The 72,089-nt window shown below is 40.6% G+C and overlaps 2 protein-coding genes across 2 annotated transcripts; one reads left to right on the plus strand and one right to left on the minus strand.

The window, feature by feature from the left end:
- Positions 1-26,638: 26,638 nt before the first annotated feature.
- On the minus strand, positions 26,639-33,343 carry LOC137731500 (lysine-specific demethylase JMJ13-like). Its single transcript, XM_068470619.1, has 11 exons — positions 32,920-33,343; positions 31,862-32,246; positions 31,156-31,312; positions 30,857-31,076; positions 30,212-30,265; positions 30,052-30,131; positions 29,665-29,942; positions 29,159-29,554; positions 28,559-28,977; positions 28,089-28,373; positions 26,639-27,558 (listed from the first exon to the last, which is right to left on the minus strand). Exons 1-11 carry the CDS (start codon positions 32,920-32,922, stop codon positions 27,310-27,312), a joined length of 2,526 nt encoding a protein of 841 aa, XP_068326720.1. The 5' UTR covers positions 32,923-33,343; the 3' UTR covers positions 26,639-27,309.
- A 12,463-nt stretch (positions 33,344-45,806) lies between these two features.
- Positions 45,807-48,403, plus strand: LOC137732930 (uncharacterized). Its single transcript, XM_068472172.1, has 4 exons — positions 45,807-46,001; positions 46,076-46,345; positions 47,690-48,190; positions 48,245-48,403. The coding sequence occupies exons 1-4, from the start codon at positions 45,807-45,809 to the stop codon at positions 48,401-48,403; spliced, it is 1,125 nt and encodes a 374-aa protein (XP_068328273.1).
- The last annotated feature ends 23,686 nt before the right edge of the window (positions 48,404-72,089 follow it).

Here is a 72,089-nt window from a genome sequence, read left to right on the forward strand (position 1 = left end):
TTTCTGTGTACGATTTACTGTGCCAAAATTTGAAAAACCTTATCACTTTTCCTTTCTAAAACCAGTCTCGTGTACCCATCTCCCTCACCAATCAATTTTCACTCCTCAATTTTCTCACCCAACCAAACAACTTCCCTTACTTTTCCACCAATTAGAAAAGTTGTCAGTCTCTCTCTCTCATCTTCTTCCTCTCTCTTTCACCCATACCTCCCTCTTCTCTGCAACTGCAAGGACCTTCATCAAACACTCACAAATCGAACTTAAAAATATCACCATTGTGATCCTCTCATCCTCACAAACCCAACCGTACAAGCCGATCTTGAAGTGGTTGAGTTTTGACTCACCAACCCGAAAGCTCCAACTTGGACGAATTTGCTTCAATGTGATCCCGGCCGAGTTACGACGTTTTGAAGGTTGTGGAAGCATCCACACAACTCCTTAGAGCCCCTAGGCTAAGTTTGGAGTGAAGAAAACGTCGAGAAGAATAGTTTCAAGGAGTCGAGTTTTAGGCCCAGACTCGCAAGGCTTTTTCAGGCCATTTTTGGTCCAGTTTTGGGCTTTCGAAAGGTATAATCTTGTTCTTCTCCTCAAGATCTTCATTTCCATATAAAGTTGGTCAAAAACGGTTGAAAAATGAAGAAGTTATATGAGTTTGAAAATTTTCTAGAATCCGACGAAGCCAGACTGCAGCGGACGGCCAGGATCACCGAAAAAGACAAAGAATATTCTGTCAAAGTTTATGCAATATTCTAATGGCGTTAGATTCCTTTACTATTTAACGGAATATTCCGCCAACTTTGACAGAATATTCTCTGTCTTCTTTTAGTCTCTACTAGGCACGTGCCAACGAGTGGTCGTGCGTGTGGCCATGGGTTGTGTGCCGCGTGAGGGCACATCCGACCTCCGGCTGGCGAGTGGTTGACATGTGCGGGTCCATGATTTCGGGTAGAACGTTTTTGTATATTCAAACCTTCTGTTTGAGCAAGCTATGAGGAGTTTTTCCTAGCTTTTCGTATATGTGTCAATTAAGTAATTATTATTAGTTGTTTTGCATATAGGGAAAACTTATCCTGAGGACGTACGAGGATAATTGAGGCTAAGGGGTTACGATCCATCGACATATCAATGAGTAGGCATTTTGTTTTCATGTGTGTGTGTGTGTGTATAAACTTTATAGTTTCCACAAATGCTTTTAAATTGATTTATGCATATTATGCCATGATTTATGAAATTTTAAAATATTGTTATGTGGTTGAGAGTAGGCCTGGCAAACGGGTTGTGTCTGTCGTGTTCGTGTCGTTTTCGTGTAACACCTGTTATCTTAACGGGTCGTGTCGTGTCACACCCGTTATCTTAACGGGTCCTTAACAGGTCGTGTCACTTTACCCAACGGGTAAAGTGACCCGACCCGTTATGACCCGTTAAGAAAAAAATATATTTTTTTACAATTTGCACATACCACACATTGCGACATAAATATTACTTGAAAACATTAAAACATTTCTCGTTCAAGTACTATATCTACACTCGAAAATGAAAGCCTAATAAAAAAAATAATACATACACTACTAATCTATTACAAATATTAAATGTATATAATTATTAATATTATAGTTGATTCATACTTTTATTAAGTATATAAATTCCACTTGTGTAAATATTTTAAATTGAAGATCGAATTCATTCATTGTATTCATATAGGGTCAAGGAGTGTAGTTATAAAAAATCATCAAAATCGGAGTTAAAATAACCGTCAAAACGTGATTTTTCGTTTATAACCGTTGAAAAGCTTTGTCCCGTTACTTGATCTTTGAATGTTTTTTTTTTGTGATTTTTTGCTGATGTGATCTCCAAGCATATACAAACAATTTTGACGGTTTGGATCGTTGAAATTAGTTTTGGAGAATTCGTAAAACGATAGATTGACTAACACTTAGAGTTTATTTATACTTTTATTAAGTATAACATAAGATTTTGTGGTATCCACTTGTGTAAATATTTTAAATTGAAGATCGAATTCATTCAATGTATTCATATAGGGTCAAGGAGTGTAGTTATAAAAAATCATCAAAATCGGAGTTAAAATAACCGTTAAATCGTGATTTTTCGTTTATAACCGTTGAAAAGCTTTGTCCCGTTACTTGATCTCTGAATGTTTTTTTTTTGTGATTTTTTGTTGATGTGATCTCCAAGCATATACAAACAATTTTGACGGTTTGGATCGTTGAAATTAGTTTTGGAGAATTCGTAAAACGATAGATTGACTAACACTTAGAGTTTATTTATATTTTCATTAAGTATAACATAAGATTTTGTGGTATCCACTTGTGTAAATATTTTAAATTGAAGATCGAATTCATTCATTGTATTCATATAGGGTCAAGGAGTGTAGTTATAAAAAATCATCAAAATCGGAGTTAAAATAACCGTTAAATCGTGATTTTTCGTTTATAACCGTTGAAAAGCTTTGTCCCGTTATTTGATCTTTGAATGTTTTTTTTTTTTGTGATTTTTTGCTGATGTGATCTCCAAGCATATACAAACAATTTTGACGGTTTGGATCGTTGAAATTAGTTTTGGAGAATTCGTAAAACGATAGATTGACTAACACTTAGAGTTTATTTATACTTTTATTAAGTATAACATAAGATTTTGTGGTATCCACTTGTGTAAATATTTTAAATTGAAGAACGAATTCATTTATTGTATTCATATAGGATCAAGGAGTGTAGTTATAAAAAATCATCAAAATCAGAGTTAAAATAACCGTTAAATCGTGATTTTTCGTTTATAACCGTTGAAAAGCTTTGTCTCGTTACTTGATCTCTGAATGTTTATTTTTTATGATTTTTTGTTGATGTGATCTCAAAGCATATACAAACAAGTTTGACGGTTGGGATCATTGAAATTAGTTTTAGAGAATTCGTATGCCATCAATCAAGTTCCGTGTGTGTGTGTGTGTGTATATATATATATTTATTAAGTAGATTTAAATCTATTTATTTTGTACGTATAAATTATAATTGACTGGTACACGGAATAGTACATACATCACGTGTCACGTGTGTCATTATAAAAATAGTGAGATATGTCATGACAGTCATGTGTGTGATAAAAAGTTAATAACTTAAAAAAAAAAAAAAAAAAAAAAAATTCTCACCACTTCTATTAATTTTCATTTTTCCCTCTTTTTTTTGTTTCCTTTTCAACTTTTTCTTATCATTTTCACTTTTCCCTCCAACATCTTTCCCTAATTCCCTCACTTTTTTGTTTTATTTTCAACTTTTCTTAACATTTTCATTTTCCCTCCATTTTTTTTTCAAAAAGGGCGGCAAGTTGGCAAATGCATGATCATGATTCATGCATATTAAATTATTAATTAATATGCGTTATAGTTTTTATAAAATTTAATATATATATATATATATAATTAGTATAGATAGACTTAATATTTTGGGGGTATAATTATTATAGTATATATATAATAATTATAATAATTATAAATTTTATAGTTAATTTAATATATATATATATATATTTATTATAATTTTTAGGGGTATAAAATTGTAAAATTAATGTATATAATTATTACAGTATTTTTTTAGGGTTATAAAATTATAAAAATAATATTCTGCTTATCGTGTATCGTGTTTACCCACGTGTATACCCGACCCAACCCGTTATCTTAACAGGTGCTTATCGGGTTACCCGATAAGACCCGATTTGTTATCGTGTCGACCCAAACACCTGTTAATTTCGTGTCGTGTCGTGTCGGGTTATCGGGTCGTGTCAGAAATTGCCAGGCCTAGTTGAGAGTTATATATTGTCATGGCATATCTATATACATATTACCTACTCATTAATGTTGTACTGAGGTTAAATGCTAAATAATCCTATGGGATGCGTAGGCAAGTTCAGGTAAGTTTATATTGTTGATTGGAATTATTGAATTATTATGGCATGCATATATTCATGTACTCCACTCACCATTGCTGCACCCCGATGTTAGTGCTCACCCCAAGCCAGGGCTAGTCCTTCACGTATATGTTGACCTTTTGCACTGCATGCTTGCCTTGGATCCAAGTTAGTGTTAGTCCTGTCGTACAAGTCACATTAAGCGACTTTGACTCGTAGGTGACCGCGATTATCGCCAGTATTCACGTGATCGTAGCACTAGAACGTATATTATTACACCCAATCCTATCATACAGGTTGCATTAGGCGACTCCGACTTGTGTACTAGCATAGATTGATGAGCATTAAGGCCAGTCATACATGTCGCATTAGGCGACTCTGACTTGCGTGCTAGTATAGATTAATTGAACACCTAATTTTATTTATATTGTTGTTGAGATATTATGGTGTGGCATACCACCTGATTTACTGTTGATTTCACATTTGATTTCATACCTATACGTAGTATGTTTTCTGGAAACTATACATGTTTTACAGCGAGGGGTTAGTATGTTCAAAAAATAAAAGGATTTTATATATTTTTGTTTGTGCCCACTCACCCTTCTGTTTTTTCGCCCCTTCAGGTCCTAGATAGCTGACCTACTCTGTGGCACACGAGAATCACGCGGTGATTATGACATATCTCTATTTAATGTAAGAACTATTTCTAGTTGTGTACTAAGTACTTTTCTAGTTTTGACTACACTATTTGTCATCTATGCTCTGAACATTTGTATTCTATGGGTTCTACCCACTACTGCGTACTCACTTTAGTAGTTTAAATAAGTTCTAGTTTCGGTTTTAATTTATCCACATTTTTTACATCATTCACACTTTGGTTACATCACCTTCGAGTGACGACCAGCATGCCTCGACTCCGATCAAGGTATGTCAGTTTGGTATCAGAGCGTAGGTTTAGGTAGTCCTGCATTCCTCGTATGTGTTATATATCTGTTTGGGCCTAAAATATTATTGCTGGGCCGAGCAGCAGGATGCGCTCGGCCCAAGGTGATGACAAATAATATGGGCCGAATAATAAGGCCCGGGCCAGCTGGCAGGGTCAGCCAAATCCTAAAAAGTCCAGATAAATAGAAAGGTCGAGGAAGTCCTGGTACAACTAGGATTCTCGACCAGCAAGGAATGAAGTCCCGAAAAGAAGGAAAATTCAGAATCCCAGTGGGAGTAGGTTTGTTCGAGGAAGAGGCGAAGTGGGACAACGACTCCCAATCCAAATCGGAGTCGGATTCAAGGAATGGGGCACTATAAATACAAGAAATCATGCAAACGGAGAGGGACCTTCAACTCAGCATACAATTGCCCTGCGCAAAACCTCTCAATCACCTTGAGATTTTTCCTTTTCTTTTTCCTGCCGACACACCTTCAGTTTGGATAAACAGCACTGTGGAAGCAACCGGCGAGCACCTTCAGTTTGGATAAACAGCACTGCTGCCGCAGAATCAGCCGACCAAGAAGCATCTTCAGTTTGGATAAACAGCACTGCGTCGAGGCCGACCGATTATCTATCCAAGTCTCGGTCAAGGAAGGTTTTCGAACCTTTGTTGGCAGAGGTCACCTTACTAAGCTTTCTCGGCATAGTCAGGTGTTACGAATTACATTGCTCGGCGTACTGGTTGCCGAGTGGTTTTATGATTGGATACTCACAGGTGAGTTTCAGGGTTCGGCATTCCGACGGCCGAACTACGTTTACCATCAAGACATATATCACGTTCGAGTACCTGTGCCCATACACCTTGGTCTCGATTCGACGTGCTTATACTCTCACGAATATAATCACAGTGACCGAATCGGGCTCGGACGATTTGTGAACTCCGCAGAAGTAGCAGCCTTGTCTTCAGGCTGTAGAACCCAGAGACCGAGAGTGTTCCTTCCTCGGTCGCAATCGCAAGTTAAAGAAGTCAGCAACGCGCTCAAAGCTACATCAACAGATTTTACTCCTCGGCCAGGCTCGGCCGACGAGTTGGCACGCCCCGCATTCGACCGAAGGACGTAGTTAGCTTATTAGTTACTCGGCCTGCGCGCCACGTAGGTTTTGTAATTTTTAGGATCAACATTTTGGCACGCCCAGTGGGACCATTGTGCTAAACCTTCGGAGTTCATGACCATTGAGACACGGTCTACGAAGCAGAAAACAACCATGGGAAAGTCAACAACTGACTTGCCAGTGCAAGGCCTTGGGCAGGATTTGCATTCTACAAAAAATCCGATCATAATTGCGCCGCCCGAGGCCACTCGTATAACACGCCGGGAGAGTGAAGTCTGTCTCGGCGGACAACCTTACAACCCCACAGTCCCGAATCAAACAGCTGGAATGTTCATGGAAGGGATTGTAGAAGATTGTGATGACGATGGTGGAGAAGGTTCTGATCCACCAACTAGGACATTCCTTCGGAGACGACTGGATGAACAATATCGTCAGGTCGAGCAGTCGATTGGTCAGAAGATGAATGATTTGCTAGACGCAATACGTAGTAATAGCGATACACAGACCAGAATGCTTGAACTACTAGTCAGTAAAGCTTTCAAAGATGGCCAGGTCGGCCAACCGCGGCAGCTCCCGACGAATGTGCCCATACCAGCCGAGAGAGGGTCCGCTCGGCCACAACCAGTCCCCTTAGAAAGAAGAGGACCAGGGAATAGAGCCGAGGGACCAAGCCAGGGAGAAGAAGTCGCCTCCATAAACGTGACCGAAGTCCAGAGAATGATTGATTCGGCCCTAAAAAAAGGGCCGAAGTTTCCAAAATTCATTCACCCGTACCCGGCTTATGTTGAAAGGTTTGAATACCCACGAGGATTTAAGATCCCCGATTTCAGCCTCTTCGCCGGGGAATCATCATTATCCTCACTAGAACATGTGGCTCGGTTCACAGCGCAGTGTGGGGACGTCAATAGTGATTTTTACAAACTACGACTGTTTAACTTTTCACTGACAGGCTCAGCTTTCGCCTGGTACATTAATCTTCCACCCAACTCCGTGCAGAGTTGGGAAGAGTTGGTCGAAAAGTTCCATGAACAATTTTATCGGCCAGGGATGGAGATGTCCGTATCCTCCTTGGCCAGGATGGCTCAAGCATCTGATGAATCTCCAATGGAATACCTAACAAGGTTTAAATCGGCCAGGAATTGGTGCCGAGTGCCACTCCCCGAAGTAGAATTCGTCAGGATCGCCCTCAACGGATTAGACGTGGAATACAAAAAGAAGTTTCTGGGGGCAAATATTCGAGATATGTACGAACTTGCTCAACACGTCGAACAATATGAGTATCTGCTCCGAGAAGAGAAGATATCAAAGTCATCATCCCGGGGGACGTTGTATAAGAACCCCACGGTGAGCTATGCATCGGCCGAAAGTGAAGACCCTCAGTACGCTAGCGTGGATGCAGCCGAGATAATAATAGACAAACCCTATGTTTGCAAGGCTTTGGCACAAGTAAATACCAAAGACGCCAAAACACGTTTGACCGCCGAGGAAACGGCTAAGTCATCAAAAGTATACACTTTTGATATCACCAAAGCTGACGCAATTTTCGATCAATTATTGGCAGCAAAAATCATCAAGCTTCGGCCGGGGCATACTATCCCTAAGGCCGATGAATTAAAAGGAAAGATATACTGCAAATATCATAATTCTAATAAGCATGCAACCAATAATTGTGTTGTGTTCCGGGACACAATTCAAAGCTGGATTGAAAAAGGAAAGTTGAAATTTCCGGAAAAGATGGCGGTCGACGTTAATCCTTTCCCTTCAACAACGATTGGTATGGTGGATGCTCACCTTCCCAAAAACAAAGGGAAGGCCGAATATGTCCCAGTGCAGCATATCCGTCGACCAAATGGTCAAACAAGACTAAAGCTTGATATCTTTTCAAATGCACCACCAACGGAACAATCGGCGCAACCCGCCGATGAGCCGATGACAAGGTCAAAATCCGACGGAACTTGTGGATCGAAGGTGTTATGTGACCATTGTAAAACACCAGTGGAGCCTGGAAGGAAGATATCTTCAACACCACCTGCGGCCCCTACAACATCGTCGACAGGGTTAAGTCCACGGCATCAAGTGTTTGATCGACTCGGCCCACAAGTACGGCCGAAAGACCAGACCTCGGTCAGGCGGCGTCTGGATTTCGACGCACCTTTCTACAATGAGGATTATTACTCGCGCAATGCTAATAGTTCGGCCTCACCGGCCAATCGCAAAACTTTCAAACCACCAAGGACATCGGATCAACGCTGGTACAGTTACAATTCTCCGACTGGTTTGTATACGGCACTGTCCAAATCCCAAAAACGTCGTCGTCAACGGATAGATTGCATGGCTCGGCGACGAGGAGCACAGGCCAGCCCGACCAATCAATGGCAACCAAAACAGGCCGTGGAAGATAGTAGCGAACGGCCAACCCCGACTATCATGACCGAGTTAGCCGAAGGGAAGAAAGTAGCGGAGGCTGATTTCGAAACCACCATTGAGGAGACTGAGAAACGTATTAAGATCCTTCTCCGGCCTGGGGAAACGAGAGCTCGTCTAGAGTACTTTACAAAAGAGGCCGAAAGGAAACTTTCTCCGTTACCACCGCGCGAGCCGCTTATCAAAATACGGCGCAACTTACACCCTCCGTTCCTCGGTGCATCCATGGAGTACATGCGAGAATTTCATAAGAAGTACTCCGCAAATGACTTGTACGGACTCCCCAAGGCATGTCAGGAAGCCCTCGACTTGGCGCTAACTTGCCCTGATGCCGAGCAAATTATCCAGAAAACTTCTGATCCAGCCATTAAAGCTAGGTTTCAACATATCCGGGAGGCTCGGGTCCTTGGCTTTGAGGTCGATCCTTATACAGATATCGACGCCGCCGAATTACCCTTTTCGCTCGAAGACCTTCAGCACTTACGATATCATTTCGAAGTCTTCTCGGCTGTATCGCTCTTCGGCCTCACGGCCGACGAGGAAAAACGGATAGCACGATTGGATACCTATTTAGACACAAGAAACGCCCGTATTGCATATGAAGAACGAGCCCGTGTAACAAAGGACCAACGAAAATCTTCGGCAGTACACATCGCCGAAGGAAATGGCTCACCCGCACTCGATTTGGTTCCCACGTCTCGGATACCGGCTTTTACCGAGGAACTCAAAAGTTTGATCGAAGATTTTCCGACGACTGCTACAGAGGATAGTTCTCCGGAAGACGACGACCATGACCCCATGGGCCCTTCGGTCCTCGAACATATGGAGATCAGTATGGTCCACGTCCTACCGGCTGAATTCCAACCGAGTACCCACCAGTCAAGTTTCTTGGACGGGGACGTAGTTGCCGAGGAAGCAACACAAGTAGACTTCGTCGCAAACGACGACGATAGAGAAAACCAGAGCGGGGACAACCTTAAAGCCGTTTTGGCCGAGCTATTTCCCCGCTCCCCCTCGGTTAATCTCCAACACCTGAAGCCGTTGTACGTCACGGCTCACATCGAAGGATTTCCCATTTCTAAAGTGTTTGTCAACTGTGGAGCCACAGTCAACATTATGCCGATATCCGTCATGAAGGCCTTACGTCGTTCTAATAATGAACTCATTCCATCAGGAATCACTATGAGCAGCTTTGTTGGTGACAAATCTCAGACCAAAGGGGTGCTCCCGTTGGAAGTTAGCATTGCCGGCCGTCAACACATGACGGCATTCTTTATCATTGATTCCAAGACCGATTATAACGCATTACTTGGCCGCGACTGGATCCACCAAACCAGTTGCATTCCTTCCTCACTATACCAAGTCCTCATCTTTTGGGATGGCAAATCGGTCGTAGTCCACCCAGCCGATAACCAACCATTTGAAACCAACATGATTCAGGCTCGCTATTATGATGATCACGTCGGCTACATCACCCTCCAAGGCCTTAACGAGGATGGGCGGCCGACGAGAATTTCGGTACAAAAAGTGATTGAGGTCGGCGCCGAGACTGTCCAACAGGATTCGGCGAGACTTGGCTTGGCGAACTTGGTCATCAGTGCCGATGATTGAGCACACCACGCAAGAACGGCGTCAGGCCGCGGTTTCGTCTACAATGGAACGTCTGCTGGCCCATTGGTACGCCATTACCAAGCAACCACATTCTGGCATCAATTTGATCGAATTTCTGGCCGAAGCAGATAACGGCCCCGTTCTATCGTTCGATAAAGTTCAGGCTGCGCCGGCCGAACTCGAAGACCATCGACCTCAAGTCAAGGACCCGTTAGAGGAAGTTAACGTAGGCACGGCCGAGGATCCTCGAACATTATTTATTAGTGCGTTACTCCCACCGTCCATGAAGGTCGAACTCCGTAAGCTACTCCATGAGTTTAAAGATTGCTTTGCGTGGAGTTATCATGAAATGCCTGGCCTCGACCGAAACCTTGTAGAACATGAGCTACGCATCAAGGAGGGGTGTAAGCCTTTTCGACAACCTCATCGCCGATTTTCAAACGAAGTACAACTCGGCATTAAGGAAGAATTAGTTCGGCTTCTGAAAGCCGGGTTTATTAGGACCGCTCGGTATGTCGAATGGTTGGCCAATATCGTCCCCGTTTTAAAGAAAAACGGTGCCCTTCGCATTTGCATCGATTTCCGTAATCTAAATATGGCTACTCCCAAGGATGAATATACGATGCCGATTTCAGATTTATTAATTGATGCCGCAGCTAATCATGAACCGCTATCTTTTATGGACGGTCATGCGGGTTACAACCAGATTTTCATCGCCGAAGCTGACGTCCACAAGACGGCTTTCCGTTGCCCGGGGGCACTTGGTACTTACGAATGGGTAGTCATACCTTTCGGCCTCAAGAATGCCGGCGCCACATACCAACGAGCCATGAATATGATCTTCCACGACTTAATCGGTACAATCGTCGAAGTTTATATCGATGATGTGGTCGTAAAATCCAAACGTCGTCAAACACACCTGGACGACCTAAGGCAAGCGTTCCTTCGCATGCGCAAAAACAACCTCAAGATGAACCCGGCCAAGTGTGCTTTCGGTGTTTCGGCCGGTAATTTCCTAGGATTTTTGGTACACCATCGTGGCATCGAGGTCGATGAAAATAAAGCCCGCGCCATCATCAGCGCCCCACCTCCGACGACAAAGAAACAGCTCTAGTCGTTACTAGGGCAGATAAATTTCCTCCGGCGTTTCATCGCCAATTCGGCCGGTAAAATGAAGGCATTCTCTACGCTCCTTAAACTGAAGGAGACCGACCGATTTGAATGGCGCGAAGAGCATCAAACTGCGTTTACGCAGATCAAGGTGGCCCTTTCCACTCCACCAGTGCTCGTTCCACCTTGTCGCAACAAACCCCTTAAGTTATACATTTCGGCAGCCGACGAATCCATTGGTTGCCTCCTCGCGCAAGATAATAATGTCGGGCGTGAACAAGCTATCTTTTACCTTAGCCGAAACCTGAATTCCCCAGAGATTAAATATGCACCTGTCGAAAAACTTTGCTTAGTGCTGTTTTTTGCCGCATCCAAACTTCGGCATTACATGCTCCCCACAGTTACGCAGGTCATCGCCCAAACCGACGTAATTCGTTACATGCTGACTCGGCCCATGGTCAAGGGCCGAATCGGGAAATGGACACTCGCCTTATCCGAGTTCAGCCTTCAGTATGTACCACAAAAGGCCGTCAAGGGACAAGCCCTCGCCGACTTCCTGGCACAACACCCATCCCCTTATGGTTTTGAGGGGGGCGACGTCGACATCGGTTTCGTCACCACACGCGATAACCATTGGACTATGCATTTTGATGGTTCCAGTACTTCGACCTCGACCGGGGTCGGTATCGCAATTCAGTCGCTGGACCACTGCCGATGGTATTTTTCTCTCAAGTTAGATTTCAGCTGCACCAATAATCAGGCCGAGTATGAAGCCCTCATTATCGGCCTTCATGTTTTACACGATCTGCGGGCCCCCCGCATTCTCGTCCTTGGTGATTCTGAACTTGTGATTAACCAGCTGAACGGCGTGTTTCGCTGCATGAGTTGTACTTTAGCTCCCTATCACATGGTCGCCACCTACCTGGCCGAGTCATTCGAACGAATCACATTTGAACACATTTCACGTATTCACAATACTGACGCCGACGAACTCGCCCAGATCGCCTCCGGAGCACAACTCATGGGGGGCAAACTAGGTCGAATTGTGGGAATTGCGACCACGGGTCAACGATCGTACCCCGCCTTGATCAATCAGCAAACTCTCCAACGCGCACACGTAATACGTACAAGGGTAATGTCGCTCCCATCCCTACTAGAACGAGGAGATCCCATGGAAGTATGTGCCGTTGAAGTAGAACCAGATGATTGGAGAAAGACGATGTTACGGTACCTCGATAACCCCAATGGGAAACACGACCGAAGAACGAAGGTGCTCGCCACGAATTATGTGTCGTATCAAAATGAATTATATCGCAAGGGCGAGGATGGTTTACTACTATTGTGCCTCGGCCCACACGAGGCTGCCCAAGTAATGGCCGAGGTACATGAAGGAATTTGCGGAGCACACCAATCTGGACGAAAGATGCGCTGGTTGCTCCGACGACACGGTTATTTTTGGCCCAATATATTAAAGGATTGCATCGAATATGCACGGAGATGCGTATCATGCCAAATTCATGGACCCGTGCAAAGAGCCCCGGCCGTATTGCTACACTCGGTTACTAAACCATGGCCGTTCAGGGGTTGGGCAATGGATGTAATTGGCAAAATCACGCCGTCATCAGGGGCAGCGAAGCACGCATGGATAATTGTAGCAACCGACTATTTCACTAAGTGGGTCGAGGCAAGGTCATACGCCGAATTAACTGCTAAAGAGGTATGCAACTTCGTAGAGGAGAATATTGTGACCAGATTCGGCGTGCCAGAAACAATCATAACTGATAATGGCACTATATTCACGGCCGATAGATTTAGGGAATACGCGGCAAGTTTGAATATCCGACTCGAGCAATCTACGCCGTACTACCCACAGGCAAACGGACAGGCCGAGGCAAGCAACAAAGTGTTGATCGGCATCCTTGAAAAAATGGTAAAAGAGAAACCTGGTTTGTGGCATTTAAAGTTATATGAAGCATTATGGGCATACCGAACTTCACCCCGGTCGGCCACTGGAACCACTCCTTATGCGTTAACTTATGGACAGGATGCTATGTTACCGGTTGAGTTGAGTATAAGCTCGTTGCGAGTAATCGAGCAGAATGATTTGTGCAGTATTGAATACAGTCAAGCGATGCGACAAGAGTTGGAAGACTTAGAAGAAAGTCGAATCGACGCAGGTAACTTGTTGATTGCGCAAAAGAAAATTGCCGAACGAGCATATAACCAGCGTGTAAGACAAAAAACGTTCGGCGAAGGAGAATTGGTTTGGCAAACTGTGTTGCCTATTGGAATCAAAGACCCCAGGTTTGGTAAGTGGTCGCCAAATTGGGAAGGGCCATTCATCGTTCACAAAGTCCTCGGCAAGGGGGCATATCATTTACGAGATCGGACGGGTTCAGTTCACAAATTGCCGATTAATGGAAAGTTTTTAAAGAAGTACTACCCAATTACATGGGAAATGCAAGAGTAAGACCATTATACTGACAGCAAAACGACCATTGTATTGATGGCAAAATAACCATTGTATTGATAACAAAAAGAATCATTACAAGAGAACAAATACAATGATTTAAACTCCTAGGGGGTCGAGGGGAGGAAAGTCTCAAGGGCAGCTTTCAGCTCCAGCCACTTCGCCTCGCTCAAAATTATCTCAGCCTGCCGCGTCTTCTTGTTGCATTGCAGTTGCTGGATACGCCGTGCGCCGGCAGCGAAGGCCGTCAGCCGAGCCTTGTTAGCCTCAAAATCCTTCTCAAGCTCGGAAGCAGCAGCCGACCTTTGGCGTCGAAGGTCAGAAATCTGACGCTGGAGGTCAGAGATCTGGCGATCAAACTCGGTCAGCTTTGCTTTCTTTGCCTTGAAAGCCTCCATCTCTACTTGGCCAGCCTCATGCGCGACCTTGGCCACCTTCAAATCGTCCTCGGCCTGTAGGGCACGCTCGAAGATAAGAAAGTGTTGCCGAGTTCGCTCCAGGAGGTCGGTTAGGAAAGAGATGCCCTCCGGGCTCAGGTGACCACCACTGGCGAGGTCATTAAGACATTCTCCAACAGAGTCAAGGCCCCTGCACCGGAGAGCTTGGGAGGCAGTCAGAGACAAGACTTCGTGCAGCTTCACGAAGACTTCGGCGGGCGTGGCTCCCGCCGATTCGGCCGGAGCTGCAGAGGAGCCGGCCTCACCGGTCGTGCTCTGAAGAAGAGCGTCAAGCTCCACTTCCCACGACGGCTGCACATAAAAAGAGAACTTAGTGAAGGAAAGAAAAACGTGATATAATGCATAAAAAAGGGAAGTGTTTTAGACCTGCCGAGAAGAGACTTCGGCCATGCCCTCTGGGTCATTGCTCGAACCCAGGGAACTTAATGGCCGAGCCCAGTGCCTTAGACCGCTACGCAATTCACGCGGCCGGTGGAGGTCATCTACATTTGATGGCCACGATGGCGGCCAAGAAATGTAAACAACGCCCCTCGGCGCATAAAATTGCCGGTGAAATGAGTGTTCGGGCACCTGACATTTAATAGTTTAAAAAAAAAAAAAAAAAAAAGCAAGACTTACAAAGGCCGAAGAGACTTCCTGCGGAGGAATGGGAGGGTCTTCGTCCTGCGGGTGGATCGGCGTTTCAGCCGTGGCCTCAGGATCGGCAACAGGTCTCTTGCCACGATCCGCCGCAGTAGGACGTGGTCGAGCGGTCGCCTCGACGACCGAAGGAGGATGGACGGGAGGAGAGTTGACTGGTCGACGACGGCGTTCCAACGGAACTTCATCACTCTCGCTCTCGACATCCTGAACAAAAGAGATCATTTAGCATTACGACCGGAAACCTAACCAACCAAGAGTAGGAGCAGAATTATACCTCCAAAACGACCGTTGGAGTCGAGGGAGCTTCGGCAGGCGCAGCCGACTTCCCCGTTTCAGGCGCCACGACCGGCTCCGAAGCTGCAACAGGTGCAACGATTGGATCGGCTGGGGCAGCCGGCACAGAAGGAGAGCCGGCGGGAGTAGGCGTCCCAGTAGTGTCACTGGGGACGACATGAATTTCCCGGTCGCCCTTCTTCGCAAATTTCTTGACGCGTTTAGAAGGGCGATGGGCCTCCTCCGCCTGCCCGGCCTCTCGGTGGGGGCGTTTGGAAGGGACCGTCCGCTCGGTGACAAGGGTCCTCTTCTTGGGCACAAGCTTCTTTGCCCTTGCCACCGCGGCGACCACCTCGACCGTTTTCGACCCGCGACCCCCTGAAATAGCAAAGTAATTAGTAACAAGTACAAGTGAGTTTCTCTGTTTCTGGGGTAGCAAAGTAATTAGTCAACAATATACCTTGGACCGACTCCTTAGTTTGAGTCGAGGGCGCTGGTCTGGGCCGGTCACCAAACACTTTACTCACCACGTCTTCGGCCGAGGCACCGAAGAAGTCGCCAGTGTACTCGTCCCACCAGTCCCCAAATGTGTCGGTGCCCAAGGATTCCGGAACGGTTGGCCGAAGACGGAACTTCTTGCACCGATCCTGAAACTCTTGCTCCATCGACCGGCACTCCCTCTCGGAAGAACCAGAAAGACGTCCCCGGCTCAGGAGGGAACGAGAGACGATCAGGGGTACGGGGCAACCCTGGAGGTAGCCGAGCTGTCGGGCGACAAAGTGAGGCTGGTAGACCTCCCAACCGGCTCGGCGGGCATCGCAACCAAGGGGAAGGTCGCGAGCCAGTACGATTGACCCCCAGGACTGACGAAGGCCTGCGTCCTCGGCCGCGGCCCAAGTTGCCGTCGGGAGCCCGATTGAAGCAGGATACTCCTGGCGCCGGCACACCAGGAACTCGTCGTCCGAAAGGACGTCAAGGCCGAAAAAGTGCTTGAGGACCTCGTCAGCCCGGTGAGGAGGAGCCGGTCGAGAGGCAAGTTGGGGGCCGAGGGCGGCCGAGCGCCGAAAGGCGGGGACCTCAGGCCGAAGGGTGGAGAAATAGACCTGCAGCCAGAGTTGGAAAACCCAGAGGGGCCCATTCTGGTGCGGGTCAATCTTGTTGATGGTCGTCTCGGCCAAGCAACGAAAGAGGTTGGCAAGAATAGCCGAGCTGAGCGCCAAAGAATGACCACTAGCCAGGGCCTGGGCCACCGGCATATTCTCGACCAAGCACTTGTTCGACTTGGTACAACAAATAAATTTGTTGTACCAATAGAAAAGGAAGGCCTCGTGTTCTCCCTTCTTGAGACTCTCCTCGCCTCGGCCGGCAAAGTGGAGAATCAGAGTGTTGTAGTTGAAGAAGTTCTTATGAAGCTTCTGAACTTCTTCTCTGGAAGGCTCTCGATCTCCTCGGCTGAGCGTTTCGACGGCCCGCTCGTCGAAAAGTGCCTTCAGGTCAAGAAGGGAAGGACATCCAGAAAGAGCAGCGTCAATTGGGAGGCCGGATGGTGGAGTCCCAAGAATAGCCGAGATGTCAAGGATAGTAGGGCCGAGGGGTCCGAATGGAAGGACCATGGTGTTGGTGGCCGAGCACCATAGAGTCAAGGCCTCCATAAGCAGCTCCTTATCCATGGTAATCTCCATGGTCGATAACAGGATGGCATCATAGATGCCGAGGGCTTTCCATTCCTCACCGAAGGCTGATCTCATTCGATCCACCCAGGCAGCCCAGGCTGTAGTGGTCGAGGGCCAAGCTCCTTGAGGCCGAGCCAAGCACCATTTGGACCAGTCGAACCCCTGGAGCAGGGGTGTTAGGCATTGCTCTTTGAGAAGATTGGTGATACACGACGGCACTGCATCCCTGAAGAGGGGGCCCAGAATCTGATGAGAGGTAGCCATGTCATTCTCAAAGCGTAGTGTTTTGATCGCATTCCGATCAATGAAATCTTTGCATTTGTTGATCTCGTCAGAGAGCTTCGAGATAAAGGAGGCCATTTGGAAAGGTGATAGGAGATAGTTTGGAAAACTGGTGAAGAAATCGCAGAAGGAAGAACGGGAAGGGTTTTGGCTTGAACAGGTCTGAGAGAATTGGGATTTTGGAGTTTCTGAAAGAGTAAGATGCGAATGGTGGAAAAGTGGGTATTTATAGGCTTTTCAGAATGAATATCAAACGTCTGAAATTCGGAAGGCGCTGGAATTAAAAAAGCACTGGTTTAATTTTGGGGGAAACTTAACCCGGAAAGATTCCAATCATTTCGGATATGTTGGGAACCTGCGAAGAGGGGATCGAGGAGTCGAAAATCCAGGACGCACGATCGCGTGCGGCGCCAGTTTCAAAGCATTAATGAGGATAAGACGTTCCAGTTAGGGCACGGTTTCGAGGCTCACGATTGAAAGTTTTAAGAGCAGCGGAGAATCGACACGTGGCCACGCGTTGGGGGCAACGAGGAAAGTGCAATCATGTCTCATAAATGCGCAGGAATAACGGTCATTAAGGAAGTAAAATCCAAAAAGCAATAAACGTTTTCGCTTCTTCAAGGTCGAGGCCCGACCAAGAGTTAACGGTCGGCGACCTCAGAAGCGAGGGGGCAATGTTTGGGCCTAAAATATTATTGCTGGGCCGAGCAGCAGGATGCGCTCGGCCCAAGGTGATGACAAATAATATGGGCCGAATAATAAGGCCCGGGCCAGCTAGCAGGGTCAGCCAAATCCTAAAAAGTCCAGATAAATAGAAAGGTCGAGGAAGTCCTGGTACAACTAGGATTCTCGACCAGCAAGGAATGAAGTCCCGAAAAGAAGGAAAATTCAGAATCCCAGTGGGAGTAGGTTTGTTCGAGGAAGAGGCGAAGTGGGACAACGACTCCCAATCCAAATCGGAGTCGGATTCAAGGAATGGGGCACTATAAATACAAGAAATCATGCAAACGGAGAGGGACCTTCAACTCAGCATACAATTGCCCTGCGCAAAACCTCTCAATCACCTTGAGATTTTTCCTTTTCTTTTTCCTGCCGACACACCTTCAGTTTGGATAAACAGCACTGTGGAAGCAACCGGCGAGCACCTTCAGTTTGGATAAACAGCACTGCTGCCGCAGAATCAGCCGACCAAGAAGCATCTTCAGTTTGGATAAACAGCACTGCGTCGAGGCCGACCGATTATCTATCCAAGTCTCGGTCGAGGAAGGTTTTCGAACCTTTGTTGGCAGAGGTCACCTTACTAAGCTTTCTCGGCATAGTCAGGTGTTACGAATTACATTGCTCGGCGTACTGGTTGCCGAGTGGTTTTATGATTGGATACTCACAGGTGAGTTTCAGGGTTCGGCATTCCGACGGTCGAACTACGTTTACCATCAAGACATATATCACGTTCGAGTACCTGTGCCCATACACCTTGGTCTCGATTCGACGTGCTTATACTCTCACGAATATAATCACAGTGACCGAATCGGGCTCGGACGATTTGTGAACTCCGCAGAAGTAGCAGCCTTGTCTTCAGGCTGTAGAACCCAGAGACCGAGAGTGTTCCTTCCTCGGTCGCAATCGCAAGTTAAAGAAGTCAGCAACGCGCTCAAAGCTACATCAACAGATTTTACTCCTCGGCCAGGCTCGGCCGACGAGTTGGCACGCCCCGCATTCGACCGAAGGACGTAGTTAGCTTATTAGTTACTCGGCCTGCGCGCCACGTAGGTTTTGTAATTTTTAGGATCAACAATATCCTAATAATTTTTTATCTCTTATGTCATGCCACCTCGTAGAGAGCCACGTGTCCCGTCTGAGACTAATTTCCCCAATTTTGGGCAACTTGGTGAGGCTATTGCTAGTGCTATTCAATCCACACTTCTTCCTCCCCAATGGACTACCTTGAAGACAGTATCCCATCTTCAGATAAATAATTTCTTTGGCAATGAGGGACCTGAGAAATCCGAGATTTGGATTAATCATGTTGAGAAGACTTTCCAAGTGCAGCAACAGGGGAACCTCCCAGCAAAGAGATAGGTCGAGACAACAACTTGGTTCTTTTGTTTGTGAGCAGCATCATGGTGGGCTCAGGAGTCATGCCCGTTGTCTACTCAAGAGGCCATGGATTGGGATGTCTTCAAACGCCTATTTGAGGCTAGGTTCACACCTCTGAAGTACAAGGATCGAAACAAAGAGGAATTCACAGACCTAAAACAAGGGAAGATGTTAGTAACAGAGTACCACTGAAAGTTCACTGACTTATCCCACTATTGTCCTGAGATCACTAGGAATCCTAGGGAGATGCTCCGTTACTTTAAGAATGGGTCTCACAAGCGATTGCGTTCTTTGGCGACCTCTACTCCTTGCTCTACCTACCAAGAATTCTTTGAGGTTCTGCTTCAGGTTGAAGATTTCGAGAATGCTCCCGATGATGATGATGAGGAAGAGGATAATAATAATAATAATGCTCAGAGGAATAATAACAGATTGCAAAAGGGGAAGTAATGAATGTTATACTTGCGGTCAAATGGGACACAAAGCTAATCAATGTACACAGAGTTAGCAAAATCAGCCTCCTACTCTACCACCTGCAGTCCCTCTTCAGCAGATTTAAGGACCTGGTGCCTACACACCGACAGGTTATATGGGTGTTTTTCATTATCAAGGTGACATAGCTCAGTATCCATGAGGAGCATATCAGTACCCACCTGATCCTTATTACTAGGGCAGTTATCCACAATACCAAGGGGTTATACACTGCATATTCCATATCAGGGTGGCGGATCGTAGTGGTATGCTGGGGGACAACCCTAGAACCTTGAGGTAGCTTTTAGCAGCGGCGCATCGGCCAGACAGCCTAATTCGACAAATCAAGGTCGAGGTAACCAAGGACAAGGAAATCAGAACTAGGGAACCAAAGGTCAAGGAGGCCGACAGTAGGCACAGGGTCAAGTCAATCATATCACCTTGTAGGATGCGCAGAGTAACCCCGACTTGAATATAGGTACGTTGAATGTTCTTGGCCATTTTGCTAGAATGTTAATTGATTCAAGTGCTACACATTTAGTTATTTCCCATACATTTGCTCAAAATACTCAACCTCACCCCACTCCCCTCGGTTATGAGTTGGAGTTCTCAATGCCTAGGGGTGAAGTTTGTTATGTTAGTTGGGAGTATCAAGGATGTCCAGTTGTTACCGAGGATGTCATAATGCCAGCCAATCTTATTCCTTTAGATATCGTTGACTTTGACGTTATCTTGGGTACAGATTGGTTACATTACAATTATGCTAAGTTGGACTATTATCAGAAGATTGTTACTTTTCACCGACCGGGCATGTCTATTGTCACGTTTGTTGGTGAACATAACAGTCTGAAACATGGAGTTATCTCTACCATGAGGGCAAAACGGTTGTTGAGGAAGGGTTGTCAAGACTACTTAGCTCATTTAGTGGTGACTGAAGAGAGTTCTGCTCATGTGGAAGACGTTCAAGTAGTTAGACACTTTCCTGACATTTTTCCCGACGATTCACCTGGCCTACCACTGGATCGTGAAATGGAGTTCACCATCAACCTAATTCTAGGTACCGATCCTATTTCTCTAACTCCTTATTGTATGGTTCATGCGGAGTTAAAGGAACTAAAAACTCAGTTGCAAGAACCTGTTGAAAAAGTGTTTATTCAGCCGAGCACATCTCTTTGGGGAACTCGTATCTTGTTTATGAGGAAGAAAGATGGAACTTTGAGGCTATGTATTGATTACAGACAGTTGAATCGGGTAACGATTAAAAACTGTTATCCGTTGCCTTGTATCGATGATTTTTTTTTCATCAGCTTTGTAGTGCTTGCGTTTTCTCAAAAATCAATCTAAGGTCTGGTTATTATCAATTGAAGATCAGAAGTGATGATGTTTCGAAAATAGCTTTCCGAACTCCATATGGTCATTATGAGTTTCTTATGATGCCATTCGGGTTAACTAATGCTCCTGTAGCTTTTATGGACCTGATGAATCTGGCATTCCGTCCGTACCTTGACAGGTTCATAATCATCTTCATCGACGACATTCTAGTATATTCTAAGAGCGAGGTTGACCATGCTAGACATTTACGTTTGGTTTTGAAGAAGCTAAAGGAAAATAAGATGTACGCTAAATTCAGTAAGTGCCAGTTCTGGCTGGATCAAGTGTCATTCTTAGGACACGTGATATCAGCTCAAGGTGTTCTCGTGGATCCCTAGAAAGTAGTAGCAGTGGAAAATTGGGAGCAACCTTAAACGGTCACTGAAGTACGAAGTTTTCTTGGTCTTGCAGGTTACTATCAACGCTTTAAGAAATACTACTCAACCATAGCCCTGCTTCCGACGAGGTTGACCAGGAAAGAAGTTAATTTTGAGTGGAATGATAATTGTGAACGAAGTTTCCAACAGTTGAAGTACTGTTTAACTCATGCGCTTGTCTTGGCACTTCTTAATAATAGTGGGAATTTCGAGCTCTACGAGGATGCCTCTTTGAATGGTCTGGGTTACGTGCTGATGCAGCATGGAAAGGTGATTGTGCTTGCTTCATGATAGTTAAAGCCCCATGAGATGAATTATCATACTCATGATCTCGAGTTGGCAGCTATCATTTTCGCTTTGAAAATTTGGCGGCGCTATCTTTATGGGGAAACGTGTCGAGTTTTCACTGACCATAAAAGCCTCAAGTACATCCTCACTCAGAAAGAACTTAATCTTTGGCAACATAGGTGGATGGAGTTGATCAGTGATTATGACTGCACTATCGAGTATCACCATGGTTGTGCGAATAATGTAGCTGATGCTCTCAGTAGGAAATCTCACGGCCTACTTAATGCTCTTTATGCATGTTGTGTTCCTCTTCTGACTGACCTAAGATCTACTAAAGCGGCTTTAAAATTGGATCAACATAGAGCTTTACTTGCCAACTTTCAGGTCATACCAGTTTTGTTGGATCGTGTTCTCGAGGCCCAGATGAATGATCCAGAATCCTAGGCGTTAAGACAGGCAGTGTTGGATGGTAAAAAGGGAGATCTCAGGATTCGAATGCAGGATGGTATGCTGATGCAAGGCGGTCAGATGTATGTGCCGAATGTAGAAGAAATGAAGAAAGAAATTCTCAATGAAGCGCATATTTCAGCTTATGCAATGCATCTCGGGAGTACCAAGATGTATCATACCATCAAACCTTTTTACTATTGGCTTGGAATGAAAAGAGAAATTGCAAAGTATATGAGTCATTGTTCAGTTTGTCAGCAGGTTAAGGCGAAAAGAAAGAAACCATTTAGGTTACTACAGTCACTTCCCGTACCCTAGTGGAAATGGGAACATATCACAATGGATTTCGTGTACAAGCTGCCTCATATGCAAAATGGCTATGACGGTATCTAGGTGATTGTAGATCGGCTTACCAAGTCAGCACACTTCCTACCTGTTCGTGAGAACTACTCGTTGAGTCGGTTGGCTAAACTTTTCATCTCTAAAATCATCAAGTATTATAGTGTTCTAGTTATTATCATTTATGACCGGGACCCTAGATTTACTTCGAAGTTCTAAGTGGCTTTCCAAAAAACTCTAGGATCAAGATTACTTTACAGCACTGCCTATCACCCACAGACCGATGGGCAGTTAGAGAGAACTATCCAGACACTGGAAGATATGATGAGATCTTAGGTCCTGCAATTCGGAGACGCATGGCATAAGCGCTTGCTATTGATAGAATTCGCCTACAATAACAGCTTCCATTCCAACATTGGTATGTTACCATTTGAGGTGTTAGTCTGAAGTGGACGAAAGAGTTTTGGTGGGCCCTGAGATCGTGGATGAAACGACATGGAATATTCAAGGGATAAAGGCTAACTTGAAAGCAGCACAGGATCGGTAAAAGAGTATAACCAATGGACATTTGACCGACAGGGTATACAAGGTTGGAGACTAGGTATTCTTAAAGTTGTCATCGTGGAAAGACGTTGTACGATTCGGGAAGAAAGGGAAGCTAAGCTCTCATTACATCAGGTCATACCAGATTATCGAGCGAGTTGGTGAAGTTGTTTACCAACTTGATCTACCTCCAGAGTTGTCAAGGGTGCATAATGTTTTCCATGTGTCGATGCTACGAAGATACATCTATGATCCGTTCCTCCTCAGCCGTTAGAGATTAATCTAGATTTGACGTATGACAAGGTTCTAGTGACAATTCTTGACTAGAAAGACAAAGTTCTCGTAATCAAGGCCATTCGTACGGTGAATGTCTTGTGGAGGAACCACTCAGTTGAGGAATCTACTTGGGAGACAGAGGAACGCATGCGAAAATTGTACCCACATTTGTTCTTTGATTGATTTCTAGTAGTATTGAAATTTTGAGGATGAAATTTTCTTAAGGGGGTAGGTTGTGACGACCTGACCCTAATTTTCTATGTAATTTTGAGTGTGTAAATTGACATCTATACCCTTGTTGGCAAAGTGACGTAGACGAGATTATGCAGCTTTAAATTATTTTTCTCGCTATCGTAATTAAATAGTACTCGTTATTACGAACACCTGAGCGTGAGCTAGACCCGAATCAAATTTGTGACGAAAAAGTTACGTTACGTTAAAGTACGTTAACAACGGATAGACTGGTACACGCGTGTGTTAATTTATCAGTGTTGGAAACACTATTATTGATAAGGAGGCTGATTTATGTGTCCGATTTATTGTGCCAAAATCTAAAAAACCTTATCACTTTCCTTTTTAAAACCGGTCTCGTGTACCCATCTCCCTCACCAATCAATTTTCACACCTTAATTCTCTCACCCAACCAAACAACTTCTCTCATTTTTCCACCAATCAAAAAAGCTATTAGTCTCTCTCTCATCTTCTTCCTCTCTCTCACCCATACCTCCCTCTTCTCTACAACTGCAAGGACCTTCATCAAACACTCACAGATCGAACTTAAGAATATCACCGTTGTGATCCTCTCGTCCTCACGAACCTAATCGTACAAACCGATCTTGAAGTGGTTGAGTTTTGACTCACCAACTCGGAAGCTCCGACTCGGATGAGTTTGCTCGAACGTGATCCCGACCGAGTTATGACGTTTTGAAGGTTGTGAGAGTATCCGCACAACTCTCTGGAGTCCCTAGGCTAAGTTTGGAGTGAAGACAATGTTGAGAAGCACGGTTTCAAGGAGTCGAGTTTTAGGCCAAGACTTGCGAGGCTTTTTCATGCCATTTTCCATCCATTTTTTGAGCTTTTGAAAGGTATAATCTTGTTCTTCTCAAGAGCTTCATTTCCATATAAAGTTGGTCAAAAATGGTTGAGAAATGAAGAAATTATATGAGTTTGGAAATTTTCCAGAAACCGGCCACTTTTTCCAGAATCTGGCGAAATCAAACAGCACCAGACGGCGAGGATCACCTGAGAAGATGAAGAATATTCCATCAAAGTTAACGGAATATTCTAACGGCATCAGGTATAAGCGTTAGGTTCTGTTACTATTTAACGAAATATTCCGTCAACTTTGATGGAATATTCCCTGTCTTCTATCAATTTATGCCAGGCACATGGCCGCACATGTGGCCCTGGGTTAGGGGGGCGTGAGGGCACGTCCAACCTCCGGCCGGCGAGTGATTGACATGTACGGGTTCGTGACTTCGAGTAGAACATTTTTGTATATTCAAACCTTCCATTTGAGCAAGCTATAGGGAGTTTTTTTTCTAACTTTTTCATATATTTGTTAATTAAGTAATTATTATTAGTTGTTTCGCATATAGGGGAGACTTATCCTGAGGACGTATGAGGACAAGTGAGGCTAGAGGGCTACGATCCATCAACATGTCAATGAGTAGGCATTTTTTTTTCGTGTATATATTTATAAACTTTGTAGTTTCCGCAAATGCTTTTAAATTGATTTATGCATATTATGCCATGATTTATGAAATTTTATAATGTTGTTATGTGGTTGAGAGTTATTTATTGTCATGGCATATCCATATACATATTACTTGCTTATTAATGTTGTATTGTGGTTAAATGCTAAATAATCCTACAAGATGCGCAAGTAAGTTCAGGTAAGTTTATATTGTTGATTGGAATTATTGAATCATTATGGCATGCATATATTCATGTAGTTCGCTCATCATCGTTGCACCCCGGTGTTAGTGATCGCCTCGAGCCAAGGCCAGTCCTTCACGTGTATGTTCACCTCTCGCACCGCACGCTCGTCTTGGATCCAAGTAGGTGCCAATCATGTCGTATAGGTCGCATCAGGTGACTTCGACTCGTAGGTGACCCCGATTATCGCTAGTCTTCACGTGATCGTAGCACTAGAGCGTATATTATTACACCCAGTCCTATCGTACAGGTCGCATTAGGTGACTCCGACTCGTGTGCTAGCATATATTGATGAGCATTAGGGCCAGTCGTACAGGTCGCACTAGGCGACTCCAACTTGCGTGCTAGTATAGATTAATTGAACACCTGATTTTATTTATATTGTTGTTGAGATATTGTGATGTGGCATACTACCTGATTTACTGTTGATTTCACATTTGATTACATACCTATACGTAGTATGTTTTCTGGAAACTATACATGTTTTACAGCAAGGGGTTAGTATGTTCAAAAAATAAAAGGATTTTATAAATTTTTATTTTTGTGCCCACTCACCGATTTTTTTTTCGCCCCTCCAGGTCCTAGATAGCCGACCTACTCTATGGCACACGAGGATCACCCGACGATTATGACATATCTCTATTTAATGTGGGAACTGTTTCTAGTTGTGTACTAAGTACTTTTCTAGTTTCGACTGCACTATTTGTCATCTATGCTCTGGACATTTGTATTCTATGGGTTCTACCCACTACTGCGCACTCACTTTAGTAGTTTAAATAAGTTCTAGTTTGGTTTTAATTTATCCACTTTTTTTTATATCATTTACACTTTGGTTACGTCACCTTCGATCCAAATTTTTTAACGGTCCAAATTTAAATCCAACAGCTAAAGCAATTAAAAAAATTATTTTATGTGTTTCATATTCTTTTGTAGTGTTCCACGAGTTTCATGGTGTTGATTTAGTTTTTTCAATATTTATGGGAATCTAAATATTTTTAGGTTAAAATGTTCATAAAATTAAAATAGGATAGTCTACACAATTTATTTATTTATTTATTTTTAAAAGTTACTTTAAGAAAGAAATTATCCTAAATTCATTCTTTAATAATCTCGGGCTAAATATTTAACCCAGAAGGGTTGGAGGAGAAAAACTACTTTTGAGTTAAAACCTAAATTTTTTGAGCTAAAAATTTTAGGTTTTAACCCAAAGGTTGGAAATGATCTTAATATAGATAATATCACATGTATTAAAAAAAGCATCACTTCACCATGCAAATATCATGACCGGAATTGTTCTTTCTCTTTTCCATCATATCAAGACTACATATAAAAAGATCTATTTAATTTTGGAATCGGGTAATCATTCATATGTATGATGAACAAATCAACATATATGATACAAGTAACATACTTATGGTGAACCATCAATTTGTTTAATTCATATAAATGACTTAACGAGCTCCAAATCGAATGCTCTTTTTCCAAATTAGATCTTTGGATGATGAAAAAGAAATCCGATTACAATGTTTGAACTATAAAATAATATCACATCGTCCCATATCAATGGGCAGCAGATTAGACAAGAAGCCAAATAAAATGACAACGCATTTCTCTGCATTTTATTCATGTACTCAAAGGTTTACAAGGACCCATTGCAACAAATAAGAATAAAGAACCTGTAAAAAGGAAGCAGCAAACCAACTAACATGTTCAAGAATTACCAACTAGCTACTTACTGGATTAACAATTGTAAGAAAGAAAGTAAAAAAAAAAACAAATAAATTTACATGGAAATTCACAAATAACCCAATCTCTACTAGTTTGCAGGAAGAAAGGTTCTCCTGCCAAAGATGGTAAAAATACCCCGGCCCGAGAACCTCAAGAATCACCAACAATGCAGACTGCCCCAATTTGAGGGCCTGCACAAAAAATGTAAATCTTTATCCTAGGTTAATCTTTTCATCACTGCTCCCACAAATCAATCTTCTTTAGCTTTACCTGTGTTGTTAGAACCCCGTTAGAGAAATTCAAGTTAGCGAGGTCACGTTCTATGATGCCGCTGCTGCTCTCTCTACAGGGCTGGCCAACCAGATAGTCGGCACTTCCTAGTGTGATCTAAATATCTTTAATTTAACCTGCTGCTCTCTGACCCTAGGAACGATGGTGCTTTGACTTTAAGGCGCTTTGCCCCAATCTCCACTGGGGTTGGTTGCCTTCAGCTCGTTCCCAGTACAACCTCGTATCCATCCTTTCTGTGGTGTTCTCACTGTTGTCTAGCTGAATCTTCATTGGCCAACTTCTTAAGCTTGATAGAGATGGGAACGTTACTTCCTGTAGGAGCGCTACTTCCTGTGGAGAACCTGCCCTCCAAAGAAGCACTCTCTGGAACTCCTTTGTAATTACTAGTTGCAATAAATTTAGCATTTGGTTCACCAGGGCTGCAATAATCTAATGGCACCAACGATCGCCCGCATCTTCTGTCAGGTTGCAGTTTCCTCAATCGTTTAAAACCCTGTTTTTTGCAAATACAACTCAGACAGCAGCAAAATATATACAAGCAGAATAAAAAAAATAACCAACTAAATGATTTAAAGCCTGTATCTGGACATTAATAAATATAAATAAAAGTGATAAATGCAACAAGACGGGGATGCCCAGATTTTTCAAATTCCATTACTTCAAAGAAATAATTAAATGGATGCTCATCAGAACCCATGCACAGGTGGATTTCCCCCTTCTGGGTCCATTACAGGTATTTGATGAATAACATTTTCACTTCCAATTTCAACATCTCTCCAATTGACAAGTGCAATATTTTATTAAATTTATAAGCATTTCACTGATAAATAATGGAAAATATAAAGAAATCCAAAAAAAAAATATATATATATACACACACACACACTACAGATAAAATCTTCAATTTCTAAATTAAGTGATGGACAAATGATCTATCAATTAAAACTACACACAGATATAGCAAAATCATTATAAATAATCACATGCATCAGAAACTAAAGTACAGGGGGCTTCAGTATATACCTTGTTTTCGGAATGATTTGATGACAAGACATCATTTACACTTCTTTTATCCACCACCTTCAATGATGAACGGCGCTTAACCCTAAAGATCTCTGAATCAGAATCGTCACTTCCTTGATCAACAACATGCCTAACCTCTGATCCGTTTAGATTCCCTGGACGCACACTAGAGTATTCATCATAAGATAGAGAGGATTGAGAAGACTCATATGCACCACGCACCAACTCTTCAAAACACCTTTTAGAACTTAGAGTCCCTGTGTAAGAGTTAGCATTTCCCTGTACCTGCCAGGAAACATATGAACGCAACATTACACTTTAGTTAATCCAATAATTACGCTTCAATTCATTGAAATTTTAATAAGAAAAATTGTCCTACACCCCCTGCAGAACAAACTAAAGTAGTGAATCAACATTATGCATTAGAATACAGAAGGCAGACACATTTAGTGAAATGAACAATGTCTCACATAATTGGGTGCAGATAAGCTCTCCCGAGGCTCTAAAAGGGAACAAAGAGTTGATGCGGCACATGAAAGGGAACCTTCTGACACTGCCGGACTTGAATAATCTGCATCAGATCTCAACATGGGCTGGCCATGAGAACCAGTTTCTGGCTCTTGTGACCGATACCAAGTTCTACCAGTAAGTTCAGGGTTCAACTCAAATTTTATCTCACAATAGGGAGAGTATCCTTTGTCTTCAGCACTCAGGGATAAATTTAATGGATAAGAATACAAGTCATCTCCACTTTCCACTAGCCCCCTTATCGCCTCCAGCATACTATCGTCCTTTTCAAATTTTCTGGCTGCAGCTTCCAGTTCTGTTATTTCCTCCCTTAAAAAGAGAGTAGGATTGCTCCCACATGAGAAGTCAAGAGACCTTACATCTGCAATGGGAAACAAGATCATAATAAGTAACCACTAGACATTTTTAAGTCAATGGAGGTGTTTTACTATCCGTATATATTTTAAACTAGGTGCGGTACAATCGAGTACAATCATTATCATAACAGGTCTGAGGTCTGTAGTTAGAGTTCATCAAAATTATTCACATAATAGTAAACATACCATGGCGCAGGCAGACAGGATGCATGTAACAAGTGCAATTAATGTAAGCTACATAGCAATCGCGCTTGCATAGGCTGCATAGAACAGTTCCATAGGAGTTTGGCAAAATAGCAGTGCATGCCCCTGACTTCATTAAAGACCAACGAGCACAATGCTGAAAGCGCATCAATCTCACAAAAGACAACTTAATTCTATTATGGGAGACCAAATCAGCAGATGAACAGTCTGAATCTTCAAGTTCTAAACTTGTGTGTAGAAGCATCGCTTCTTTACACAGAAGTTCTTCATGAGGAAGCAGAGGCATCCTGTTAAGCAGCGCGTAACGTTGGCTAGCAATAGCACCTAAAGGGAACCAATCACCAATTGCAAAGTTGACTGCCTCGCCACAGTTGAAACCTATACTTCCATTAGAAAAAGGCATTAAATTAATGTCTGAGAAGCAAGCAAAACAACATGGACAAATAGGGCAAGTAAAATGAAGGGCAAAAGTCAAATATAAAGCCTACCATGACTGAATCCAGCATGGTATGCTCTGGGGAAAGTAATAACAAATTCTCCTGGCTTTTGCACAGCCTTGTAGACAGGGACATCATGTTCCAACAAAATATTTGGAGGAAACAATGTTGTTTTCCCCAATAGGACATCAACTGCTCCATCTTCTCCATCAGTTGATCTGATATCATGCGTGTACACATGCTCCCTAACAACCTTTTCAAATTGCAGAGCAGCTTTACCTGGAATGCCATACCAGGTTTTGGATGCGCCGCAATGATGATAATTAATACTGCCATGTGACATAAAAATAAAATATTGATAATAACTCTCAGAATAAGAAAGGGCAGACACTGTTGCCTTCACTGGGATTAAATAGTGATATATACAGTGGCTTATACCTGTACAAATAATGATCCTCCACATGCCAAGCAAACATACTAAACAGCATTCCAATGTATAGCATGGGATCCGTTACACCCTATTATAAAACCAACATAAGTAACAGAGGGATACAGCCTATAGATAATGCAAACGGGTGAACTGAACTAGTTTTGGTACCGGAATTGCAATTTCTAGAAGACGCAAAATGGACTTGGGTAACCTTGAAAGATTCTGAAATGACAAAGGGGGTATCAGTTGATGTGCATGCCACCACATACAGTGAACCAAACAGAATATTATTCTTAAGAATTTATGCAAACCAACGATTACAAATCAAAGGTCGTATATATGGTTTAACTGTAAGAGAGAAGAGGTCAAAAACAGAGAAATACAAAAGAAGAGCACAAGTCATGTAATTCAAGATAAAATAAATTTCTTGTGATCATGCTAATTAATCTGTACAAACAAAAAAAAAAAAAAAAAAGAACAAGAGAGCATTATTAGCACCAAATTTCTCTAACCCATCTATTTGAACAAGGTGAAACCCTCTTTCTCATAAAATAACATCCCTAATGGCATCTTTGCAACAGTACTCTTAGTCTCTGGTCTTTAAAATTTTCCACTACATCCTTGTTCCTTCTTGGTTTTCTACAGTTAGGGTTAGTTTTGGCCGTGCGTGGTGTACTAATCTAACATGTGCCTTCGCGTGTATCCTGTATAACTGAGGTGCCAGTTTTAGAAAGTGAACATCAACTGCCTACGTAAATATATCAGTCACCTACTGAACAGTTAAACAGAGATAAAGAATGGCAGAATCAACACCTTTAAATTCCACTTGCTATTTCCAAGAGGATCACTGCGAGAAGATGAAAAGGCACTACCATCTACATCACAAGCATACTCAACAGTTTCTGTCTTTCCACAAGAAATTTCTTGCCAAAATTCTTTTTCCAAGTACGTGGCGGGAAGGGAACCAGTACTATAATATCTACGAGCAAAAACCTTGTTCGCCATTTTCTCGAAATCACGGAATGTATAATTTCTGTAACATTAAACTCACTCAAAAACCTGAAGATTTGATGAAGTAATACTTTATATTTGTAATTAGAAGAAGCTCTCACCTTCCGCTCATGAAAAAGGTGACCTTGTCATCATTGTCCCACTCTGCAAGACGAAGAGGTTGTACTCTAGTTGTGAACTTGAATCCTGCTTTCTCCCTCATTAATACAACCCCAGCTGGAGTAGAAGTACTCAAGGGAGAAACAATCTTGCATATACCTGAATATATCATTGCAGGTTAGAATGGGAAGAGTTGGTCAATATGCCACCCCAAATTTATCGGATGTCTATGAAGGGACTCCATTATGTGGGAAAAAAATGATCAAGATATTTCGCCAGAAAATACCATCTTACATGAAACAGGGAAGAGAAATATACATTTATTCAGCATCATATAATGACAAAGAGACCTGATGTATATACTCAATATGTGTATGTCTGTACTTCAAGAGCATTTATGATATCACATATCTGTTTAATTTCAATGTATGTCAAAAAAAGGAGGCTCTAATTCAAATGCCGGAAACAGGGGAAAAAAACAGAGCGATTATATTGGAAAATAAAATACTTTGTATAAACGGCAGAACAATTGGTTCTTGTGGAAATTTCAACACTAAAACACAGACGTTGAAAGGAGGCAAAGAAACCAAATCTCCAAACTGAAAACAATCAAGTGATAGTGTTTTTAGATGTATTGCCAGGGGGGTGACGTAATAGCTCTCCTAACCCAACCAACAACTGAGTGAAGAAAATTTGTAATCTCCTTACCATATTTTGAAGCTTCTGGAGCTATCTTCTGTAAATAAACCAAAGGATCCTCAAACTCCTCCATTGCTGGATAGTAGACAGGGCATTCGGGAATTTTCTCAGTCCACTCTAGGTCACTTGTTTCGAACTTATCCACCCTACGCTTTGGAAAAACATCTTTTTCATGTGAAGCACCAGTGAAGAGAGAAACTGAGTTGGCACCTCCCTGTAATCTAAGACCACAGGATACAGAAGATTCTAAAGCATCGCCTCCACTTCGAGCCATTGTATTAATGAGATTTACAGGCTCGGTAGAAGTTTGCGGTCTCATTCGCTGAAGCCTTGTACGCTTCAGAATTTCTAATCCAGTTTTGGCCTCTTTGGACAAACAAACCCTTCCTTCCACCTGTTAACCAAAGGGCTAGGGTCATGTACTTGAATAATTAAAGGAAATGTGAAATGCAAAATGAAATTCAGTTCAGGCATGTATCATTTGTGCAAATTTGTCAAACGGACTCGACATGTGAGCAGATCAAAGACAAGTAAATCAGCAGGAAAGAAACAAAAGTGCATCCCAAACACCGTGGTGACCTCCGATACACCTACTTTATTTAACACTACTCTTTCCTAAAAGTCGATAACTAAAATATGTTGAACAGACAGCCAAATAAAAGTTCAACACAAAATCACGTTCATTAGTTATTCAGTAGTAACATGCAGTCAAATTAATGAACATCATCACCCAAACCCCACAAAAAGTAAACAAAAATCTAAAATAATTATACACACACACACACACTCTCGAAATAGCAACTTTTACATAACGCATAACTACCAGCAGAACTGAAAATATTATAAAATTCTATATACAAAAAACAATGAAAATTTCCTCAAAAAATGAACACGTAAATGCATTCCAGCAATTCATTCCATCACGAATTCCACAAATGCCAAACAAATTTTTCTTCTTCTTTTTTTTGGCTGAAAAAAAAAAACAATTTTCACAAATGTAAATGATTCCGGAATAAAGAGAGCAATGTACGAGATCTGAAATCACAAATTAAACCAGCAAAACGCACCATCTCATTCCGTAGTCTCTTTTTGTACGCCTGCGTCTTTGTTCACAGCAACACACAAAGGATAAAACAACACAACCGCAGAAACCGAATCCGAATCAGAGAACCGAAACCCTAGATCACGATCCCAGCCACGGCAGACCAAAAGCAAGCCTACAGCGAGAACCAGGCCATCCACATTCCCGCCAAACGTCCGAAACGGCAACGTCTCTGGCCGGAATCAGAGATCCGAAGCCTTCGAGCCACCGAGTCAACGAAAATAATACAAAAAAAGGTCGAAGGAAGTCAAGGAGAGAGGAGGAGACAACAGATATCCGTCGGAGGACGGATGCTATTCGCCGGAGACAAAGCGGTTACCCGGCGACGAAAGAAGTTTCCCGGCCAATGGAGGGAAAGAGGAATAGTGAAAGGAAAGAGAAGAGAAGAGGAGAGAGAGAATGGGAAGGACAAAAGAAACCGAAAAAGGTCCTCGAGGAGGATAATATATGTAGTTTATAACCGTAACGCTTTAATTATTAACGAAAAAATATTAACGCTTTAATTGCCTTAAATATATTAAATTTAATTTACCGAGTCTCGCCCGTTCCCACTAGGAAATTGAATTGGTTCAGGAAAATAGAACGATTAAAATGAAGAAAAACAATAAAAGGATTAAGTATCTAAAAAATTTTAATTTTTTAATTTAAGTTGATCTTTTTTTTTTTAAACATTTTAAATAAGTACCTAACATATTGAAAATATCACATTCGTTAAGTCCCAGTTAAGTTTTCAAACATAGATTATATTCAAACCCTACCAATTGGGTATATCATGGTCAACGTTAAGATTAGTTGTCTCAAAATCTAAATTTCAAACATAGATTATATAATATAGAACAATGATCAAACGGGTAGTGAATTGAATCAAACATGGACCCAAATTGAAATTACGTTAGGAGGTAATTGCCTAGCAAAAAAGATGGTTAAAAATTCAGATAGGATTTCAAAGTGCTTGTTTCTGCTCATATGATTTCCTCATTCCCTCGATTCTCTACCCATAAAGCCTTCAGTTTTTCTTTATGTCGGTGAAAATGATGGTGGTCGCATCATGTCAGTTCATACAATTTCAGCAACCTTCATGACCTACTTCTCGATGTTGGCGGCTTGAGTTGAGGGTGGAGTTGATGGTTTTGCGTTTGGTTTGAAGGTGATGTCTTGATGGGGGTTTGATGATGGTTAGTTGGTAAAGGCTATGTAACATCCCACATCGTCTAGGGGAGTGGATCCTGTAAGCCTTATATGTATATTCCCATTTCTACCTAGCACGAGGTGTGACATCCCACATCGCCCAAGGGAGTGATCCTTATATGTATATTCCCATCCCTACATAGCGCGAGGCCTTTTGGGAGCTCATTGGCTTCGGGTTCCATCAGAACTCCGAAGTTAAGCGAGTAGCACGCGAGAGCATTCCCATGATGGGTAACCCACTGGGAAGTTCTCGTGTAAGTTCCCAGAAACAAAACCGTGAGGATGTGCTGGGGGCCCAAAGCAGACAATATCGTGCTACGGTGGAGTCGGGCCCGAGAAGTGGTCCCGCTCGGGCTGGGATGTGACAATTTGGTATCAGAGCCTAATCCTGGTCGCGTGTGTACCGACGAGGACGTCGGGCCCCTAAGGGCAGTGAATTGTGACATCCCACATCCCCCAGGGGAGTGATCCTTATATGTATATTCTCATCCCTACCTAGCGCGAGACTTTTGGGAGCTCAATGGCTTCGGGTTCCATCAAAACTCCAAAGTTAAGCGAGTAGTCCTTGAGAGCATTCCCATGATGGGTGACCCACTGGGAAGTTCTCGTGTGAGTTCCTAGAAACAAAACCGTGAGGGTGTGCTGGGGGCCCAAAGTGGACAATATCATGCTACGGTGGAGTCGGGCTCGGGAAATGGTCCCGCTCGGGCCGGGATGTGACAATTTGGTATCAGAGCCTAACTCTGATCGCGTGTATGCCGACGAGGACGTCGGGCCCCTAAGAGGAGTGGATTGTGACATCCCACATCCCCAAGGGAGTGATTCTTATATGTATATTCCCATCCCTACCTAGCGCGAGTCCTTTTGGGAGCTCACTGGCTTCGGGTTCCATCAAAACTCCGAAGTTGGCAAGTTCGCACGAGAGCAATCCCATGATGGATGACCCACTGGGAAATTCTCGTGTGAGTTCCCAGAAACAAAATCGTGAAGGTGTGGTTGGGGCCTAAAGCAGACAATATCGTGCTACGATGGAGTCGAGCCCGAGATGTGGTAGGGCCTGGGCCGGGATGTGACAATTTGGTATCAGAGCCTAACCCTGGTCGTGTGTGTGCCGACGAGGATGTCGGGCCCCTAAGGGCAGTGGATTGTGACATCCCACATCCCCCAGGGGAGTGATCCTTATATGTATATTCTCATCCCTACCTAGCGCGAGGCCATTTGGGAGCTCACTGGCTTTGGGTTCCATCGGAACTCCGAAGTTAAGCGAGTGATGCGCGAGAGCATTCCCATGATGGGTGACCCAATGGGAAGTTCTCATGTGAGTTCCCAGAAACAAAACCGTGAAGGTGTGCTGGGGGCTTAAAGCAAATAATATCATGTTACGGTGGAGTCGAGCCCGGGAAGTGGTCCCGCCCGGGCCGGGATGTGACACGAGGCCTTTTGGGAGCTCACTGGCTTCGGGTTCCATCAGAACTTCGAAGTTAAGCAAGTTCGCGCGAGAGCAATCCCATGATGGATGACCTACTGGGAAATTCTCGTGTGAGTTCCCAGAAACAAAATCGTGAGGGTGTGGTCGGGGTCCAAAGCAGACAATATCGTGCTACGGTGGAGTCGAGCCCGAGATGTGGTGGGGCTTGGGCCGGGATATGACAATTTGGTATCAGAGCCAATCCCTACCCATATTTGAGTTCAAGTATGTTTACGACTTTCTTCTTATTTTTAATACTAGCATATGGGCACGCACAAAGTGTGTGAGAAAATCTTTTATTTTTGTTTTTGAAATAGAATGAGAGAGTAAGGGAGTGACAAAGAACGTGGGAGTGGGAAGTGTTTTTTTTATTTTTTATTATTATTTTAAATAATTAGAGATATGTTAGGATTACATGTAAATGGCACTTAGAAAAAAAACAGCAAAATTTGGTTGTGTAAAATTACATTTCTGCCCCATATTTCTTATTCATGTTTTGTTTTAATTAGAGGATTAAACTGGTAATTTTATAAAATTTTGGTTGACAATGAGTATTTTATTAATTAGTAGATATTAGAATGCCATAAAACTACTTTGGTGTCTCAAGAAAATATTTGGACGTAAAAGCCCTAAAACAAAAAAATTTATAATTGAAAAGAAAAGGTCAATAATAAGTGGTATGGGTAATACTTGTAAATTTGACATGACGAAATAAGGAAAAGCACGTGCTGATCTGATGAGCCCTGCTGTTATTTCTTCCTCCCTCTATCTAATAGTCTCCTTGAATTTCTCCGCTACTTTTTTTTTTCTTTTGAAAAAAGAAACGAAATAAGGATGTGCTGAAAAGCCTCAAACGAGGAAGACGAAAACAACTGCTTTTCTAAGCACTGATCTGATTTTCTCCACAACTATTGCCACGATATGAGTTTTGTGGGAGATTCAAAAGTAACTACCCATAAATTTTTATGTACTTTATAAAGGTATGTATTTCTATGTTTTGATTGGTTTTGTAGGATATGAAAAAATTACGTTGGTTTGTTGGTTCTGATTTGGTTTCTGATTCAATTTAGTTTCAATTCACTTTTGTTTGGGTTTTTGTTTAAACTTTGTTACAATTTACTTTTGATTTCCCCGATAAAATCATGTGCAATTTTGAGGTTTTGTAGGATATGGAGAAACTACGTCCAAGTTTTATTAGATTTGAGTTGTAATTTGTTTGCCAAGGCTCTTTGACACATCTCGATCGAGATCAGGGCATGTTGGCCGTCACGTGGAAGTGACGTAACCATGTGCACAGTGCGGAAGTGATGCGATTATTTATACGCACACAAATTAAACCCTCTTTTTATCAATTGTAGTACAAGTATAAGTAGGGATTGTTCTGGACCGGGGATTAGGAGGGATTGTTAATCACTTGTAAACTGACTCAAAAACGTAAAAACAATATAAAACACTAAACTAGACTCAAAGAATGCGAAACTAAACGTTAAAACACTAAGACAGAATGTAAATATGAAATTGATGAAATGGTGTTGAAGTTTTCCTTCTTCGTGCTAGAATATTTTTAGTATAATGGCACAAATAAGGGTGTCGAATCCACAGGGACTAATTGGACCTAAACAACTACTTGTTTTGCAAAAACTCTATAAGAGAAATAAAACTAATCAATTTAGGCAGATTTGTTGTTGTAACTTGAAAGCACAAGAAAATGAAGTAGACACAAATAAATGAATCAACAACTAATGAAATGAGATAGCACAAATAGAGATGTAGCTAGAGATTCGATTTCACCATTGCTAAGCCAAGTCCATGCTTGTTAAGTCAGATTATACTCATCCCTCTACTTATTTCTTGGGTTTGTTTCACTTAGATATGATCAGCCATATGATGTGTGGACTTGATCAAATGTCCCTAATCATGAACCTAATTGTGATGTGCAACTTTGGTTCCTAATCAAGAATATGTAGTGCATAAGAAACTTTCACAAAACCAAAGGGAACACTCGGCAGGATGTTTGCAAAACATTCCCTTCATTCATTCACATATCCACCAAGATTATGCATGATGTGTGCTTTAATCTTGGCTAAACAACCTGTGGTTAATTCAAATGATGATCAAGCACTAAAATTAACACACTAAGTCACAATTAAATCGGAGAATGAAACAAGAAATGGATAGATTAAATGAGAATTCTGAATTAACTACATGGCACTCTTGCAAGGCTATCGAATCCCTAGAGAGAGATTAGTTACACTTCATGTTTACAAAAGGTTTGACATAAAAATATATAACATGAGTGAACATAGGATTAAGAAGAAAGAACCCTTGAAGCAAAACTGATGTCGAAAGAGGAAGTTCCTCATGGTACAAAACAAAGAGAATCAAAGAAACACCTAAACATTCCAACAACTCAAACTTGAATTGTATGAACGTTTAGGCCCTCTTATCTTCCTCTTCGTCGTAGCACAAGGTCTAAGGGATGTTGTTGGTGTGTTGAATGGATTGGGGAATTATGGAAATGGATGAGGAGTGGTGTTTGGATTATAAGGGAAGATTGGATGTGTTTGTGGTGTGTTGTGTATGAAAATGAGATGTGATTTTTGGGTATGAATGCATGGGTTTTTATAGGGGGAATGGGAGAATATGTGGGTGATTGTTTAAGAGTGAATGTGGTTGTTATGATTGAGAGTGCATGTGGATGAAATAATGATGGAAAAAGAGCTAGGTTGTTGGTGTGTGAATGCATGTGTTGAATTTGTGATGCAATGATGAAAGAGTAAGTGCATGTGTGTGTGAATGGTGGTGCAATGATGAAATGATGAAGTAGGAAGGTGGAAATGCATGTGTTGAATTGGTGGTGCAATGATGAAAGAGTAAGTGCATGTGTGTGTGAATGGTGGTGCAATGATGAAATGATGAAGTAGGAAGGTGGAAATGCATGTGGCTAAGGGTTGTTGATTGGGCTAGAGGTTTTGCATGGCTCAAAGGATTGTTTGATTGGGCTAGGCCCTTTGTTTTATGTCCAAAGTGCATACAAGGCTTTCAAATTCGTCCAACACTTTGGCTCCAAGCATATGCTATCCATTCCAAGCCCAATTTTGCTCCAAAATGCTCCAAAATGCATCTTTTTGCTTCCTTAGCCATATGAACCTAAAAACACACGAAAATGGCTTAAACTACTAAAACAACTATGAATTAACAACATAGATGCACGAAAACAAGCTAAGTAAGTCGCCTAAATATGCTCCTATCAGGAAGCTAATAAAATAATAATAAAAGTAGTACGAATAAATAAAATCCAGCTTTACACAAAGTAAGAGCATACATGTGCAAGCGTGAAAAATAAGTTCAGAGCACGAAGACCTAATGCAGTCCGAGAGAAACCATACTACAAAAACACACCCCAAAGGTGGTCCTACATTGGTGATGATCTGTTAGATATGCCCGGGGAAATCCTCAGGGAAGCCACCAAAAGTGCTAGCCAACTAGAACCTGGAGGGGCGCAAAACAGAAAGTGTGAGTGGGCAAAAACAAAGCTTTTCAAAAACCATTTCAAAAACAAGATTCTAACCCCTCGCCGTAAAACTTGTATACTTCCCAGAAAATATAATATGCATATATATAAATCATGCTCCGAAATATGCCATATCAAATGTCTCTAAATAGAATGCAAGTGCTCAGGAATGTCAAATCAATGTCATGTAATCTGTCAGCCGGAGTCACCTAACATGACCTGTACGGCTGAATCTAGAGCTCAAATCTCCATCTCACTAACTATACCTGCACATGAGTCGAAACCACCTAAAGTGGTCTGTACGACAGGACTGGGTGTAATATAAGTACGCTCAAGTGCTACGATCACGTGAAGGCTGGGCGAATAATCGCGGGTCACCTACGAGTCGGAACCACCTAAAGTGGTCTGTACGACAAGACTGTGCACCTAACTTGGATCCAAGATGAGCGTGTGGTGTGGGAGGTGAACATCACGTGAAGGACTGTGCCCAACTCTGGGTGGGAGCACTAACACCGGGGGTGCAGGTTATGAGCTCTCTATGCATCTCAAATCACTACTGAACGTAAACATAAATCATACTCACCTGGCACTTACCTGTGCGTCCGCAGCACCAAACATATATAAACATATGCGACTCATAATGCGTAAATAAATGGCAAACAATAAGCATGGCATATAAACGTATAATGTTTCAAATCAATTTTTGGGAAAAACATAAGTATATAGGTATATACGGAAAACCAAAAGCCCACTCACTGGTATGTAGAAGGGTCGTAACCCCCTTGCCTCGAGTGACCGCGCTCGTCCTCGGGATAGGTCTCACCTATATGCGAAACAACTATAAAAACGTTAATTTTAAAACACATAACCAACCTTAAAAAATAACTTCTCATACAATGCTCAAATGGGGTGTATGAATACACCAACGTGATCTACTCAACCTCAGGAACATCCCCATATTTTTAGAAAAATTTTCCACCGCCGCACGTGCCCCCACGCGCCGACCACGCGCAGGCACGTGCCTGGCACACTGACGGCGTCAGTTAACGCCGTCAGGAATATTCCGTTAACTTTAACGGATTCCGTTAACGCCGTTAGGAATATTCCGTCCAAATTGACGGAATATTCCGTCGTCTTCTCCGGCGAGGTTTCGGCGCCGTCGCCGGCGCCAGAAAATAGTGAAAATTTCAAAACTTCATATCTTCTTCGTTTTTTAACCAAATTTCACAAAATTGGTACCAAAATGAAGCTTACAACAAGAGGAACAAATCCATACCACTTTCAAGTGCTAAAACACACAGAATCTCGCCGAGAAAACACCACCAACTCCGCCCAACCTTGTAACTCATGATCCCGACATCCAAAACCTTCAAACGAACCACCCCGAGCCTCCTAAGGACCTCACCAAGCTTCCTACAAGCTTGAAATTCCCAAAAACACAAGAATTAACGTGTGCATAAATAGTGACAAAATCGGGGTATCCCGAGTTCGACGTGAAAATGAAGGTATCCTTACCTGAAATGGGTATGGTTGAACTTCTACAGACCTCACGAGCAAGAATATATACTTTGTTTCCTCGATCTGTGAAGATTTGGAGGGTTTTGGGGTGTGTCCATACAAATGGGGATGGAAATGGGAGAGAGAAAGGGCTCGAGACAGGGGTGCAGGGCAGGGAAAGGGTGAGGGAGGTGTAGGGGAGTGTGTGTGATCTAGAACCTGCCAACAAAAATCCCAAAAAAAACCACACAACGAAACAACCATATTAGGGGCAAAACCGTCATTTCACCCCTACGGTTCGAAAATCTGGAACGGACTGTCACACTCTTCTTCAGTGATCTTCAAAAGTTTGTTCTGTGAAACGAACTCATACAACCTGGGTTCTGTGCAGTGGGTGCTCACCTTACAGGAATTCACAATGCATATTAGGGATTTTTACTGCAAACACTCTGAGCCTATCTTCGTTGGTTGCTGATGCATTTTATTTTTTATATGCTAGTTTTTCATGTAATTTTGCTGTCCAATGTTTTCAACTGGAGTTGTTTTTATTTTTCTTTACACACTATTTAATTTGGTTTCCATCATTTGTAGTTTTAATAGGTAAAAGGCACCTATGACTGGTGTTATTTTTATTATGCTTTTATGTGTATAATATAATCTGAGAGGAAATAGAAAATAAAAGAAGAAATTGGTAAATAAATTATATAGATTAATCTAAAATAAAAGATAGAGAGAGTTAGAGCAAGATTAAAAATAAATATGTATATTCAAAAGATCTTTAGGAGCGTGGAGCACCCGTGAAAAGAAAAGGTCCTTCGATGCTTGTGCAAAAAGGCTAGTTTGATATTAAAGTGTTTCAAAATATATTCCTTGTTCAAATAAAAATATTAACAATGCACAAAAAAAAAATGAAACAATAATTTCTGAACTTTAATCTAATTAGAGTTTTCGTCTTTAAATTAACAATTTATGAATATTTGTGACGACCCGTTCCAATTTTCACTATATTTTCCTTCCCGAGTATCTAAGATGACGATTATGCCCTCGGTGGCTTAGTGACATGGATGTAAATATGCAGTTTTAAATTATCTTCCTTGTTATCGTAATTAAATCGTGCCCGACGTCACGAGTATGTTGACGTGAGTTAGACTCGAATCGGATCGTAACGAGAAGGTTACGATTATTGAAGTGCATAAACGAGTAATTACGAACTAATTATATGGGCTCATTGTCTCTTGGCCCTAATTAGATTTTATTATTTTCTTCTTTTGCCAATCACACACACACACACACACACACACACACACACATACACCCTTACCCTTTCTCTCCTTCCTTCTCAACTCTTCTCTCGGTCTGTACACCCGAGACACCCTAGTTCGCACGCTTAACCAAATCGGCACAGATCGAGGTTATAAGGACCACCATCATCCTCTTCTCGACTTCACAATCATCACCATACCCTTAGTTTTTTGTTTTGGTAAACGATGACCCGCTGATTCTCGAGCTCCATCACAGTGCAACTTTGGATGACATAATCACGGATGATTCTGAAATTTTAGGGCTTGAGGAAGCTTCCAATCAACTTCCCTAGCATTTTGAAGTGGAGTGGATGTCGGAATAGACAAGTTCGAGAGGGTACATAGTTCGTCGGAACTTTCGAAGGTTTTTCCGACCGTTTTCCATTGGATATTAGACCTCTAATAGTTTCCGGCGAGTACAAACGACGACTTACAGCACCAGACTGCAGAAACCGGCGGAATGGCTGGAGAAGAAGGCGAATATTCCATCGAAGATAACAGAATATTCCTAACAACGTCAGGTGAGACGTACCTCGAGGACGAGCGTGGACAAGCGAGATTGGGGGGCTATAATCCTCCAACTTATCAGTGAGTGGGCATTTGCTTTCTACATATGTGTGTGTGTGTGTGTGTGTGTGTGTCGTGGTTTCCAGAACATTTTTAAATTGATTTATCCTTTAAACGCCATGTCGAAAATGAGTTACATTTTAAGTATTGCATTACTATACATCGTGAATTATATCATTTGATGCTGCGGAGGCCCAGGTAAGCTTCAAGTGAGTATATTATGATGGTATTGGTTGCATTGCACCTTGTTATGCATATATGCATTTAGAGCTCATCATTTCTACACCCCGATGTTAGTGGTCCTACATGAGGCCAGGGCACAGTCCTTCACGTGATGTTTACCTCCCTTTGGTGCCAGCCCTGTCATATAGACCATAATAGGTGGTTTCGACTAGTAGGTGACCCGCAATTATTCGCATAACCTTCATGTGATCGTAGCATTTGAGCATACGTATGACACTCAACCCTATCGTACAGACCACAATAGGTAGTTTCGACTCGTGTGCTAGCATATATTGATAAGCTATAGATCCAATCGTACAGGTCACATTAGGTGACTCCGACTGGCATATTATTTTATATTGATTTCACCTAGCTTACACAGAAACGTTATGACATGGTATATTTCAGTTTTTACTAACCTTGTGCATTGGTATTCATATGTATATACGTAGTATTATTTTTTGGAGACTATACGGGTTTTACAATGAGGGGTTATTATATTCAGAAAAGATAAATGTGGTTTCAAACGTTTTTTTTTTTTGCCCACTCACCCTTCTTTTTTGCGCCCCTCCAGGTCCTAGGTAACTGTACATCTTGGTGGCTCACGAAGACTTCTCGGCGGTTCTGACGATCTACTAAATAATTGTAGGGATCTTCTCCCTGTTTGTATAATTAGTACTTCGTTTGTCTGACTGCACTGTTGAGACCTATGCTCTGAATACTTGTGTTTGGTTATGTTCACTTTCACACACTTATTTCTAGTGTAAATAAGTTTGAGTTTGATTTCTTTTCTTTTTTTTTATTATAACCCACATTTTCGCATAATTATCACTTCTGTTGTGCACTTGGCTACGTCACCCTCATGTGATGGCCAACACGTCTCTACTCCGGTCGAGGTGTGTCAGTTTAGTATCAAAGCACTAGGTTTGGGCAGTGCTGCATTTTTGTTTAAGTCCTAATTATTTTGATCTCTTATGTCATAATCATGATGCCTCATAGATAGCCACGTACTTCTTTTGAGTTTAATTTTCCAAATATTGGACAACTTGGTGAGGCTATTGCTAATGCCATTCAGTCCTCATTTTGTCCTCCCCAGAGGACCCCTTTAGAGATTATATATAACTTGAAGCTAAATAATTTATTTGGCAATGAGGGGTCCGAGGGAGCTGAGCGTTGGCTCAACCATGTTAAGAAAACCTTTTGGGTGATGCAGCAAGAGGGAAATCTTTTTTAGGACAGATCGGTCGAGATGGCCACTTGGTTCTTGTGTAAGGAGGTTGCATCATGGTGGAAACAGGAATCTTTTTAGTTGACAGCTGAAGATGCCACAAATTGGGAGATTTTCAAGCATCTATTTCAGATGAGATTTATACCTCCAGAGTATTTAGATCATAAGAGGGAAGAATTCTTGAATTTGAAGCAAAGAAAAACGTCAGCCACTGAGTATCATAAAAAATGATTTGTCCTGATATTGTCCTGAGATTACTGCAAATCCTGTTGAGATGCTCCAACGTTTTAAGTGGGGTACTCGTAAGAAGTTTTATTCTATGGCGACTTCGACTCCCTCTTCTACATATCAAGAATTTTTCGAGGTTCTACTCCAGATTGAGGACTCCGAGAATGCTCCAGATGATAGTGATGCGGAGGAAGAAAAAGCTAATGCTCAGAAAAATAATACTAATAAGGATAAAAGGCAATCATCATACAGTCCTCATAAGACACAAAATTTTAAACGAAGTGGTACTAGCTCTAGTTCATCCAGTGGTGGTTCGAGTTCTACTACGCCGCGGAGGGGCGGTCGGTCTTCAAGAGGTTCTTGATTCCAGAGACAAAGATATTCTAACAGTTCTAGTGCTCCACTTTGTCGAAGATGTAATAATCGGCATTTTGGAAAGTGTAGATGAGGTAGCAATGAATGTTTCACTTGTGGCCAGATGGGGCATCGGGCTAACCAGTGCCCATAGAATCAGCAGAAACCCCAGCCTTTTGCCTTAACACCAGCGATTCCCCTTTGGTAGATTTAAGGGCCTCGTGCTTATACCCCAACGGGTTACAGTGGTGCTTACCACTATCAGGGCGATGTAGCTCCATATTGTGGTGGAGCCTATTAGTATCCAGTTGATCCGTATTATCAGGGTGGTTATCCACCGTATCAGGGAGATTATACCCTATATGCACCATACTAGGGTGGTGGACCACAATGGTATACTAGAGGACAATCTCAGAACTTTGATGTTGCTTCTAGCAGTGTTGGTTCGACGAGGCAGCCTAATCAGCCCAGTCAAGGATGCGGTAATCACGGAAATAGAGGTCGTGGAGGTCGGCAATAGGCATAGGGCCGTGTTCATCACATCATTCTGCAAGATGCTTAGAGAAACCCTGATTTGATTATGGGTACGTTGAATATTCTTGGTCATTTTGCTAGATTATTGATTGATTCAGGTGCTACATATTCTGTTATTTCTCATATGTTTGCTTAAAAGACTCAAGCTTACCCCACATCTCTCGGGTATGAGTTAGAGTTTTCGATGCCTAGAGGTGAGACATGTATGTTAATTGGGAGTATTAGGGATGTCCTGTTCTAGTAGAGGATGCTGTCATGCCAGCTAATCTTGTTCCTCTGGATATTGTAGATTTCGATGTTATTTTGGGCATAGATTGGTTACATTATAATCGTGCCAAATTGGATTGTTATGAGAATGTTGTTAATTTCCATCGGTTGGGCTTGCATGTGGTTACTTTTGTTGACGAGTGTTATGGATTGAGACAGGGGGTTATCTCAGCCGTAAGAGTGAAGAAACTATTGAGGAAAGGATGTCAGGGCTATCTAGCTCGTGTGGTGCTGAACGAGGACACTTCTCCTCGTGTGGAGGATGTTTAGGTAGTCATGCATCTTCCTGACATTTTTCCTGATGATTTACCTGGATTACCACCAGATCGTGTAGTGGAATTCGCTATAGATTTAATTCCAGGTATAAATCTTATTTCTTTAACCCCTTATCCAATTACAAGAACTTGTTGATAAGGGTTTTATCCAGTCGAGTACTTTGCCGGGGGGAGCTCCAGTTTTGTTTGCACAAAAGAAAGATGGAACTATGAGGCTGTGTATTGATTATCGACAGTTGAATCGGGTGACGATTAAAAATCGTTATCCGTTGCCTCGTATTGATGATCTTTTTTACCAGCTCCGAGGTGCCTATGTGTTTTCAAAGATTGATATACGATCAGGGTACTATCAACTAATGATCAAGCGTGAGGATGTCCCGAAGACAGCATTTCAACTCGATATGGTCATTACGAGTTTCTTGTAATGCCATTCGGATTAACCAATTCTTCAGCTACTTTTATGGATTTAATGAATCAGGTATTTTGCCTGTATCTTGACAAGTTCGTTATTGTCTTCATTGATGATATTTTGGTATATTCTGAATCTAAGACGGAGCATACTAGACATCTCACGCTAGTTCTGAAGAAGTTGAGGGAACATCAGTTATATGCTAAATTTAGCAAATGTCAATTTTGGCTAGATCAAGTATCGTTCTTGGGACATATGATATCAGCCCAGGGTATTCTTGTGGATCCTCAGAAGGTAGCTGTAGTAGAGAATTGGGAACAACCTTATATTATCACGGAAGTATGAAGTTTTCTTGGTTTAGCCAACTATTATAGACATTTTGTGAAAGATTTCTCAGCTATAGCTCTGCCATTGACGAGGTGAACCAGGAAGGGAGTTAAGTTCGAGTGGAGTGATGATTGCAAGCGAAGTTTTTAGCAGCTGAAGTATTGGCTCACTCATGCACATATTTTAGCACCAAATGATAGTGGGAACTTCGAGATTTATAGTGATGCTTTCTTGAATGGCTTGGGTTTTGTGTTAATGCAGCATGGCATGGTGGTTGCTTATGCCTCGCGATAGTTAAAGCCCCACGAAATGAATTATCCTACTCATGATCTTGAGTTGGCGGCCATTGTTTTTGCTTTGAAGATTTGGAGGCATTATCTTTATGGGGAAAAGTGTAAGATTTTTACGGATCATAAAAGCCTTAAATATATTTTCACATAGAAAGATCTTAATCTCTGGCAGCAGAGATGGATAGAATTGCTCAATGATTACGACTGCATGATTGAATATCATCCCAGTAGTGCGAACACAGTGGCAGATGCACTTAGCAGAAAATAACATAGCCGAATTAGTGCTCTACATGTATGTCGTATTCCTCTCCTCACTGAATTGAGATCTACTAAAGTTGATTTAGAAGTGGAAGATCGGGAAGAAGCCTTACTTTCTAGTTCTCGAGTCAGACCAATCTTGATAGCTCGTGTGCTCGAGGCTCAAATGAATGATGTAAAATCTCAAGAATTAATTCATGCAGTTTCAGACGAGAAAAAGAAAGATCTCAGGATTAGGAATTTTGATGGTTTGCTGATGCAGGGTGATTGAATGTATGTGCCTAATGTCAAAGAATTAAAGAAAGATATACTGGATGAGGCGCATGTTTCGGCTTATGCAATGCATCCTAGGAGTACCAAGATGTATCACACTACTCGATCTTTCTATTATTGGCCTGGTATGAAAAGAGATATTGCTGAATTTATGAGTCGCTATGTAGTATGTCAACAAGTCAAGGCAGAGAGGAAGAAACCTTTTGGGTTATTATAGCAACTTCCTGTACCTCAGTGGAAATGGGATGGTATTACCATGGATTTCGTGTACAAGCTACCTCATACGTGGAATGGTTATGATGGTATTTAGGTGATAATTGATTGGCTCACCAAGTCAGCACACTTCATACCCGTTCGAGAAAATTTCTCGTTAAGTTAGTTGGCAGAACGATTTATTTCAAAAATTGTCAAGTACCATGGTGTTCTAGTTAGTATCATTTCTGATCGGGTTCCCAAGTTCACTTCTAAATTTTGGGTAGCTTTCTAAGAAGCTCTCGGTTCGAGATTGCTCTACAGCACGACTTATCACCTTTAGACGGATGGGCAATCTAAGAGAACCATTCAGATGCTGGAAGATATGTTGATAGCCTTGATTTTGAAGTTTGGAGACGCTTGGCATAAGCGTTTAGCTTTCATCGAGTTTGTTTATAATAACAGCTTTCACTCTAGTATTGGTATGTCACATTTTGAGGCACTTTATGGTAAACCATGTCGTACTCCGTTATGTTGGTCTGAAGTTGGCGATGGAGTGCTAGTGGGCCCTGAGATTGTGGATAAGACTACGCAGAATATCCAGGTGATTAAAGCTAACCTAAAAATGGCCCAGGATCAACAGAAGAGTATCGTCGATAAACATGCCACTGACAGAGTATATAAAGTTGGAGATTGGGTATTTCTACAGTTATCTCTGTGGAAAGGCGTGGTACGGTTCGGTAAGAAGGGTAAGTCAAGTCCTCGGTATATTGGACCATATCAAATCACTGAGCGAGTTGGTGAAGTTGCCTACAGGCTTGAGCTACCTCCAGAGTTATCAAAGGTACATGATGTTTTCCATGTATCTATGCTTTGTCACTATGTCTCTAATCCATAGCATATGATCCCTCCTCAACCACTAGAGATTAATCCAGATTTGGCCTACAATGAGGAACTGGTGACGATCTTGGATTGGAAAGATAAGGTTCTTCGGAACAAGACCGTTCGTATGGTGAAAGTTTTGTGGAGGAACCATTCAGTCGAGGAGGCCACCTAGGAAACTAAAGAGTGTATGCGAGACTTGTATCCACATCTATTTTATGGTTATTGATGTGTTGTTAATGTGTAGAAGTTTCGGGGACGAAATTTTCTTAAGGGGGTAGACTGTGGCGATCCATTCCAATTTTCATTATAATTTCCTCCCCGACTATGTAAGATGACGATTATGTGCTCGGCAGCTTAGTGACATGGATGTACATATGCAGTTTTAAATTATCTTCCTCGTTATCGTAATTAAATTGTGCTCGACGCCAAGAGTACTTTGACGCGAGTTAAACTCGAATCGGGTCGTAACGAGAAAGTTACGATTATTGAAGTGCGTAAACGAGTAATTACGAACCAATTATATGGGCTCATTTTCTCTTGGGCCCAATCAAATTTTATTATTTTCTTCTTCTGCCAATCACACACACACGCACACGTACACCCTCACCTTTTCTCTCATTCCTTCTCGACTCTTCTCTCTGTTCGTACAACCAAGACACCCCAGCTCGCAAGCTTAACTAAATCGGCAGAGATCGAGCTTATAAGGACCACCATCATCCTCCTCTCGACTTCACGATCATCAACATACCCTTAGTTTTCTGTTTTGGTAAATGCTGACATGTTGATTCTCGAGCTCCGTCACGGTGGAACTTTGGACAACGTGATTGCGGACGATTCATGAAATTTTAAGGCTTGAGGAAGCTTCCAATCAACTTCCTTAGCATTTTGGAGTAGTTTTAGAGTGAAGTGGACATCGGAATAGGCAAGCTCGAGAGGGTACATAGTTGGCATGAACTTTCGAAGGTTTTTCCGACCGTTTTTCGTTGGATTTTGAACCTCTAATAGTTTTCAGCGAGTACAAACGACGGCAGACGGCAGAAACCGACGGAGTGTCTGGAAAAGAAAGAGAATATTCCATCAAAGATAACGGAATATTCCTAACGGCATCATGTGAGACGTACCCCAAAGGCGAGTGTGGACAAGCAAGATTGAAGGGCTATGATCTTGCAACTTATCAGTGAATGGGCATTTGCTTTCTATAAATGTATATGTGTGTGTGTGTGTGTGTGTGTGTGTGTGTGTATTGTGGTTTCCAGAATATTTTACAATGATTTATGCTATAAATGCCATGTCGAAAATGAGTTACATTTTTAAGTATTGCATTACTATACATCGTGAATTATATTGTTTGATGCTACGGAGGCCCAAGTAAGCTTCAGGTGAGTATATTGTGATGGTATTGGTTGCATTGCACATTGTTATGCATAGATGCATTTAGAGCTCATCATTGCTGCACCCTAGTGTCAGTGCTCCCGCCCGAGGCCAGGGCACAGTCCTTCACATGATGTTCACCTCCCGCATCGTAGGCTCACCTTGGATCCAAGTTTGGTGCTAGCCTTATTGTACAGACCACAATAGGTGTTTCCGACTCATAGGTGACCCGCGATTATTCGCACAACCTTCATGTGATCGTAGCACTTAAGCGTACATATTACACCTAGCCCTGTTGTACAGACCACAATAGGTGGTTCCGACTCGTGTGCTAGCATATATTAATAAGCTATAGATCTAGTTGTACAGGTCACATTAGGTGACTTCGACTTGCATATTATTTTATGTATATACATAGTATTATTTTTTGGAGACTATACAGGTTTTACAATGAGGGGTTATTATGTTCAGAAAAAATAAATATGTTTTCAAACGTTTTGTTTTTGCCCACTCACCCTTCTGTTTTGCGCCCCTCCAGGTCCTAGGTAGCTGTACATCTTAGTGGCTCACAAGGACTTCTCGGCGGTTCTAATGATCTACTAAATAACCATAGGGATCTTCTCCCCGTTTGTATAATTTGTACTTTGTTTGTCTAACTGCACTGTTGATACCTATGCTCTGAATACTTGTGTTTGGTTATGTTCACTTTCACACACTTATTTCTAGTGTAAATAAGTTTGAGTTTTGTTTTGTTTTTTTTATTTTATTTTATTATGACCCACATTTTCGCATAATTATCACTTCTGTTGGGATCTTGGCTAAGTCACCCTCATGTGGCGGCCAGCACGTCTCGACTCCAGTCGGGATGTGTCAATATTTGTCTCAAAACTTATTACAATATTAAATTAACAATTTATGAATATTTGTCTCTAAACTTATTGAAATATGTAGTAATACGTTTAGAGACAAATTTGTCCTATCTCCTAACCCAATGTCGGATCTCCTAATCCACTCTACCTTGGTTTGATGAACCTCCCGATATAATCTTAGATCTTCTTGATGAAAATAGTAATTAATTGTAAGTTGTATTGGTGCAAGACGCTCTTTTCCTTCGAACGGATGAAATTTCCGTTAAGGTTTTTATCGAGACCCATTGTTTGCACTATATCCTCAATGTTTGTTTGTACGTATTTTAATCTAAATCAATAAATATCATATTTTCTTCAAAATAAAAAAAATACATAATATAGGGATTGAGGCCTTGGATTGATTTGATTTACAAGGTTTTATTTCTCTATTGATATGGAGGATTATGCGGTTGAGAACTATATTTTAATTTTCATGTCATTGCCACATCGTTTAATAATTTAGGATGAGTCATTTAATCCTCATTTAAGACCATTGGATGCAAATAGATATAAGGGTTGAAAGCAAACGTAAAAATGCTTGTCTCTTGATCTTGATCCATTATAACTAGCTATTAGGAAAACAAAAAAGAGTAAATAAACAACGGATTTCGAGCATCACCGTTTGATTACTTTATCTAGATTGAAATTCCCTTGGTTTCTAAGCAACACGTGTCTCGTTTTTCTAGGTTTGATTAGCCGAGACTCAACGTTATATTTAGGAATTTTAATACCAAAGGTTATATTTAGGGGTGTTTTTCAGAAGGATCAGTTTGGAAACAACGTTTCCAATTTTTGCTCCAAAAAATCAGACCGGATCCCAATTTTCAAATTAGAAATATTTCAAAAGTTTTTTTGTTTTTATTGAAATAAGTTAAGAAGGCTTCACAGAATTTCCGATCGGAATTTCTAAATGCATTTTACTTTTCATTCCAACTTTTTTGGAAAATATTTGGATTAGAAAATTTTGAGTTCGAACTCGGAAATTCTAGTATCAAAATCGAAAATACCATTCCAACTTGCACCTCTAGTTATATGAAATTTAAATTGGAGAATTATTTTTAACGATTTATGACTAAAACCACGTCGTTATTCGTTTCCGTCACATTCTAAGTGGCTGATTCCTTAGGGAATCTTATTTCAATAGCTAATCCATTTTGATTAATTAATTAGTCATTTAAAGTATTCAATCATGCAGCCTCGTCACAAATTACTATCTAACGTTAAATATTGTGTTATCCAACTGGAATCTGATGAATAGTAGGCAACCCATCTAAACAATATTATTGTACACAAATTAACTTTACTTAAACACCCTTTACATGACTTAACTAATCCCATTGCACGGTACCAAGGTGGTTCAACCATCCACTTAAACACCCTTTGCATGATTTAACAAACTAAAGCTGGTGATCCAAAACACGTGGGCTTCACAAGGTTAGTGATTAATAGTAAATTAATAAATGAATTAGGGAAAATTGTTTAACAAATTAAAGCTCTTGATCCCAAACATGTTGGCATCACAAGGTTAGTTAAGTCTTAGACCATCTTCAAAAGAGATGTCAAATCATATGTGAAATATTATGTAATCAAATTTGAAAGAAAGAGCAAACTCTAACCGATATGTCAGTCCTATATGGATTGGCATATGAGTTTTTATATGTCAAATTTGACATATGAGAAAAGGTGATGTCAAATTATTTCTAATAATTTTATTGTGTGGGTATCATTAATGCACCAATTATAGATCTTGAATTTTTTTTTAATTGATTTCTTTTCAAAATGGATCCTACAAATATCATTTATAACAAAAAAAAAAATATCAGTTGGAAAAAGAGAAAATTTGACATTGCCATGTCACCCGTCAAATTAACATTTGACATTTATCTTTTGACACCTCCATTGGAGATACTTTTAGGCTCGTTTAGATGTGCTTTTAAAATAACTAAAAACACTTTTAGAGAAAATATTTTTAAGTTTCAAAAGCACTTAAAGTGCTTTCTGAAAAAAAAATATCATTTATGTGTTTCTTCTAGTAATTACTTTAAGTGTTTTTCTAAGATTTATTTGAATGTTTACTAAAAATTAATTCTAAAAATATTTTCACCAACAACGCTTTCGATAATTTTAAAAACACGTCCAAACAATCTATTTATCAACTATGCACATCGTGCATGTCTTTTGGGTAGCAGTAGGGGTAGCCGGGTAGGGCCTCAGGAACAGGACAAGGTTGCTTTCGAAATTTTGTTCGTGTCAATGAGTTGTCACGTGTCCTTATTCTATTCCGCCACGATAGATCCTACTGCCCTAACTTTTTTCTCTACCAAATTCAGCTATTGATTTCGTGGTTATTGTGATTCTCTACCAAATTCAGCTATTGATTTCGTGGTTATTGTGACTCCAACAAACTAATTGTACATCTCTCAAAAGATTTTTTTTTTTTCTTTTCTTCTTCTTCTAAATATAAAATTTTTGAAATGCGCAATTAGATTAATGAAGTACCATAGGTAGAAATATGACTCCTTTAATTAATAACTTACAGTGGATACAATATATAGGAGGTTGACATAACCCATATGCAAAAGAATTTTGACAAAAATATAATATTAAACACATAAGTATTTGAATTAACATGAAGAAAGTTAAGATTTTACCATAAAATTAATTGATAATATGGAGAGTAGCATAATTATTTATATGCACATACAAGGTCCATTCTTTTTCTGACGCGGGATTCATACTCTCAAAACGCCACCCTCACATGAGTCAAATTTTCAAGCTTAACATATCGATAACACAAATATGATGACGCAGAGGAATGTGTGAAACTCAATGGCCTCACGTGCTCCATGTTGACAACACAAATAGGATGACGTAGAGCACGTGTGGCCATTGAGTTTCACACATGGGACAACCTACTCTGATATGGTGAAAAAAGTTGAGGTTTCACTATAAAACGAATTGGCAATATAGAGAGTAGTCCAATTATTTATAAACACATGCAATGTCCCTTTTTTCCACTGTGAGATTCATACTCTAAACAAATAACAATTCTCTTAATCTATTGGTATCGAACTCGTCATACGCAAGATTCGAATTTAAAACTTTATACTTGTAAGTGAAAAATAATATCATAAGACCGTTCAACCCCACTGTTATAGAAGAATTTCTACTATAGGAGTTCACCATCATTGTTGTCCGCTCCAAATGATGGAAAAACCTGTGTATATTTTAAACTACACTAACAAGAAGGGGGAAGGATTTAAGCTTCAATTGCAGTGGATTGAAGGGAAAAAAAACTACAAGAACAATCCGCCACCAAAACGCAGTGAACATATATGTTTACAGTCCCCTTCTGTTGAGAGATTCCTCAAGTTTATTTGAGACAGCATGTGGGGGCTAATCTACAAGGGATTTTAACGATTTGATCGTTGACCAATCAATTAGAAGGCAGTCATTTTAGCATTTTAAAAAAAATTATGTTCATTCACTTTTTCCATTACTAGTTGTCTTAATGATCTCTAATTTTGATGAATTTTTTTGAATATAATCTATGAATTAAAAGATAAGTATTTAACGGTCTGATCTTCGAAACTGATTATAGATTGAGCCCCATAAATACATATATGAATGTGAAGAGAACTACATCATGACAGATTCATCACCACGTGATAGCCTTCTGATGAATATTAAATTGAAGGAAATGAGTTTATTACTGCGTGAAATGCAATAATCTTAATGTCAAATGAAGGAAAACTTACATATAATATAATATTATGTTATTGCACTAAAACACTAGGACTGTGAACGTATTCTTTGTAACTTCCATTTGACGTCCAAGGTTATGCAAATGATTGGCTCGTATTGCTAATGATGATAAAGTTGTTGCTGACGCCACCATTTGGTCAACAGACTGAACTAGTATTGGAGCAAAAAAATAAAATATACAATAATTAAGTGGTACTAAAACTAAATAAATAGAGAGTAAAGTTAAGAAGATAAAATTTTTGAGCTAAATAATATGTAATCAATAAAAAATAAGTATATTAATCAATAATTAAGTAATAATTTAATTATCAACCACTACATTATTTGATTTATAAATTTAATCTAAAAGTTTAATTTTCTTACCATAACCCTTAAACAGTACTCTCATCCCCTACAAGATGAACTTACGAAGAGCCAAGAACAAAATCCTAGCATTTCCCTTAAACAGACCCATAAGATCTAGATCAGAGAGTGTGAGTGGGAGATTATATATTTGCTGCTATTGTCACCCATACTATATATATATATATATATATATAAGGGAAGTGTTATTGGCACTCCAAAAATATCATTCTAGCCTCCTTACAAGTGTATTTTTCTTTCCAAATATAGAAAGTTTGGAGTGTAGAATGAGATTTTTGGAGTGCCAATAACAATTCCATATATATATATATATATATATATATAAGAAACTTTTAAGAGAAGAGATCATCATTAAAAAAAAAAGAAAAAAGATTTAGTTGCTGTAATTTTATCTTGATAATTAAATAGGCAAATAGTTTCAAATTGAATTGAATTTTTGTAATGATGATTTATGAATCGAATTTACAAAATCGATGGTTCGGAATCATTAAAGTTCGATGTGGAGTGAGTGACACACCCCGACCGAGATCGGAGCGTGCTGGCCGTCACTCAAAGGTGACGTAGCCATGTGCACGTGCGGAAGCTAGTAAGTAGTAATATAAAGGTACGAAATAATTAAAAACTAGCATACAAGTACTAGAATAAGTGCTAGTTAGTGCGATACAAATTCAGAGCAGATCTATAGCAGTCCAAATAAAACGACAACAGTAGTACGCCCGAAGGCGACCCTACAATGTGGAGTGTCTGTCAGAACGCCAAAAAGCTCTCAAGGGAAACCACCGCAACGGCTAAGCAACTAGAACCTGGAGGGGCGCAAAACAAAAGCGTGAGTGGGCAAAAACAAAGCTCTTTGAAAATCATTTAGCAAAACACAATCTAACCCCTCGCCGTAAAACCTGTATACTTCCCAGAAAAATAACATATGTACGTATGTATAGATATGCCCAAACATGCTCAATATATGCTATGTCAAAATCTCATAATGATGTGCAAGTGCTCAGGTATGAGTCGTATCAATCACATAATCCTCTGGCAGCCGGAGTCACCTAACGTGACCTGTACGGCTGTATATAGAGCTCAAATCTCAATCTCAATAACTAAACCTGCCCACGAGTCGGAACCACTCTATGTGGTCTGTACGACAGGCCTGGGTGTAATACATATATACGCTCTAGTGCTACGATCACGTGAAGGCTGTGCGAATAATCGCGGGTCACCTACGAGTCGGAACCACCTAATGTGGTCTGTACGACAGGCCTATGCACCTAGCTTGGATCCAAGCTGAGCGTATGGTGCGGGAGGTGAACAACACGTGAAGGACTGTGCCCTACTCTGGGCGGGAGCACTAACACCGGGGGTGCAGGTTATGAGCTCTCTAAGCATCTCTAAACACTATGTAATGCAATCGTTAATTAACGCTTACCTGGCACTTACCTATGCCTCCACAGCACCCACATATAAATATATATGACATATGCATATGTATATGTATGCCACAAATAATGCATGCAAAGATGCATAAACGATAAATAATAAAGTGCATGGCATAAGGCAAATAACCCTTTTTAATTCAATTTCTGGGAATATAAATGTATATAGGTATATACGGAAAACAAAAGCCCACTCACTGGTATGTAGAAGGGTCGTAGCCCCCCTGTCTCGCGTGTGCACGCTCGTCCTCTGGGTACGTGTCATCTAGATGCGAAACAACTATAAAAACGTTAACTTTAAAGCACATAACCCGTTTCTCATAATAACTTCTCATACATTGCTCAAAATGGACAAATGAATATACCCACGTGCTCTACACAACCTCAGGATCACAACCATATTTTTAGAAAAATTTTTGGACCCCGCACGCGCCCCCACGCGCCAGCACAGGCACGGACCTACGCGCCCTCCACGCGCGGCCACGTGCCAGGCACACTGACGGTGTCAACAGACGCCGTCAGGAATATTCCGTTAAACTGACGGAATATTCCGTTAAAACTAACCGGATCCGTTAACGGCGTTAGGAATATTCCGTCAGAATTGACGGAATATTCCGTCGCCTTCCTCATTCGAACGCCGGCGACGTCGCCGGCGCCGGAAACTGGGAAAACCTGCAACTAGGGTTTTCTCGCTCGTTTCTCGACCGTTTTTCGTGATTCTTGGACCAAATGAAAGCCCTAGACTAGTAGAACATGTCCCAACAAGTTTTAAGGGCTAAAACTAAGAGATTATACCTGTGCAAATTCTCCAAAACCGGCCAACTTCGAACAGGACGATCCCGACGTCCAAATTCGTCCAACGAAGTACTCCGAGGCTCCTGGGAACCTCACAAACACAACTACGAGCTCAGAAAACCCAAAAACTTAACGTATAAATTTTGCATGAACAGTACTCAAAACGGACATCGTCGAATCGACGTGAAAACGATGTGTTTCTCACCTGAAAATGGTATGGCTGAGCTCGCCTCGACCTCACGAGTCGAATGGTGTAGTTGGTTCCTTCGATCTGTGATGGTTTGAAGGTCCTTGGTGTGTGTCCGTACTCTCACAGAAGGAAGAAGAAGAAAGAAGGGAGAGAGAGAGACACGGGACAGGGATAGAGGGAGAGGGAGAGTGAGTCAGTGTGTGTGTGTGGCCCTCCACTTGCCACCACACACAAAATAACCCCACAACGTGACGAAAAACATACTAGGGGCAAAATCGTAATTTCATACGTACGTTTTCTATAATTCCGGGACGGGATGTCACAGTGAGTCTCATACCTAATCTCTATTTTTTGAAAAAAAAAAAATAAAAACCCCTTTGCATAAAGGGCTTATAAATAAATAAATATACATCTATATATTATTTATAAAGGAAAAATAAAATAAATAATATTTAATGGAGATCGAGCATTGTTAATTGCTATTGACCAAGTCCATGTTCTAGCATAATCATGGTTGTCTTACCAAGAAGCTGGGTTGTCGTCTTATTAGGGAGACCCTTGAGTCCTTTGACTTTGAGAAAATAGCAGGACACATACGTATCCTTTCATGTGATTTTTCAGAACTAGAAAATAAAAGAAATTAGCGAACAAAAATAAACAAAGTTTGTATATAAAAGAGGGTGTAGAACTCATCACCTAATCTCATGATCCTGGCGTGCATTTTCGTGATCGAAGGTATTTTTACTCACCACGTCTAAAGTGCTTGTGATATGTTCATTGTCTCATTAATTATCGTTAAAAGCGTAAAAAGGAAAAAATGATTTATTGCAAATTTATTCAATTTTTTAATTTATGTTTTACTTTATTCGATTTGAATATAAAAAATAAACGTAAGTGTGAAGACCTAAAAAAAAAAGTGTAAAACTAGTTTATTTACATATAAAACAACTGGGAATTACTGTTTAATTCGTAGTACTTCTAAGCCTTTATAAAAAGTTTGTCACTTGTCAAAGCGTGGCGGTGGGATTTCTTTTTCCAAGCCACATTACAGAAGCTAGTTTAATTTATTCATTAATTAATATCCACGTGACAAAATTAAACTGAGAATGGTCAATCAAAACAAACATATATTTCCTTTTCACTGTCATATGGAATAAGGATTAGTCAAAATGTCGACTAATGCATAAAGACGTGTATTTGTAGATTAATCGAGTTGAGTTGGTAGAACAACAAAGATAGCCGACACGTAGATACCTTTGCTTACTCAACCTTAAAACTCGTCTTCTACTTTGACCCATTCACTCATTCACTCATTCGTTCACATTAACACTGTCAAAAATAGCCATATGCTTTCCGTTTTCGTGGACCCAACTCGATCAGTCCATAAAAAAAGTAAATGTACGGCTTAGGAGGTCATTACATCTTTATATTTTTTACTACAGTCTAATAGTATTCTTTTTCATTGATAAGTGAGAGACCTTATATTCAATTTTCGTCAAAAGTGAAGTTGAATCACATTATTACTAGCTCATTATGATTAGTTCACTCCACCCATGTAGATAATATGGTTTCGTTTATTCGAAAAAAAAAAAAGAAAAAAAAAAAGGTAAATACCAAATAGGCTAGCCTTACCTTGCCTTTAAGGCTTCGTCTTGTTTTACTGCTAGTAGGTTCTTATTTTGAGATCGCACATTTATCACATTTTGTTAAATTTATACTGTTCGATCGTTGGTCGCTTCATACATTACCATTTATGTACTTATATTGACAGACGTTATCATCATCGTTCTTTGAATGTGTTTCGTTTGAGTTTCTTCTTATTTTCATCTTTCATATTAATCATGACTTCACCGATATAACTTCATAAAAAATCGCACAGGCTTGCAAGTATTGTCAAATCCAACAGGGTAAAATACTTATTGTACTTTTTCTTTATACAAGGGCTCAACTCATGATGTTGGCCTTTCTTTATTCAGATCATCTTAACAAACCGATTAATTCATTTTAAAAATCATAGTTCTCAAAAACTACTCTATGATTAAAACTAGCTTGCTTCACGGACACTGTTTGTACCATATTTTACACGGCCTGTTGGGCTGGCTAATTGGAAGGTTTTAAGCTTAGAAAGGCCCATCACATAGTGACTTGGGTATTTAGGATCAAAACATGTTGGGCTCTGTTTGCCAGGCCTAAGGGTTAATACCATAGAAGATATGATTTGTACTTACATCGAAGCAACCGAAAACATTCCCCATAGGGATATTTTCCAAAACAAGTATACCAAAGAACAAAAACTGGACATTTATGATAAATGGACCAATTTCATGAAGACACACATATTTGAAGTATTTTTCTTCGACTTTGTTGAAAAGTACTATGAGTCTGAAAACAAATTAGAAGTCATCAAAAAAGAAAATTGGGTAAAGGAAGACAAAACCTTAATCTCTTCCAATCACCCTCCACAAGAAACAATTTTGATCTCAACTGCTAATACACAAGTACCAGCTACTCCTTTCAAACTTCCAAAGGAAGATGTAGGAGTCAAGCCAATTATTGAACAAAACAATTTCACAAACCAAAGCCTGCGTACCATAGGAAAACAATTAGACAAAATTGAAACCAAAATAGATAAACTTTCTCAACCAAAAACCCCACGGAAAGAAAAGCCTTTGGTCAACTTCCCAGAATCTTCATCTAGCACCATTGCCTTAAAAACAATATCTACAAGACAAACAATAGATCAAAATGTTACATGAATTAAAACAAGAAAAAAACAGTCAATGTTTTACAACATCCAGATGAGTCTCAGGTAGAAACAATTTCTACAGTATGGGATTCAGAAAATGAAACTAAGACCAATTCCATTAGGAGAGTAGAACAAGCTTTTCAAAATCTTGAGTTAAAACGAATCACAAACAAAAGAGTCCATCCAACCACTCTTACCAAAAATTGGTATCCAAGGCCAACACCTTCGGATATTCAGTTTGAGGAAAGAAACATCCAAAATCAATTCTCTATCTCATTTGATAAACTCTATGAATGGAATATAGATGGTTTATCAGAACAAGAACTCTTGAATAAACTACAACACATCTCTATGGTTGCTAATAGTTATATTACCAATCGTAATCTCAATCAAACACAAGTTGTTGACCTTTTGGTCACTAGATTCACAGGAAAGCTTCAGTCCTGGTGGGAAAAACATCTCACTGAACAATCACGAAATGAAATAAAAAATGCCGTTAAAAAGGATGAAGAAGGAATCCCCATCTTTGATGAGTATATAGGACAAGGAGTCCCAGATGCAGTCAACACATTACTCTTTAACATTATTGAACATTTCATAGGAACACCCTGTAATGTTATCTCCAGAATTCATGACCAACTTAGCAATTTACGTTGTCCCACCTTAAGTGATTTTAGGTGGTGCAAAGATGTTTTCATGTCAAGAGTTATGCTCCAAGAAGATAGTAATCAACCATTTTGGAAAGAAAAATTTATTAATGGATTACCAAACCTTTTTGCCCATAAAATTAGGAACGTTTTAGTTAATGAAGAAGGTAGCATACCATATCATACCCTTACTTATGGAAATATAATTAATATTATCCAGAAGGAAGGATTGAAAATGTGTATAAATATGAAGATTTCAAAACAAGTTAATAAAGACACATTAATAGCCAAATACGAATTAGGAACATTCTGTGAACAATATGGATTACCTCCTATTACTCCATCCAACAAAAAGAAAAGATCGGAAACCTCCAATAGGTACCCAAATAAGTACTCCAGTAGGAGATATCCCAAATATAACAAATCCAAAAATAAGAATCTTGAAACAAATAAATTTTACGAGAAACCTAGGTCTAATAAGTGGAAGAGAAACCCTCAAGAAAATTCCACTCCAAAAAACAAGAACAAAAAGGAAATTGCTATAAGTGGCAAATTTCGTCGTTATGCAAATAAATGTAGAGTCAAGAAAACAATCAACCAATTGAAGATCTCTGAGGAAGAGAAACTTCAATTGATCCAAGTCTTAGAATTAAGAGACACAGACCATAGTCAATCCGAAGATGATTTAAATTCTAATTCGTATTCTTCCAATAATTCATCAAGTAGTCTTTCATCCCCCGACATCAAAATAGGATGCACTGACACCTGTTACAAAAAGATTTCAGTACTCAATGAACAAGAAGAACAAGAAGATCTTCTTATTGAATTGATTAGCAAAATGGAAGACCCTGAGTTAAAGTCATTTTATTTAAAGAAACATAAAAAACTAGTCTCCCAGGAAGAGACCAGTACTAGTCAGCCTCATGTATCTCAAAAGATTAGTCTTAGCACAACCTTAGAAAGGTTCAATAAATCTAAAAAAGAAATTACAGTCAAAGATTTACAGAGAGAAGTCAATAAAATCAAAGATGAAATTAGGTTTCTAAAATCAGAAAACCTAGAAATTCGAACATATCTCAGTAGAGTTCAAACACAAACACTTGTCAACAATACCGACGAAGAACACACTAGTTCTTCCTCAAATCACAATTCAAATTCTCAGTCTAAAGAAAAGTCATCAAAAGATTTAATCCTAGGATTATTAGACAAGATAAGAATCCAGAAATGATATTCTAAAATCAAAATAATAATTGAAGATTTCCACTTAGAAACAATTTCTTTGATTGATTCAGGAGTAGACTTGAATTATATTCAAGAAGGATTAATTCCTACTAAGTATTTTCATAAATCAACAGAGATACTTAGTGTTGCAAACCAATCATCAATGCAATTAAAATACGAAATTCCAAAAGCCCATGCCCGTCAAAACAACATTTGTTTTAAAACTCCATTTGTTTTAGTAAAAAAACATTTCTGATCCATTCATCTTAGATCTCCCTTTTTTAGCCCTTTTATATCCTTTTAAGGTCCATCACAATCGAATAACCACCAGAATGTTAGAACAAAAAATTACGTTTGAGTTCTGCACGGAAACAGACATCAAAAAATTAAGACAATTACAAAAAGATAACATCTCAAAAACCATCAACTTAGTTAACGAAATATCACAACAGATTATGACACACCCCGACCCAGAAAGTCCACTTGGACCTTGAATCGAGCTGTGCTGGCCGACACCTGGAAGGTGACGAAGCCATAAAATGTGATAGTGTACAAAAAGTGAATAAATTTGAATCTAAAAGTGTCTAAGTACCAGAGTGCGCTACGAGTGGGAGCGAACCCATTTCACACGCGATGTCAGAGCATAAGTAAGGTACAGTAGTATGGGTAAGAATCATACCCTTAAAAATATCCATCAATACTAAGATTCGCCACAAATTCTTGTCAATACAAACTTAGCAGCTAAAACCTGGAGGGCACCAAACAGAAGGTGTGAGTAAGCAATAAAACCAAGCTTCCCAAAGTTATTACCTCTCTAAAAGTAATGCCCCTAAATGTAAAACCCGTATCGTTTTCCATAAGACAGTACAACATATATACATATATCTAAACCATACTTAGAAATGACCAAAACCACGATTTTCCATTAACTCCACCATACATTAATAAGTAGGCCAAATGAACTAAAATGATATATCAGTCAGAGTCATCTAAAATGACATGTACAACTTATCCGTATCTCATCAATCATGGCTAGCATATAAGTCGGAGTCACCTCTAGTGACCTGTACGACTTATCCATATCCCATCAATCCTGGCTAGCATATAAGTTGGAGTCACCTATAGTGACCTGTACGACTTATCGATATCTCATCAATCCTGGCTAGCATATAAGTCGGAGTCACCTATAGTGACCTGTACGACTTATCCATATCTCATCAATCCTGGCTAGCATATAGCTCAATAAGTATACCTGCACACGAGTCGGAACCACCTAAAGTGGTATGTACGACAGAACTGGGTGTAAATAAGTACGCTCAAGTGCTACGATCACGTGAAGACTGGGCGAATAATCGCGGGTCACCTACGAGTCGGAACCACCTAAAGTGGTCTGTACGACAGGACTGTGCACCTACCTTGGATCCAAGGTGAGCGTAAGGTGCGGGAGGTGAACATCACGTGAAGGACTGTGCCCTGGCCACGGGCGGGAGCACTAACACCGGGGTGCAGGTTTATGAGCTCTCAATGCATCTCAATATAACATGTGCAACTCATGGCAACCAGTACGACAGTATCGAAGTTGCCTAACACATAACTGTAGTCATGCTATAACGCAATCGATTCAACTAGTACCATAAACTCACCTGAACTTACTTGGGTGTCCTGAGTTCACCTTTGCACTTGAAAGCATTCCCAATAATTATATGCAAGTAATATACATATTGATATACCATGATGCAATCTAATACTCAACCATGTCGTAGCATGTTCAATTATAAACAATACAGTGAGAAGTGTACAATCAATAAAGCCTTACTCCCAAACTACTTATTTTCAGAGATAATTATCCATGACGACCCAATTAACACTAATTTAGCTAACTAATTCATAAAACTAAAACTTGCCTTTACCAATTTCCTTCGCCTTACTCAATTTCCCAAGCAAGGCTTTTGTCTCAAATATTTTATGACTGCATCTAATGTCTCGTTAGACTGCCTACGTACCCTAAATAGGGATCAAGCCATTCGTAGTTCATATAGGTACTTCAAGCATTCACAATAATTATATATGAAAGTAATATACCTAATCAATTTAAAAGTGTCGATAGAACTCTCAACAATATGTACGATAAAAAGGAAAAGATCCACTTACCTGGAGTCCACGCTATGATTCTCTAGCGCACACATCGAGGCGTCCTGAATGATTGGTCCCTGTGACCAATTATCAAATCACATCTCGGAACTCTTATCTGAAGAATACGTAATTCACATAAAACACAACCTCAACGACATTCTAAAATAGTTTGATACCCATTGACCACAAGTCAACCGTCGATCAAAGATCGACGGTAGGGTTTACAACCCTGTATAACTTGGCCCGGAAGATCCGCATATCAGATTTCCAATCCATAAATTCCTATGATCTTTAAATATTACGTATTATAATGTATCCAATTTTGGTGACGATCCAACGGTCGGATCATCGATTCACATTTTTATCAAGTAACGTATCGTAACGAATTTAGGTTCCAACTATCAACCTACGTCATTCAAACGACAAAAATGAATTCAAAACATTCGACATAGCCTAAAAATAGCATTGGCGGCTCACTGGCCATGCGCCGCCGCAGGTGGCGGTCGGCCGCCTCGACTCGCCGGAAAATCCAACTATTTCCAAAAATTCTCAAACTTCACAGAAATGAAGATCTCAGTGAGTGGAGCAACTTTCATACCTGCGACGAAGTCCAGAAGTGGACGGAAGATGGTCAATTTTTCCCACGAAGCCGGCGGGTGCCTAAAACTTCCCGACGTCGATTCGTCGTCTACGGTGGTCCAACGGGGTCAAGGTTGGTTGGGTTTTGCTCCTGGGATGATGGGCTACAAAGCCCAAGTGGTGGCATCGGCCATTGCTTTGCCGATTTGCCGGAAAATCGAAAAGGGTGGTCGGAGCACCATTGATTTTCGTCAACTTTCGTGGCCTCAAACCGCACCATACCATGGTTAATCAAGGTGATTCTTGGGTGGGTTTTGTAGAGGGGAATGAGAGCTTCAAGATGGTGGTGGTGGCATCGAAAAACTCCACCGGAGTTGGCCGGAATCGGCCTTGGAAGATGGACTCACGGTGGTGCGGGTATGGGTGCACGGGAAGCTTTCTTCCCTTTTTTTTTTTTTTTTTTCTTTTCTTTTCTTCTTTCTTTTTGATTGGCTGCAAGCTTCACTTTTATTTTCTAATTGGTTCCTTGTCGCTTTAATTTAATTGGTCCACTAATCCCACAAGGTGGGAATTCAAATATTTAAATAACCAATTTCAAACGTCCATAAGTATACCGTTATAATCCGGACTCGCAAACGGATTTCGCCTATACGTTCATACCAAAGAGTACTACGAGGATATGCTTAAAGAATAAGTCCCACATCTCTCAAGTCGATGGTCAACGGAAGTCAAAGTCCTTGCCTCTAGGGCAATTTCGTAAATTCACGCTTTTAAAAAAAAATAAAAACGTAAAATTTGGAACGGGTTGTCACGACCTACCCACCTTAAGAAAATTTCGTCCTCGAAATTTAAAATCATCAGTCGAATGTAGAATACTCAAAATTAAAGAGATATATGCATGTAAATACATACACGAGGAAGACATCAAGTTATAGTGACTACATAAAAGAGGATGACATTCCATCATTATCGGAGTGTTATGACTTTTCTTTCATGCCTCCAAATTCCTACTTTCCTTCTCTTTTACATAAACGTGTTCAAAGCGTAACGCACTTCGAAATTTAGCATGTAGTATTTTTGGGTCAAGCCTAAACAACAATTAACAAATTAAATAAGTCAACACAAATATTAACGTAGAATAATCTACTTGTTTACTTGCTTAACAACCCAACGAATAATTTATTAATATTGCGGTCTGCACCCCGCAAAACCGACAATTCACTGTTGTCTTGATAAGCAAGTAACAATTCCTGAGGGTGCAATATTACTATCTTGCCCCTCAATGGGAAATACACATACCAGCCTCGATCATACTCATTCACTACCTTCTGAGGCAACATCGTCAATAACATAAATTTTCTACATCACAATCTCAATCAAATATTTGTTCGCAATAATCTGCTGTAAATCACAAGCTGCACATACAATATTTGTATTATATTTCGAAGGATACCATACTCCTAAACAGGAATGTAATCGTAGTTACAAGTGACTAGAATGGAGATAAGGATATACTGCAACCATGCTACTGGTGGGACAAACAAGATGCAACTCGTCCATAAAGATCTGAGTAACTCACTTCAAACTAATCGTTAATCTAGGGATAGAAATGCAATAAGGAACAACTTCTAATACTCAAAACCTTCATAACGACTTCCAAAGGCTTGGAAGTGAAACATGTAACACGATGAAATATAAATACACCAAGATGATAATCTTGTCAGGTTTCTGTTTGCTGAATTTGTATAAAAGTCTAGGAGTAGTTTTCTCAAAAAGTCATCGTCCTCTGGACGCAATTAGAAAATTGTAGTTGTCTAGAAAATTTGAACTCTATAACCTCAATATCCTCACAACATTAATCAAAGGCAAGGTCCATCTAGAGTGAGGATTCATTTAAAACACATGAAAGGAAGCCTTGATTTTATCTCTTCCCTACTTCCACTTTTGATCACGTCACAAAGAGAACTTCTAAATCACATCACCCGAAGAGGTTGACTACATCCCACTTCTATCTTAGTGGTCTTCACAAGTGTCTTGTTGTTGAAATTTCAACACCCATTTTAAGGAAATAACTATTGCCAATACTTCAATTCTTTTGAGCAAGAAGAATATTGTTTTCTACTTAAGTAAACAACCACCAATTGGAACATCATATAAGTGTATCATTGGTTTAGCATCACGATTAATGAATTTCACATTCTTTACATATACCACACATCTCGAACTGCGCATATAAAAAGATACTTCCTAACTCCATTCATACAAAATGATTAATATCATTTGAACCATTTCTTGATAGATTAAAGGTAACTCTATATCAATACTCATATTTCCCAACTAAATAGAATAGGACATGCTGGAAGTGTGCGAGAGTAGATACATGATAGTGCACTCATAGATGCTAATTTAATTCTACTATTGCCTCTGACAGAACTTAGCTTGTTCCAAAAAGTAAATGTATAAAAAGTTCTAAGATCAATGAAGATTTGGACACACTTTACTACATAAAAGTCCCAATCAATATTCCAATAAAATTAGAAATTATTAATTCTAAGTCATAAGTATGATGGTTCATCTTTAGCGGGTCTACCACCGAGAAACATAAGCGTTAACCTACTAAGAAAGTTTGAATCTGAATTGACTTGTCACATCAATCGACAATCACTATGCATCATCAAAATCTCCACCGAGAAGTGTCATCTAGCCTTCGAAATAAGGTGATGACTGTTGACTTTAGGTCAATGAATAAGATGGTTCGTTTCAAACGATTCTAATCGTGAAAAATAAAAGCAATACTCCGTCATGTTGCCATACCAACTTAACAATGTGGTGGTATCCGCGGTAAGATTTTTGGGATATGACGCCAAAAGTATACGTCCTCGAAATTTACAGTACTACTAACCAACTCTACGACACGAACTAAAAGGTCTTCACAGTTTCCTCGACACTTGTAACAATCTAACAGTGAGATATCATCCAGCATTTCGATTCTAATGTCTATGGAAGTGATCGAGAGGTGGTTAGTCAAAAGGTTTTCGTTTACCTAAATAAGTGATAGGGTAAAAACAACAATCATGAGTTTAACGTCCTATTGCAAAGCTTATTCCTAAGCTTCCACGATCCTAATTTATTCGGCTCAAGTGAAGTAGTTCATTGATCCTAGGAGGATTTGATGATTGCTTTTCGGATTTCTACAACTCCCAGGATATGACAACTTACATTCGCAAGCCTATTCTCACACATTTAATAAGTACAACTACGAAAGCAAAAATCTGGAATAGCGTTGATTGAAAAATCTCAATGCTAGAAAAAGACCTTGCTTAATATCTACTTTCAAAAAGACTTCATCGACAGTCGATCTTCCTCCTAAAGATCCAACATGAACACAAGTATGCTTGAAGATATTAGTGCTAATAGGGACCGAACAATAATTATCCCTCCGATGATCTTCTGCGAAATGTTACTAAGAAATCAAGACTAACTAAGATTTCCAATCTTTAAAGAATCAATACTAACGGCGGTAGGACAATGATAGAATTATTTGGTAATATCTCTGGCAATACATGATTATCAAAACATTTACTTAGGCCATCAACTTGCCTCACTTTTATACCTTTCCTCCACAAGGAAAATCTTCGTTTTAATTCTAAGGACAACCGCCAAAATGATTTTATAAAATGTCATCAAGACCACAAAATTGTCCAAAACTGTAGAAAAGTTAACATATTTTTCCATATTCGACGAGGTGGCATCATTCGAACGTCAAACACAAAAACCAAGAGTGCTCACATCACTCGTGTGATGAACACAATACTGCCCAACATATGCTCTGATACCAAACTGACACACCCCGACCCAGAAAGTCCACTTGGACCCTGAATCGAGCTGTGCTGGCCGATACCTGGAAGGTGACGAAGCCATAAAATGTGATAGTGTACAAAAAGTGAATAAATTTGAATCTAAAAGTGTCTAAGTACCAGAGTGCGCTACGAGTGGGAGCGAACCCATTTCACACGCGATGTCAGAGCATAAGTAAGGTACAGTAGTATGGGTAAGAATCATACCCTCAAAAATATCCATCAATACTAAGATTCGCCACAGATTCTTGTTGATACAAACTCAGCAGCTAAAACCTGGAGGGCACCAAACAGAAGGTGTGAGTAAGCAATAAAACCAAGCTTCCCAAAGTTATTACCTCTCTAAAAGTAATGCCCCAAAATGTAAAACCCGTATCGTTTTCCATAAGACAGTACAACATATATACATATATCCAAACCATACTCAGAAATGACCAAAACCACGGTTTTCCATTAACTCCACCAAACATTAATAAGTAGGCCAAATGAACTAAATCAATACAAAGTGATATATCAGTCAGAGTCATCTAAAATGACATGTACAACTTATCCGTATCTCATCAATCATGGCTAGCATATAAGTCGGAGTCACCTCTGGTAACCTGTACGACTTATCCATATCTCATCAATCCTAGCTAGCATATAAGTCGGAGTCACCTATAGTGACCTGTACGACTTATCTATATCTCATCAATCCTGGCTAGCATATAAGTCGGAGTCACCTATAGTGACCTGTACGACTTATCTATATCTCATCAATCCTGGTGACTCCGACTTATCCATATCTCATCAATCCTGGCTAGCATGTAGCTCAATAAGTATACTTGCACACGAGTCGGAACCACCTAAAGTGGTCTGTACGACAGGACTGGGTGTAAATAAATACGCTCAAGTGTTACGATCACGTGAAGACTGGGCGAATAATCGCGGGTCACCTACGAGTCGGAACCACCTAAAGTGGTCTGTACGACAGAACTGTGCACCTACCTTGGATCCAAGGTGAGCGTAAGGTGCGGGAGGTGAACATCACGTGAAGGACTGTGCCCTGGCCACGGGCGGGAGCACTAACACCGGGGTGCAGGTTTATGAGCTCTCAATGCATCTCAATATAACATGTGCAACTCATGGTAACCAGTACGACAGTATCGAAGTTGCCTAACACATAACTGTAGTCATGCTATAACGCAATCGATTCAACTAGTACCATAAACTCACCTGAACTTACCTGGGTGTCCTGAGTTCACCTTTGCACTTGAAAGCATTCCCAATAATTATATGCAAGTAATATACATATTGATATACCATGATGCAATCTAATACTCAACCATGTCGTAGCATGTTCAATTATAAACAATACAGTGAGAAGTGTACAATCAATAACGCCTTACTCCCAAACTACTTATTTTCAGGGATAATTATCCATGACGACCCAATTAACACTAATTTAGCTAACTAATTCATAAAACTAAAACTTGCCTTTACCAATTTCCTTCGCCTTACTCAATTTCCCAAGCAAGGCTTTTGTCTCAAATATTTTATGGCTGCATCTAACGTCTTGTTAGACTGCCTACGTACCCTAAATAGGGATCAAGCCATTCGTAGTTCATATAGGTACTTCAAGCATTCACAATAATTATATATGAAAGTAATATACCTAATCAATTTAAAAGTGTCGATAGAACTCTCAACAATATGTACGATAAAAAGGAAAAGATCCACTTACCTGGAGTCCACGCTATGATTCTCTAGCGCACACATCGAGGCGTCCTGAATGATTGGTCCCTGTGACCAATTATCAAATCACATCTCAGAACTCTTATCTGAAGAATACGTAATTCACATAAAACACAACCTCAACGACATTCTAAAATAGTTTGATACCCATTGACCACAAGTCAACCGTCGATCAAAGATCGACGGTAGGGTTTACAACCCTGTATAACTTGGCCCGGAAGATCCGCATATCAGATTTCCAATCCGAAACTCCCAACGATCCACAATATGTTTCTAGAATAACATACTAAAATTTCATTACGATCCAACGGTCAGATCTCCGCCAATTGCCTAAAACAAGTGGCCATGAACATTTATTTTACTAACTTACAAATCCAATTCAGGAAGATCCGTAAGTCAGATTCCCGATCCATAAATTCCTATGATCTTTAAATATTACGTATTATAATGTATCCAATTTTGGTGACGATCCAACGGTCGGATCATCGATTCACATTTTTATCAAGTAACGTATCGTAACGAATTTAGGTTCCAACTATCAACCTACGTCATTCAAAGGACAAAACTGAATTCAAAACATTCGACATAGCCTAAAAATAGCATTGGCGGCTCACTGGCCACGCGCCGCCGCGGGTGGCGGTCGGCCGCCCCGACTCGCCGGAAAATCCAACTATTTCCAAAAATTCTCAAACTTCACAGAAATGAAGATCTCAGTGAGTGGAGCAACTTTCATGCCTGCCACGAAGTCCAAAAGTGGACGGAAGATGGTGAATTTTGCCCACGAAGCCGGCGGGTGCCTAAAACTTCCCGACGTCGATTCGTCGTCTACGGTGGTCCAACGGGGTCAAGGTTGGTTGGGTTTTGCTCCTGGGATGATGGGCTACAAAGCCCAAGTGGTGGCATCGGCCATTGCTTTGCCGATTTGCCGGAAAATCGAAAAGGGTGGCCGGAGCACCATTGATTTTCGTCAACCTTCGTGGCCTCAAACCGCCCCATACCATGGTTAATCAAGGTGATTCTTGGGTGGGTTTTGTAGAAGGGAATGAGAGCTTCAAGATGGTGGTGGTGGCATCGAAAAAATCCACCGGAGTTGGCCGGAATCGACCTTGGAAGATGGACTCACGGTGGTGCGGGTATGGGTGCACGGGAAGCTTTCTTCCCTTTTTTTTTTTTTTTTTTTCTTTTCTTTTCTTCTTTCTTTTTGATTGGCTGCAAGCTTCACTTTTATTTTCTAATTGGTTCCTTGTCGCTTTAATTTAATTGGTCCACTAATCCCACAAGGTGGGAATTCAAATATTTAAATAACCAATTTCAAACGTCCATAAGTATACCGTATAATCCGGACTCGCAAACGGATTTCGCCTATACGTTCGTACCAAAGAGTACTACGAGAATATGCTTAAAGAATAAGTCCCACATCTCTCAAGTCGATGGTCAACGGAAGTCAAAGTCTTTGCCTCTAGGGCAATTTCGTAAATTCACGCTTTTAAAATAAAATAAAAACGTAAAATTTGGAACGAGTTGTCACAGATTAATTTCTTAAAAGAAGAAATTAATTACAAAAGAATTGAAGAATAATTAACAAACAAATTTTTGTTACAAAGCATTGACAATTTTCAAAAGAAACTTGTTAATGAAATTTGTTCGAATATTCCCAATGCCCTTTGGCACAGAAAACAAAAGAATTGAAGAACAATTAACAAACAAATCCTTGTTACAAAGCATTGACAATTTTCAAAAGAAACTTGTTAATGTAATTTGTTCGGATATTCCCAATGCTTTTTGGCACAGAAAACAACATATTGTCAAACTTCCTTACAATAAGGATTTTGATAAAAAGAAAATACCCATTAAAGCCAGACCAATCCAAATGAGTCAAGAAGTTATGGAATTCTGCAAACAGAAATTCAAGAACTTCTTAATAAAGTAATAATTAGAAAAAGCAAATCACCGTGGTCATGCCCTACTTTCTACGTTCAGAAAAATGCTGAATTAGAAAGACGAACACCTAGGTTAGTCATCAACTACAAACCTCTCAATGAAGTCTTAGAATGGATACGATATCCAATTCCCAACAAAAGAGATTTAATTAAGAGACTTAGTCAAGCTGTAATCTTTT

Source organism: Pyrus communis, chromosome 4 (assembly GCF_963583255.1).
Source record: "Pyrus communis chromosome 4, drPyrComm1.1, whole genome shotgun sequence".
Classification (NCBI taxonomy): Eukaryota; Viridiplantae; Streptophyta; class Magnoliopsida; order Rosales; family Rosaceae; genus Pyrus; species Pyrus communis.

Excerpts from the sequence above, each read along its gene's own strand:
- LOC137731500 (XM_068470619.1), bottom strand. Across the intron at positions 31,077-31,155 it reads ACCTTTTTCATGAGCGGAAG|AAATTATACATTCCGTGATT; the intron begins GTGAGAGCTTCT and ends TTAATGTTACAG. Across the intron at positions 30,266-30,856 it reads ATAGCAAGTGGAATTTAAAG|AATCTTTCAAGGTTACCCAA; the intron begins GTGTTGATTCTG and ends TTGTCATTTCAG.
- LOC137732930 (XM_068472172.1), top strand. The coding sequence starts at position 45,807 with ATGAGGCTGTGTATTGATTATCGACAGTTGAATCGGGTGACGATTAAA. Across the intron at positions 46,346-47,689 it reads AACCTTATATTATCACGGAA|ACGGATGGGCAATCTAAGAG; the intron begins GTATGAAGTTTT and ends TATCACCTTTAG. Across the intron at positions 48,191-48,244 it reads TACCTCCAGAGTTATCAAAG|CATATGATCCCTCCTCAACC; the intron begins GTACATGATGTT and ends TCTAATCCATAG.